This window comes from Pinus tabuliformis, chromosome 6, assembly GCF_031772625.1.
Source record: "Pinus tabuliformis cultivar Carrire ecotype Pingquan chromosome 6, CPIR1, whole genome shotgun sequence".
NCBI lineage: Eukaryota > Viridiplantae > Streptophyta > Pinopsida > Pinales > Pinaceae > Pinus > Pinus tabuliformis.
The window spans coordinates 945,526,001-945,598,089 of record NC_142292.1 but is presented as its reverse complement, the minus strand read 5'-3'; the positions used below and the strand labels follow the sequence as shown (position 1 = coordinate 945,598,089).

The following is a 72,089-nucleotide window of genomic DNA, read 5'->3' as shown; positions in this document are numbered from 1 at the left end:
TGTTTAGGGACTTTGGATCCCTCAAATTATCGACATTTCATGCTTCATGTTGTAAGGCACAAAAATGTCTATAACAGTTGCCCCCTAAAGTATGAGGTCGTTTATCGGGTGAAATGCTTTATCAGGAGGATCCGAAGTTCATTCAACCGTTGAGAGGTGCCCTGTAATAAAATACAATACAATACATTATTTTTCATTCTGCTTTCATGATCTAGCTGAGGCGTGCATTCCCATGCTCAGCTTTATAAATTCATTTTGGTACATATAACAGACGATCGTCTGATGATAGACTGATAATTCTCTGCTGAAATTATCATCCTTTGAGTAGGATGATCATCTGCTGCAATAATGTACATATCAAATGTCTTTATATTTCCTGAATATATATCGCAGCCCGGATGGATGAAACTAGATCCGGGGTCTTCAAACTCGTTCGATCTTCACTCTAAGTACAAGTTGATCCATGTGAGAATTGCGCTGAAGTCGAACATGGAAAGACATCGCTTGATTACCGGTCAATAATGTAAATCGTTAACAAGCACGAGAGGAATCACCAATAATGACAATGACCCTCAAGGTACTGCAGTACAATTCACGTGGTGTGAATAAAGGACTTGGCGTCGAACACCACGCAAAATCTTCTGGTCGAAGGTCATTGATGTATACCTGTCGCCGGAAGTGAGAAACTTGCGATTGAGGCATGCAAGCTTCAAAGTACTGGGGGGGTTTGTCCCTAGATCAACTTCCTGGATAATGAGTTGAAGTCGACAAGAAGCGATCCGTCAAAGGAGGGCCTTAATGAATCCCACATCAGTGACACGGAACGGAGCTAATGATTTTAGTGGAGGTGAAAACAATCTGTGAGATATGATTCAGGGTGGCGATCATGGGTGGATGAAGGATAATGTATGGCAATGGATGGGACACGGTTGACCCTTTCTGAACACATCTCTTGAACATATAACGACACTGATGTGATGGATCGGTAGCATTACCCCAAATATGGATGGTTTGGCGAGGACCATGGTGATGAGACCGGTGAATGAAACAACCCAACCCGATGTGATATGGAGTACAAAGTGTCATGTTCAAGAGCGACTCGCTACCATTAAAGCTTTGAGGTTCTCCCAATTTTTCCCCAGTCATTTCTGACCAGTACCTCTTTATTTTTGTCAATCTTGAGGAGGATAACATATGCTTGTTCTATAACCTGCCCTTCGGGCAAGCCCATCGCTATTTTTTAACGAGCCTAGCGATAGGGAAACTCGTTCTCGTCTAAAGACAAGTTTATCGCTATTTAATCATTTTAACGAGTCTAGCGACAAATACAACTCGGTCCTTTTCATTTTTAGAGAGTCTGAAAAGGTACAGAAAGTTAACTCCAAAATTCCTTTTTCGTCATTTAATCCCTTAAGTCCGAAAAAGTATAAAACAATACAGAAGGGATGAATTTTCGATAACTTTAACGAGCCGAATAAAACAAGCGCTCGACCTTTTTGTGCAATAATCCCTCAGGTCCAAAAAGATTAAAATCTAGAGGAGGGATAGCTCTTCCGGTCCTTTTAACGAGCTGGAAGGCCAAAACTCGGCAAACTTTTCATATTTTACGAGTCAATTGAAAAGAGCTCAAAGAAGACTCGTCTTTTGAGGAATGAGTGATAAACAGGGATAGCAGCAGATTCCAGGTACAGGTTGGAATTTTCCAATCACGGCAGTGTCACAAGGATGGCTAGGTGAAATCACTCTTCGCAGCTGTTCCTTAAAATGGGTAAACAATCATATGGGGGTGAACAATCAGCCAAATGGAATGGAGGTGGCGGGTGCAAACACGACCAAGGCTTTTTATGGCTAATAAATTTACGATCACAATGGTTATTTACCGAAATAGGTTCTTTTTTTAGATAAAAATGAGCTTAAACTCTGGGGGAAACATTGCTGACTGATTTTATTTATTTTTTAACGAGCATGAAGACCGCGTTAAAACTGCTCGGATCTTGCGTTTATTTTTTAACGAGCATGAACTTTATGCTAAAACTGCTCGATATACCAGTCATAAGATAAGAAATGTCTCCTATGAGATCTCTATTTTTTATAGAGCTTCATCTTCACTAAGCTTTGCTCCCTCTCATCCTTTCTTTATGCAAGTTCGGAAACGGCTAATCCCAAAAACAGATAAATAACCGCCCCTAGCTTGCACTCCAAAAGGTTTGCATGCCCCCAGGTATAAAGTACAATTTCAAGGCTGCCCCTACTTATCCGATAAAACATTTGTTTTAAAGGGTGAGGCTTGCCTCTTTCTTGTTACCCAAAGATGGTTCTATTTGCTGCCGCAAATCAATCTCTTTCTTTGGCGATGTCTACTAATCTTTTCAGATAGGACAAAGGTGAATGACTAAAACTCGTCAAACACATAACTTTTACCAAAGAATTTTATTCCAGAACAACCCCTCTTCCAAATACGGACGGGGTACGGACTAGTCATATTCTTTCGCGGAAATTCTACCTTATACCCAGGGTTTTCTCTGCCCGAAGCAGACTAGGATGCATGCCCCCTGGGTTCCAGTCCCATCTTTCCAAATCACTCGCACTCATCGGGAAGGAGGACTGGGGGTGGATACATTTCTTGAGCGAATAGACCATTGAGGGTTGGTATTTGACTATTTGCGATGCGTGATCCTGGAAATGAAAGTTGGTCTACGAGCTTGACCACCCTTCCTTCATGTGGAAAACACATTACTCTAAAGAGTGAGGAGACTATAGCTCCCATGCAATATATATAGTCTCGTCCAAGGAGTAGGTTATAATCCAAGGGTCCTTGAACGACCATCACGTTCATTTGAATGGTCTTCCCTTTCAATGTAACAGACACATTGGGGAGGATCCCTAATGGTCGACTGGTTCCTTTGTCAAAGCCCGAGAGATTTCTTATCTCGGGCAAAAGCGTCGGGGAACCCAGTGCTTTCCAAGCAACAGAGGAAAGGATACTCACAGATGCCCCTTCATCAATGATAGTTCCAGCCATCACCATTCTATAAATTTGGACTATGATTCTGAATGGTATACTGGCTGGTAACCGGGGTCTGCCTAGTTGGTTCCAATCAAAGGACACAACCAGGTTGCTTGGTGGTGGGACCGAATACACGGCCGGATACGACCCTGACGATGTTCCTTCCTGCGATAAAGGAATGGGCGCATTGCCCTGATGCTCATCAGAATCTGTGTTGATGAAAAGAATCTGGATGGTGTCATCCTTATTCTCTTCAGTGAGGGTGTCATTTGAAGATGAATCTTCAGTGACGGTGTCATTTGAGGATGAAGCCTCTGAAGAAAGAACCGGGTCAACTGCCGTATCGACCTTTAGACTTTCGTCTGGTCTGGATTCAGTAGGTTCATTTTCAATGACTGACGCTTCAGCTGACCACTTGAGCGGGCCAGCTGTGTTTTCAACCAACGAAGGACTTGGCACGAGTTTTTTGTATCCAGGAGGAAGTCTCAACGGTGAAACTGGACGATCTTCCAAAACTCTCTTCGCTTCGTCTAAGAAGGGACAACGGTGGATGGCGTGATCGCCTTCACACAGTCTACAGGGGGATCTTGCTCCCCCCTTTTGTCTTGAACCTTCACTTTCGCTGGTTGACGGTAAGCACTCAACCTGGCTATCAGAGGTTGATGCTCCCGAATTGTGCAACCGAGGGGACCAGTCCCTTAGTATCCGGGGAATACAGGGACAATCTCTATGGAAGTGGTCTCCTTTACATATGACACATGGCGATTTAGGCCCGGTCTGTGCTGTGTGTGGATTTTTGCTAGATATCTTTTGCTTGCCCCCAGTTGCCTTAGGCTCCTTCTTCTTCTTCTCTTTCTTCTTCTTTTCCTTCTTCTCCATGGGAGCTTGGCTTTTGCCGGCTCTACCTTTCGAAGATGAAGGATTGGAGGAAGGGTTAGAGGAAGCAGAAGGCTGGTGGGAAGCTCTAGACTCATCTAGCTGTTGACTCGACTGTTCAGGAACCATGGTGTTCTGAACTACATTGGTTGAGAATAGCCAAATAGGCAGGCCAATTGTCAGTCCTGGAAGCGACAATGTGGCCATGTGGGGCGCACCAACTTCTCCCCAAGAGGAGAAAGGACTAGGATTTCCATCATGTGGAATTCCTTGGTTGGGGCATTCCATGTTCTCAACCTAAAGATCAACGCCGGAATGGGAGGTGATTATGTTCCGTTTAAAATAAATTTTATAACGACGCTTAGACACAACTGGCTTTTTCACTTTTTAAGAGTCGAGAAAAAGCTAAAGATGACTCTAGTCTCCTTCGATGTTTTAACGACCCCGAAGTGACAAATGCTCGGATGGACTTTTTCAGTTATAGAGTTTGAAAAAGGCCAAAAGAAACTGCTTTGGAGTTCTAGGCAGAGGGTGTGCCAAACCTTTCGCAAAACCACAGAATATGTTTTACGGTACGAGTGGTCGATCTTCGTGAATGCTGTGTTCACTGCATTGCGATCAGTAGGGCAGCCGACACGGTTTCCTATGGATAAAGGCTTTGATCCTATAGGGGTCTCCCAATATATACGCGACGGTACGTGGGAGCACAAGTCCGTATTGATACTTATCGCTTCACCGTGGAGGAATCACCCAACCACTCAACGTTAAGATATCACGTTTAACAACGCCGGAACACGTCTCTAGCTTAGACCTCTATGTGTTTGCGTTATGTTTCAATGTGTTGTTATGTAAATTCAATTTATTTTAAGGTTGATCTTGTTTAGCAGTTTGCCTTTATGGATCACCACGAGATGTATAGTAACACTCCTAAATGTAGTCTAAGATGATAAGCAAGATTTTCAATCTTTCAACTTTGAAAATCTTAACTACTGAGGGAAAAGAAAGATAACACCTTTTCACACAGATCATAGAGCACACACTAATGCACTTTTTCCCTAAATCAACATGCAAACTGTCATAATGCACATGCACAATGCAAGTATTTCTTTTCTCTTTCTTAATGTTGGTGAAATACAAAAAGAAAGTTGTTGTATAACTTTGAATTCAATTTCAAGTGAAAGCAAACAAGCTTGTCCAAAATCAAAAGACACCTTAAGATTTACTTGTTTCGATACTAGAAATATATAAATTCAAACCATATGACGAAAGCAAAAGCTCAATCAACTATGAACAGCAAATAAACTAACTCTTAAGATCAAAATGACACTTTATCACAGGTCTAGATCTAAGAGGCCACAGCAAGACTAGTTCACTTTTCGTTATGGGAAACTGTAAATGTACAAGAAATACACAAAGAACAAACACAATTTCTTTATACAACCGAGGCGGAATAGTGACAAGGAAAGTTGGTTTCAAATAGGCACATTGACTGGTAACAGACAGCAAAACAAGAGTGAAAACAGGGCAAGAAACAGCAGGAAACCCCAGTAGCACAAGGCAAGACTAGTCTAGCGCAGGTGGGACACTGTCTGTTTGACCTTCAGCGCAGGTAGCCCCTTCAGGAACTGCGCTGAAATGCAGACAGCCTTTGTACAGCCTGCACTGAAGAACGAAACTTTCGTTTCTCTTGGTTTCCGGGTCACAGATTGCTCAAAAATTCACAGTTTTTTCTCAAATCAGAAGCTGTCAGTCAAGGACACACTAAGGGATGAAAAGGAGGATGAAAAGCTATCACTAAGAGCTTATTAGAGTCCTTGTGGATCAGCTCTTCAAATCATAAACTTGCCCAGAAACTGAGCTAGAGTAGCTGCCCTCTACTTTGTATTTGAAAGATCCAAACACAGTTCGATTCGGTACTCCCTTTGTTTATGAAATGAATAGCAAAAACACAAGCAACCAACAAGATATGATCCCCAGTGGAGTCGCCAATTTGTTGTTGGGAAAAGTATCCAATACGGAATGACCCTATCCCACTCTAAGGGTGATAGTACCTCAGCAACAACTGAATGCAAAGCTATTCAAGATTACTTCTTTATGAAATGTAAGAGAGAAGAGAAAGGGGATCCACTAACCGTTATCTTCCGCTAATGGTTGATCCAATCTTCCCTCTTTGCTGCTTGCTCCTAGCTTCTTGCTCTTTCACCGGCCCAGCTACACAAAGATCCTGTAAAAGCACAAGAAAAGGAAACTACAAGAAGCATACATCCATAATCGATTCAGGGATTAGAATAAATCAAATATACAAGCATCAATTCACCATTGAGACACATGCATATAGAAAAACCTCAAATACTTTATTAATGGAAGAAGTAAAGTTCTGAGAGTGTTACAACCATAATAGGCCCAATCCAGCAACACCTCCCAGCAGAAAGAAATCTCCTCTTCACCTCCTTCAAGAAAATCACCCAATAGTTCTATACTCAAACCAACAGCACTTCCTTACTTGCACAAAATTCCAGCCTCTATAGACCTCATGAGAGAGCTCTATATATAGAAGTTTTGGAGAAAAGATGAGTCAGCTTGAGACTGACATGAAGCTGGCTAGTGTCCTCTCCCACTTCAGTTTTTCTTCAGTTCTTGAGTCCACTTGGAGTGTCTTGCTTCCACTTGGAGATCTAGATCCTCTTACTCATCACAAGGCGAATTCCTTGATCCAAGTGTCATTTTGGAAGCTTCCTGGGCATTTGACACCTTGCAGAATGATTGTGCCACTTGGCCAATCTCGCCCAGCGCATGTAGCCTTCATTTCTTTTGACATTCAGCGCAGGTACAGAGTGGAGCAGTTGACATTCAGCGCAGATGCTCAGTGGAGCAGTTGACATGATCCAGAAATAGCTTGTTTTTTAGTGTTTTCAGTTGGAGAACTGATTTTCAGTGCTGTGGTTTGCTGACCTTGTTCCTCTAGGGGTAGGAACAACATGTTTAGGGACTTTGGATCCCTCAGATTATCGATATTTCATGCTTCATGCTGTAAGGCACAAAAATGTCTATAACACATTTCATGACCAAGACCTACATCTACATTTGTAGGCTGAGGCATGCAACAAAAAAGTCTATTTGTAGAATCAGATTCCTCATCGGATTCTTGGTATGATTACACCGGAAGAGGCCTTCTTGGGGAGAGAGTCGAATGTGTCGCACTTCAGGATTTTTGGAGTCTTTTTTATACCATGTCTCTAAAGAATCAAGGAAGAAGCTTGAGCTGACAACATAATTGGGGGTATTTCTGGGTGACAGAGAAACTCCCCAAAACTACCATGTGTACTTTCCATCCTTCACAATGACAATTGTGTGAAGGGATGTAAAGTTTGATGAGGAGAAAGCCATGTGGTTCTCTCTTGAGAGGAAGTTTCAAATCCAACCAGAAGAGGCACTTTTAGCTCCAAAGGGGGAGCCTCGGGAAGTTGTGGAGAAGCCACAAGTAGAGGAGTAGAGAGTGGATACATCCATGCAAGTAGAACCATCCAGAGAAGGAAGGAAATGAACTAGGGAAGTTGATAGACTTGTGCAAGATGTGAGGGAGAAAGTGGGTGCTCCTTAAAATTTTCATAAGAAAAGGAGGTCACCTAATTGGTACACTAGATACATGGATATAATGACTAAGCTTGTAGAGAATGAACCATCCTCTTTCAAGGAAGCAATAGAGAAACCTGTATGGGTTGATGCAATGGTGGAGGAATGCAAAACCATCGTAAAGAACAGTGTTTGGGAAGTGGTCCCAAGACCAACAGATTAATCAGCAGTCGGTTCGAGATGGTCCTTCAAGGTTAAGAGTGTAGCAGATGTAAGTATGGAAAAGTATAAGGCCAAATTTGTGGCCAAGGGGCACTCTCAAGTTGAGGGGGTTGACTATGAGGAGACCTTTGCTCCTATAGCAAGGTACTCATTAATTATATCAATTCTTGATCTAGTTGTGCAGATGGGGTGGAAGATCCACGAGATGGATGTAAAAACAACATTTCTCAATGGATTTATTGAGGAGGAGGTGTACATCGAGAAACGAGAAGGTTTTGATACATTTGATCAAGAGTCTCATGTGTGGATACTCAATTTAGCATTGTTTTGTCTCAAACAAGCACCTCATGCTTGGTACACTAGGATCGATATCTATCTCACCAGTTTGGGCTTCACAAAAATTGAAGCGGATAAAAACATTTATCATGTCTTGGTAGAAGGTAAATTTCTTATTCTTTTCTTATATGTTGATGATTTAATTTTAACTTTTGATGAGAAGTTGATCATATCTTGCAAGGAGGACCTTGCAAGGGAATTTGAAATGAAGGACATGGGCCTCATGCACTACTTCCTTGGGTCAGAAGCATGGCAAGGCGATGGGGAACTATTTCTCTCAAGGCAAGTGTAACACCCTCTCCACTCGGGCCCACCCAAGAAACTAGCCAACCGAGATAAGCATGCGATGAGAGATGCTACTATAAGGGATTCAACTTCCTTGGTGACCTTAGGAAAATGGAACTGATCGAACAAATCAAACAACCTATCCACATCAACAAAAATACCCTCAGGAGACATGTCAACCACTTAGACATCCCACCCCTGAGTCCCACTGATGATTTAAGCCTTTTAACCTAAATTCACTCTCATACGCCTATGTGCTAGCGATTGTGGACTTTTCTCAGTAGACCTGTGCTAGCGACCCCAAGATTTGAGCCACTTTTATAGCCTAGAATCTCGGCATGTTCCCAGAATTTACTACAACCTTCAAAATCCATCAAAGACATGATAACAATGTTGATAAATCAAAATCAACCTCAGGACTAGGCCTGAGCATCCACAACTAGGACTGACATTTTGTTAAACACTTGGCATCAATGCAACCTACAAGTCTAGGATACAAGACAGAGCATAAAAGACTGAAAGAACTTATGAAACATAACCAGAAGGATCACCTCCTTCTACATTGAACTATTATATCATAAATTAGATCTTGCATCCATCCATTTAACAATTACAAGTAAATACATGAAATAACCATGACAAGAACCAATCATTTAACCATTCTTATAACCAGCATAAAACCATATAAATATCAGAGATACGAAAACCATTAAATCCACATATAAATTAGTGAAAAAGTAAGAGAACTTAGCTTTTATTAATCACAGAAAAACTGACCTGGTGTGGGACTTCCACATACCACCCGACCATAGACATGGTTGAACCAAATCTTTCTTTCAGGTAGTCACCCCCGTGCCATATCTTAAGCATGAATGTGGGATCTCATAGAACAATCAGTCCAAAAATAACCAAGGAAATCTAGAGGTTAAACCACCTCCACCCTCATCAAATCATGATCACACCGAAACCAGTTCTCTAATCACAACCGAACCAAACATGGAATGCCATCCAGAATCCATCACTATCCTTGAGGAATTTTTTGCTTCCTTGCCTATCGGGCTTTACCGCATCCAATCCCAGATCACTAGGCCCTAAATCGAGACCAGTCTCTCAGGCTTTACTTCAATCCAAACCTAGATCACTATGCCCTAAACTGATACTTCTCCCTCAAAATTTATCGTGTATCCTGCCAAAACCGGTGAAAGGATTCCTAGGTCTTTTGGAATGAAACTTGAGACCACCTCCACCCTGAATTCTGAAATCCATCCAACAAACTAAAGCTTAAAAACTGAAATAAACATCCCAACATACGATGGCATCCAAAAAGAGGCAAGGCTAGGCTTAAAACCACTGTCATAACTCGACAAAACCATGCCACTGACAACAAGAGAACCATACACCAACATGGAAAGCCATGCATGTCCAAATCAGCTAGGAAATCACAGATGCAAAAGGTTACCTGCAAGTATTTATGCTAAATTTGCTTGATCCTACTCTTCTTTGTTGATCCTTGCTTTCCTTTCCTATCGTTTCGTTTTTTTCCTTCCTTGATCCAAAGCTAGAGTGCTCCAAGAAAACTCTAAGTGACAAAGAGTGAGAGAGAGAGAGAATAATGAGAGAGGTCCAAACATGAGCTAGCCAAGCCTAACATTGACTAAGCTTGAGCCAAGAGCTTCCACTGACTAAGAGCTTGCCAATTGATCCTCATAAGCCTTTTTATTAATGAGGCCTCCATTTTCTTCATTTTCCATTATTTTCCTTCAATTTCCTCCGCACATGCAACCTTTGACCATTCACCTTCCTTTTCTCCTAATTTTCTTTATTTTCATAAATAAATGTGCCAAAAATGCATTATTTCCTTTTAATGCCTTTGCCTTAACCTTTTCTAGTTTCCTTGGCCAAAACACACATCCAGTGATGCCCACTAGGATATTTTTTCCCAACATTCATCTTGGAATAAGTGTCCCTTACTCGTGGTTTTATTTTTCCTTTATTAACTTTTATTATAGGAACTTTTCACCAAGACTTTTACAGAACCCTCCCCCTCGGGGAACACCATCCTCGGTGTTAAACAACACCATGACCTCAGAAAAGCTGCTGAAAGAAAACATACTTTCCATGGATCTTTATAACTTAGCTCGTTGCAGTATTTACAATGAAAGACCTGCTCCAAAGAAAAACATCATGACAACATGACCATATAACAATCATACCACATACTGGAGCTTTATAACATAAATCATTACAGTATTTATAATAACCACATATAGGCATATGCACATTTTCTAAACCATCAAATAAAATGGATACGATGCTCATATCAATCAATAAGGGAGTCGAGAGGCTCACACCTCCACCCTTAAAGTAGTAATAGGACTCACCTCCTTCCCAGGAAGTCCAGAATCCACTTCCATAGTCAAAGTTGCATCCATTATCTAGCACTATAATCCTACACCACTTATCCCCTCAGCGAACAGTTACCGACTCATTATTTCAGGGCAAACTCCCAATGTGCTTCGAATTCCATGTGGCACTGCTAATGACCAAAACCAATATATCTATGACCTTCCCTTCTCTGTTACAAATTCCCTCGGGAAATCTGGTCACCCCCTTCCATTCAGTCACTCACCTTACAAGTTCCCCGATAGCCCCTATCCTGGGCGATCCATCCCTTGGAAAGGCTTCCTCACATTGGAAGATCAGCAACCAAGGCATATACCTACCTAAAAACCATCATACTGGTCTTAACATCCTCATAACAATGAATGGACACTATTGGGTACCAGTGTCCCACAATGGCCCTGCTCTTGAAGTACTTTACCAACATACTATTGCATGTTCCAATTTATTTTGTTGTCACTGGCAATTCTTGCAGTCGATTTCAACCACCCAACTAGGCATGTTCATTAATTCCTGTTCCAAGAACATAATTTCCACTAGATTCAAATAAATCAAAATAACCTCAAATCATACCTCATTGGTAGTTCGTTAATAAGGTACACTCGAAATTTTGTTTTCTTCCTATCATAACAAGTCAAACTAACTATTTGATCAAAATATCATGTATAAATATATCACATCTAGTTAGCTCAAAAAAAACCATCATAGATCACATGTAACCATCATAAACCAGAATCATAGATCACATATAATCATCATATACCATAGTCATAAATCACATGCATAATAAATTTGAAATAAAATGTTGATACTTATCCTTTCATCAATCCTTAGGTTCTACCTTTGTCTATATTTTGTACGCACTTCGGATCGGTTGCCACACTAGACAAAAACTCAATGCCTTCTCCTCAACCATGTGCACATACACATAGTTTGCATCACACACATACAACTATACATGTCATACAACACCATGCAATATGTGCATCTACACCAGTACCATATGTACCACATGTACACAGTTGCACCTATACACTACAACCACGTGCACAATGTGTGCACAACATCAATTGTACATGGCAACTCCTGCACAATGTGTACACAATGCCACATGTACACTACACCACCTATAAAATGTGTACACAATACCACATGCATGACATGTACACGACACCACAAATACTTAGCATCATATGAACGACATGTACACAACACCATCTGCACACAACACCACTTGTACAACATTTACACAACACCACTTGTACAATTATGCACACAACACCATACGTACATAACACCACATATACCACATGCATGAAACGCCACATGTACATAGAACTTCATATCCAACATGTACATAGCATCATCTGTACACAACACCACATATCTAACATGTACAAAGCACCATATTCACACAATGTCACATACACATCATGTGCACAGTACAATATGTACATAGCACCTCATATCCAACATCTACATGGCACCATCTATACCCAACACTACTTATGCAATATTTGCACAACACTACATGCACATAACATCACATGTGCAACATGTGCACAGCAATAGTACCACACAACCAAAACCACACTGTCTTTACCAAGCAACCTTGATTCCAGTGTCTTATCCATGCTTGTCCCAGCGTGTCGCAGACCACACTGCTTTCATTTCATTATTGTATCCCTTGGTATAACCTGTCCATAACATAGACATAATATAATTACATAATATCAACTCATAACCACATGATACTAGCCTTGTATATTTTTCAGGCTACTCTTCCCACTTGATTCCACATGAACCAGAAATCTCTTCATGCCATTCCCCTGCATAAGAAATCATTCCTCCACAAGAATGATCCCTGACAACCCTGTCAAAGAACGAAATAGATACATACATGCATACATATATAATCATTAGCATAAGGCAATCATCATCCCATCAGACAACGACATATATACATACATGTATACATATATAAACAACAACATAATCATGATAATAAAATAATTACGAGATAATATAAGGTCTAGGTTAAGAGAACTTCCTTATTTGGGCAAAAAATACACAACATTGAGAATCACAGTTCCCAACTTAGACAAGGCATCTGGCACCTCAAATCCATTTACTTTACCTTCTCTCGTTACATTTCTCATGTCTATATTGCCACTGTCCATTTAGCACAATGGAACAACTAGTCCAACCGACTGACATAGTCTCATCTTCAACTGCACTTACTCATGCATCAAGCTTCATTTGAGTCTTACATCATATGTTGGGTACCACACATCTCTCCAATAACTCCATTAATTTCCTCCTTTCCCAACCAATTCCTAAGACTTAAAACATAAAAGGAAATACCAAGAAACAAAGAAGAAGCAAAACCATGGAAACTAATAACAACACGACACCACAATAAAGTGGCATAGCTATGCACCAAACATGGGCAAAATTGCAAATCATGCAAAATTTCAAATCAAGCGCAACAATCGCAAAATACCAAAATCACAAGACTAACAACAGACACCATGACTCAATCCCCATGGTTCCCAAAGAAAGCTCAACCTGAGGCTTCTTCAATATTTCATGGCAACCTATCTTTCCATGAAACTCCCTGCATCACACTGCCATAAACACATAATTGTCAATGCATAAATAAACATAGAAATACACAAGTTAGCTTACCTTGTTGTGTCACGCACATTTCCTTGTAGCTAAACACGTCCATGCCATCTCTCAAGGGGCTCCAATTCCCTTGAAAAATCCACTTGTAACTAGAGACTATCTAATATACCCGTCAATTACATGTCCATGAATATAGCACATATCCACATAAGTTCAGACAAATAAGGTTAAGATGACTTCCTATGTGAAAAGTACTCATTCGTTTGGAATTAGGGTTTCCAAACGTAGCCAAAGCAATTCTTTCCCAATTCTTTTCCTTTACCTTTTTACCTTATTGCAATCAAGGCTTACTATGCACTGTCACATCACCCAACTGTTATCCTACCACGCTAATACCAAGCATGTTTCCTGCAACTTCTCACATGTAGCAACCACATGTTCCAAATATCAAGACAATCATATCTATCAATTTGAAATCAACCTTTACAAGGACCATAGTCAACTCATAGTCATTAGACATAATGCTACAACTGTCACCTACTATACTCAAGTACATATCAACTGTCTCAACACATGTGTTAGCACCATTATCTTAAAACAAGATCATTCCCCCATACAATTATATAGACTCATATTCATATCATGCAATAAATCAAACATTCAACAAAATACAAATATACCATGTCAGATAAATCAACTTAGTGAAAAAATCAACAATGAAGAACCAAGTATACTACATAAGCGAACTCATACCTTAGTGTATCTCAGGGGAGGCTATCTTGTCTGCACAATCAATCCATAACAATAACTAACTAATATCTTCACATCTTAACTCATAAACAATTATCATTTATGCATCGAAATCACATATGTACGATTGGTCTAGAATAGTACAACACAATGCAACACAATAAGTCATCTCATACCTGAATGTCGTAACCCTAACCATCTGCATAGGGCAATCCAATTTAGTGTGATACTTATAACATCAAGGTATAAATGTTATAACCCTAATCATCAAGTTAACTATCATTTAACAACAACAAGTTAACCTATAAGATGCTTCATCAACAACATATAACATAATCATCAAGTTATCTAATGTAAAACAAGAATATAAATGCATACAACTACAGGTTACTATCATTCTTAACTATTCGACACATGTGCCTATAACTACACTAATCAACTAGCATGCATCATGAATGTAACCATAACATCAAAAGACATGTACATAAACCTAATGTATATAAACCTAATGCATATAACAATCCTTGACTTACATACTTGCATGCCAAAAATATAATACATGTATGTCGATCTGCTCTTACCCCAAAGCATAACACTACAATCTCATTATGATGATATTCATCTCCTGCTCTATCTCAGCCAACACATTAGCATCGTAACGTACCAATATCACCCTGATGACCTAAATTGCATACCATTACTTCACAAGGCATGCCTGAACTACTATTCATGCATAACTATAACAAAGACCATACATGCATGACAACTACATTTAGACATAACACATGAGTACCAAAACATACACACATCATTCTAGCTAGAGTCCATTCATCAATGCATGACCATATCAACTTCACAAACCATGACCCCATCCATGACAACAACCATTACTCCATTGTACACATTGCCACATGCAACCATCAACAAGCATAAGCAATGCCTAATCAACTACTGTTAAAATTGGCAACTAGGGCCAAACTTCATGTGGGTCATCTTATTCATGGCTGATAATATGTTAATTAGATTCCTCTCATCAAGAGGTGTAGGATTGATCTAAACATCATCTGATTCCGATAAGTATTCATGGAGATATGAATTTATTTTGATTATGGAATTATTATCAAGCCGACCTAAAACTCATGTAGGCTCAAAAGCCCAACAGTCGCATCTATTCAAACATCAACAGTTGTGTATAAAAACAGGAGGAATTTTCCTCATTTTCACTCACTCATCTCATCACATCTCTCTCTCTCTCTACTGCGCAGAAAAGAGTCTCTTCTCTATTGCACAGAAAAGGGTCTCTCTCTCACACATGTGAAGCTAAAAGCTGCTGAAACTGAAGCTGCAACTACATATCCAAACTTTGACCAGTCTGGACCATCAAACCTCCTCTTCTGATCTACGTTGTAGGTTCATCTGATCCTCCTCTGAAGGCTGCAACTTTTGGTGGTGGAATCAAGTCGATCCGACGGACAGTTGCAAGATATCGACTGCCCTAGTTTGAAGGAAGCTGCTGAAACTGAAGCTGCAAATATAGAAGTGAAGTTTGACCTACGTGGACCATAATATATCCTCATCTGAGCTACGTTTTAGGTTCATCTGAACTTCCTCTGAAGGCTACAAATTTTGGTGGTGGAATCAAGCTGATTCGGCGGTCGGTTTGTGAGATATCGACTGCCCTAGTTTTGATGATGAAGCCACTAATGTTGATGTTGTTGATCTAGGGTTTGCTACTGTTGATATAAATCAGATTTATTGTACTATTTCTCTCTGCTAAATTATTGAAGATAAAATAATATTTGATCAAAGGGTTTCCCCACACCTTGTGGGGTTTGTCCCTGGCTAGCCGCCACATCTTGTGTCTCTTGTCTTGGCTTGTTTTCTGTCGATCGTTTAATGTTCTATCTGCATTTTACTTTATTTACATGTGATTGCTAATCTATGGAATATAATAAGAAAAATAAGTAAACTGTTATAAGCATAGAACCTACCATAAATTAACATGGTATTAGAGCTGAGGTGAAGACAAAGCCCGAGCAAGAGCAAGAGCAATCACCAAAGACAAGATTGGCAAGGTTGTCCTAAAAGAACTATGGGGTCCTCAACACTCTTTCCTGCTGAAGACAAGCTCTGTGAGAAAGCTGACTATCACAGATGGAAGATTTCTATCAATCTAACCCTAGAAGATCGAGGAGTGTTGGACCATGTGAGAGGCGATATTGTTGAGCCTCCATCAAATGCATCCGCTGCTGCCAAATATGAATGGAAAATCGGAGAATTCAAAACAAAGAAGATTATCCGGGACTCTATCAACAAGCACTTGGTGGCCTACATCTCTGACCTGAACACCTCCAAGGAAATCTATGATAGACTAGTGAGTTTATTTAAAGTTAATGATGCAAATCAAGTTTTGTTTCTTAGAAATAAGCTAAGGGAAATCAAGAAGGGTAAAGATGAGAGTATGCAAGCATACTTCTTAAGAATCACTGAGATCAAGAACGATCTCCTATCTATTGGGGAGGATATTATTGATAGGGAAATGGCACTCACGACTCTTGGAGGATTACCATCTGAATGGTATGTGTTCAGTACTACTCTTCTGAACAATCATGTAATTCTTGGTTTCAAGGAATTAATGGCTAGAAGCATTCTAGAAGAAACAAGGGTAGAAGAGAAAGAAATGCCCTTGCCTAAAGGTCCTCGTGCTGCCTTTTCTTCTCATGCTAAGAAAATAAATAATTCCGAGTCTAAATCGAAAAGAAAGGTTGGACCTAAGGATGGAAGAAAAGGACGATGTTACATTTGAAATAAAGCAAGTCACTATGCAAGGGAATGCCCTGATAGAAAGGACTCTCACCGTGACGATGATCAAAATCCCTCTCATGGTAATCGAAGGGATGGAAAATTCAATAGCAAAGGTAAAAGGAATGTTGGAAATCAAGGAAGAGGACAACCATTCAAGAAGGCTAGAAATTCTAGGATGTACTAAATGCACCTGACCTCAGAAAGAACCTGGTGTCCATCTCGGAAATGGAAGACAAAGGCTACAAGATAACCTTCAGCGATGGCAAGGTACATGTATCAAAAAATAATGTTAAAGATGCCTTTACTCTTGGGTTTCGTGTTGATTCATTATATCAGGTCAATGAAAGTCAGGTAGGTGTCATGTCTTATGACACATCTCTTCAGTATGAACTTTGGCATTGGAGGTTTGCCCACCTTCATTACAAAGATCTACCTGATGTAAGACATATGGTAAAAGGGATGCCCGAATTTTGAGTAGAAAAAGAAGGGGTATGTTAGGGATGTGCCAAAGGAAAGCTCAAAAGGGGACCATTCCCATCAAGCCTAAGTAAGACCTCTGATATATTACATTTGGTTCAGTCAGGCATACCTGAGGTTGGCATTAAGAGGGAGACTACTACACCACATGCTCCAGAGAAAAATGTGTGGCACCATACGATTGTAGAAGCTGTCTCTATGGGTAGATGATGTAACAATGCCTGATGTGGAAGAACCGATGGATCCTATTTATCCACCTGAGCCTTCCTCTTCCAGGAAGAGGCCTTCATGGCTTAGGGGGATATTTGATGATGCTGAAAGACATGTTGCACCCCGAGGAACCTTCCGTGAAAGTAAGAAACCCAACAGGTATCAGGGATACCTGACCAGTATGAGCACAATCATACAAAATGAGCCTTCGTCATTCTCAGATGTCGTCAAGTATCAAGTATGGAAGGATGCTATAACCATTATGGATAATGATGTCTGGGAAGTAGTTCCCATACTCCAGGACAAGACAATTGTTACTTCAAAATGGCCTTACAAGATAAAGCTACAGCAGATGGAAGTACGGAATAGTATAAGGCTCGTTTTGTTGCTCGTGGTTTCTCCCTGAAGGAAGGTATAGACTATGATGTGATAATTGCACCTGTTGCCAGATATACGACCATTCACTTGATCATATCCCTTGTGGCTTCACAAGGATGGAACCTACATCAGATGGATGTCAAGACCACGTTCTTGCACGGTTCAATCAAAGAAGAGGTCTATGTGGAGCAACCCGAAGGATTTGAGATTTATGATTGAAAATCTCATGTATGCATGTTGAAGAAGGCTCTCTATGGGCTGAAGCAAGCACCCCGAGCATGGTATGAGAGGATCGATAGCTACTTGATGAAGCTGGGATTCATTAGGAGTGAAGTCGATCCTAACCTTTACTTTAAGGTTGAAGATGACAAGCCTCTCATACTGGTGTTGTATGTGGATGACCTCTTTCTAATAGGTGCATACCCTCTCATTCACAAATGTAAGAGGGAGTTGGCTTCTAAATTTGAAATGAAGAACCAAGGACTTGAAGTGTGGCAGAAGCCAAGGGAAATTTTCCTATCTCAAGGAAAATATGTGGTGAAGATTCTGAAAATATTTGCTATGGTAGACTGCAAGCCTATGACTACCTTGAGGATCTTAACTTCCAAAAGTTATATGGTAATGATGTCGGACCAGATTTGAGAAATGCCTATGAGTTTCAAAAACTCATTCGTGTTGACGTTCTTGGTGAACCTCCATCCGAACATATGTTTTGCAGTTAGCATTGTGAGCTCATATTTGGTTGAGCCTCACTAGATTGGTGCCAAGAATCTTCTGAGATGTCTTCAAGACACAACCTCTCATGGATTGAAATACACTGTCGGAAATATGAAACTACATGATTATTAGAATGCTGATTAGGCTAGTGTGGAGGATCACTGGAGCACTTTTTAGTGTTGTTTCTCTTTGGATTCTGCTTCGATATAATGTATGAGTAGGAAGCAGAAGTCGGTTGCCATAAGCACCGCCGAGACTGGATACATATCTACGAGTATGATCTCGTATGAAGCTGCCCAGTTGGGGAAGCTCTTCAGTGAGTTGTTTGAACACATACCACTGTGATTCTCTGTAACAACCAGAGGTGGGATTCGATTATTGAGGAATCCCATATTCATCGATTACTCTAGCAGATATACATCATCTGGGATATGGTAAGTCGATGAGCAAGGAGGATCCATCTTATTAAGATGATGTACAGGTCGATACACCTTGTCAAAGACTCGAGGAAATATCTAATCTGTGATTTTCCCAAACGAATTGGAGTCGTCAAGAAACCCTTGTACAAGGGTCCTGCATGTTGCATACATTGAGCTCTGGGAGCTTTGAGGGCTTGCAGTCGTTACTATAGCAACATACGACCACAGGGTGACTCACCCTCCCTTGGTGGTGCGCACTGGAACAAGATGATTCGCTCTCTTGTGGGACAAGATGATTAGCTTTCTTGTGGAACAGGATGAGTTGCTCTCCTGTGTAGCAGGATGATTAGTTCTCCTGTGAGGCCTGGATTGATGTGTTCTCCATGGCAATTGTAGTAAGATTGATGTGTTCTCCTGTGAGGCTTGGATTGATGTGTTCTCCATGGCAATTGTAGCAGGATTGATGTGTTCTCCTGTGAGGCCTAGATTGATGTGTTCTCCATGGCGATTGTAGCAAGATTGATGTGTTCTCCTGTGAGGCCTTGATTGATGTGTTCTCCATGGCGATTGTAGCAGGATTGATGTGTTCTCCTATGAAGATGGGATTGATTAAGTTCTCTTGTCGAGACATCCTACCCATGCAGTCTAGGACTCATGGGAAGTACCTCTCATCTGGTCAATAAGCAGGGAAATGAAGTTAGGGACCATAGTTGTACCAATGGACACATCGTTGTATCTACCGTAATCCCTACACTAGGATGACGTCCATTGATCTGGGATCAATGATACTGGTCTGGGACCAGTGGTAGGAGTGGTACATTATATGACACTGACTTCGGGTTGGTTGTTACTGGTCTGGGACTATTGGTACGCACTCTGAGACTGACTTTGAATCAGTGGAGGATGTTACTGGTCTGGGACCAGTGGTAGGAGTTGTACTCATTATGACGCTGACTTCAGGTTGGTTGAAGCTGGTCTGGGACCAGTGGTATATACTTTGAGACTGACTTTGAGTCAGTCCTCGATCATTTCTTCTTATTCATAATTCAAACAAAAGAAGAGCAGAGCATAAAAAAGCATAGTCGTACAGATTAGTACAGGGTAGAACAAGACAAAGTAGAACATGCAGAATAGAGCAAAGCATGGCAAGGGTCAAGCTGTACAGGGCAATGCATTTTATGGATGAATAGTAGCGACTAACAGACAGATTGCAAATGAAGTTCTCCCTAGTTGAGAGGGAGTGCTAAAATTGGAAACTAAGGCCAAACTTCATGTGGGTAATCTTATTCATGGCTGATAATATGTTCATTAGATTCCTCTCGTCGAGAGGTGTAGGATTGATCTAAAGATCATCTGATTCTGATAAGTATTCATGGAGATATGAATTTATTTGATTATGGAATTATTATCAAGCCAATCTACAACTCATGTAGGCTCAGAAGCCCAACAGTCACATCTATTCAAACGTCAACAGTTGTGTATAAATACAAGAGGACTTTTCCTCATTTTCACTCACTCATGTCATCACATATCTCTCTCTCTACTGTGCAGAAAAGAGTCTCTTCTCTACTACACAGAAAAGGGTCTCTCTCTCACACATGTGAAGCCAGAAGCCGCTGAAACTGAAGCTACAACTGCAAATACAAACTTTGACCAGCGTGGACCATCAAACCTCCTCTTCTAATCTATGTTGTAGGTTCATCTGAACCTCATCTAAAGGCTGCAACTTTTGGTGGTGGAATCAAGTCGATCCGACGGACGGTTGCAAGATATCGACTGCCCTAATTTGAAGGAAGCTGCTGAAACTGAAGCTGCAACTGCAGAAGTGAAGTTTGACCTTCGTGGACCAAAAGATCTCCTCATCTGAACTACGGTGTAGGTTCATCTGAACCTCCTCTGAAGGCTACAACTTTCGGTGGTGGAATCAAGCCGATTCAACGGTCGATTTGTGAGATATCGTCTTCCCTAGTTTTGATGATGAAGTCGCTAATGCTGATGCTGTTGATCTAGGTTTGCTACTGCTGATATAACTCAGATTTATTGTACTATTTTTCTCTGCTGAATTATTGAAGATAAACGAAGATTTGATCAAAGTGTTTCCCCACACCTTGTGGGGTTTATCCTTGGCTAGCCGCCACATCTTGTGTCTCTTGTCTTGGCTTGTTTTCTGTCTATCGTTTAATGTTCTATCTACACTTTACTTTATGTACATGTAATTTCTAATCTGTGGAATATAATAAGAAAAAGAAGTAAATTTTTATAAGCATAGAACCTACCATAAATTAACAACTAGACATTCGCATGAACGCATGTAGTCAAGCATAAGTGGTCAATTCTTGTAACCAACCTACAAGAATGATACATGTAATCAAACATAAAAGAATTCAACCTAACATACAAGGATGCAATCAAGCTGCATATAATCATGTAACCATTCATATACTCTTGACGATGCATTCCTTAAAATCAACATCAAGTTCCTCATGATAACCCTACTACCATCATGACCAATCATTATGTAATGCAACAAACACATGGAATTCAAGTGTAAGAGTTACACATGCAACTAACATGCATGCATGACCAACACATTCACCCAAGGAGAGCACAACCATGCTCTGATACCACTCTGTAATGCCCTCACCTCCCAAGTCCACCCAAGCAACTGGCCAGCTAGGGTAAACATGCGAGGAGAGAGGCTACTATAGGGATTCAACTTCCTGGTGACCTTAAGGAAATGGAACCGACAGAACATATCAAAAAACCCATCCACATCCGCAACAACACCCTCAAGAGACATGTTAGCCACTCAAACATCGTGTCCCTAAGTCGCTCTCATAGGCCTATGTGCTAGTGACTATGGACTTTCCTCATCATCCCTGTGCCAACAACCCTGAGATTTGAGCCACTTTTCTAGCCTAGAATCCTGATCTCTACCCAAAACTTGCTACAACTTTCAGAATCCATCAAAGACATGATAACAATGTTGATAAATCAAAATCAACCTCAGTACTAGGGCTGAGGATCCCTAACCGGGACTAACATTCTGTCAAACGCTTGGCATCAATGCAACCTACAGGTCTAGGGTACAAGATGGGCCATAAATAACTAAAAGAACTTATGAAACATAACCATAAGGATCACCTCCTTCTCCATTAAACTATTATATCATCAATTAGGTCTTGCATCCATCTATTTAACAATTACAAGTAAATACATGAAATAACCATGACATGAACCAATCATTTAAACATGCTTATAACCAACATAAAACCATATAAATATCAAAGATATAACATCCATTAAATCCACATATAAATCAGTCAAAAAGTAAGAGAAATCAGATTTTATTAATCATAGGCAAACAGACCAGGTTCATGACTTCCACGTACCACCCGATCGTAGACATGGCTGCACCAAATATTTCTTTCATCTAGTCACCCCCATTCCATATTCCGAGCATGAATGTGGGATCTCATATAAAAACCAATCTAAAAACAACCAAGGCAATCCATAGGTTAAACCACTTCCACCCTCACCAAATTGTGATCACACCAAAATCGGTGCTCTCAAGCTCTCAAGCTCCATCACTATCATTGAGGAATTTTCCATTTCCTAGGCTCTCAAGCTTTACGGCAATTCAATCCTGGATCACTATGCCATAAATTGAGACCGGTCTCTCAGGTTTTACCGCAATCCAAACCCAGATCACTAGGCCCTAAACTGATACTTCTCCATCAGGCTTTACCGTGTATCCCCCCAAAACCGATCAAGGGATTCCTAGGCCTTTGGGAATGAAACTTGAGACCACCTCCACCCCGGATTCTGAAATCCATCCAACAAACCAAAGCTCAAAAACTAAAAAAAGCATCCCAACATACCATGGCATTCGGAAAAAAGGCAAGGCCAGGTTGAAAACCATTGTCATAACTCAGAAAAACCATGCCATCAATAGCAAGAGAACCATACACCAATATGCAAGGCCATGCATGTCCAAACTAGCTAGAATATCACACATGTAAAACATTACCTGCAAGTATTCTTGGTGAAGTTGATTGATCCTGCTCCTCTTCCTTGATCTTTGCTTTCCTTTCTTTTAATTTCCTTGCTTTTCCTTCCTTGATCCAAGCTAGAGTACTCCAAGAAAAGTCTAAGTGATCAGGAGTGAGAGAGAGAGAGAGAGAGAGAGAGAGAGTAATAAGAGAGCTTCAAACTTGAATTGACCAAGCCTAACACTGACTAAGTTTGAGTCAAGAGATTCCACTGACTAAGAGCTTCTCAACTGATCCTCAGAAACCTTTTTATTAATGAGGCCTTTATTTTCTTCATTTTCCATTATTTTCTTTTAATTTCCTCCTCACATGCAACTTGTGACCTTTCACCTTCCTTTTCTCCTAAATTTTCTTTATTTTCATAAATAAATGTGCCAAAAATGTCATTTTTCCTTTCAATTCCTTTGCCTTAGCCTTTGCCAAATTCCTTAGCCAAAACACACATACATTGATGCCCACTAGGATATATCTGCGCAACATTCAACTTGGAATAAGTGTCCCTTACCTGTGGTATTATTTTGCCTTTATTAACTTTTATTACAGGAACTTTTCACCAGGGTTATTACAACAAGTATGAAAATGAGATACTATAGAAGTTCTACATGGAGAGTTGCAAACCGATGGAGACACCTCTAGCAACCAACTAGAGGAAGGAGGATTCCACTTTAGGTGAGGAAGTGGATGCTACCATTTATCGGCAGCTAGTGGGTTCACTGATGTATCTTGTGAACACACGATGAGATATGTGCTATGTAGTCAACCAACTGAGATAAGCTATGGTTAAGCCAACCAAATTATTTTAGAAGGAAGCAAAGCATGTTTTCTAGTACCTCAAAGGCATTACCCAGTTTGGACTATGGTACAGATGGATAGAGGGAGTGAAGCTGTGTGGCTTCACATATGCAGATTGGGCAGGGATTCCATCAGATCGAAAGAGTACATCTAGTGGAATTTGCAGTGTTGAGTCCGCAATTGTTTCCTGGTACAACAAGAAGAAAATTTATGTGGTGCTTAACCCGACAAAAATAATACATGACTACAAGTCAAGCAACATGTCAGGCAATCTAGATGAGAAAGATACTTGTGGGGTTGTTTGGTCAGATGATGGATTCAACTGTGATCTCTTGTGATAATCAAAGTTTCATAAAGCTCTCTGAGAATCTTGTATTTCATGATCACTCCAAAAATATATATATTCAGTATCACCATGTACGGGAAAATGTGCAGAGGCGTATAACGCTGCTACAATACATTCGGACATAAGAACAAGATGCTGAAATTTTGACAAAGGAATTTTCAAGAGGGAAGTTTGAGTTCCATAGGTGTAGGATAGGGGTGGTTGATAATCCATTTCTTGTTGAGAGGGAGTGTTGAAAATTGCAACAATAAATTCTTAATTTGATTTTTCCTTGACTAAATTGAGAAAATTTGAATTTCCACATTAGAAGACAACTTGGATGCAATTAACTTGTGTGACATGGCTTGTGTCACTGAGTTTACTAAGTAAACTCAAGTCGAAGGAGTTAGAGTTTAATTAAGCATGTGTGATTGCTAATTTGTAGCAATCAAGGTAATTTATTTCAAGTTCTTTTCAGTTAAACTAGTTTTAACTGTTGGAGGAACTAGTGGAAGGTCAGTTGTGCAATGAGACTTCACTCAAACTCAGTGATCGTCTAATTAACTAACCAATCAACCCAAAATAACTAGTGCATGCAGAGAATTTGAGTTCCCTAGCTGTGGTGGAGATTCCAAGGCAGTGTAACATCAGTTGTAGATCAGTGTAATAAGGGCCTAATTTCTTCAGGAATTGTGCATGGAAATAGGGGCTCAAGCAGAGGAAAAAAATGAATAAGACTAGATTAGAGCTTCTCAATGGGCAGAGAGGTAGGTTATTCAAGTTATCACCCCAAGGAACTCTCCTAGGTTGTATCTTAGAGATGCTCGGGAACATTACAAACTCAACAAAAAATGTTGGAAAATGGTGGATGAATGGAAGGAATGATGCATATTCAAGCTAGATAACCACTTCTACTATGCTTAACCCCAGACATGGGTGAACACCCCCAGACTACAAGGCTTTAGACCACCAATTACTCACAGTTTGAGGAATAGGTGAAGATGGAGAATACTGACCACACCAGCAGATGCACAAGACCATGTGATGGCCAGCTGCAACCAGTACAGAGGTCTGCAAATCTATTTCCTAATACACAGATAGGATGACAGCTCTCTGGCATTAAGATAACAGAAACCTGCATACACCCTCAATGATACATACTAGATTCTAACACAGAGGTGGGATGACAGCCCCTCTAATTCTAAACATCAAGAGCACATGAAACATGCATAACAGGCACAGCCTGGAACAAAGAAGAAGTGGAAAGTGAGCAATTAACAGCAAAAGAAGCTTGCATTAGCTGAAAATGAAGACCAGACACTGCAGGTATCACATTAGTTACAGTCTCCAAAAGTTGAACTTTTACATCAAAACAATATCCATCAATCATTACATTATATCTTCTGGGTATATATAGAGTTTGTTTACAAAAAATATGATGTGCTATACGTGGAAGGGTCATAATGGACCACCAACCACATTAATTCTTTGAAATGAGTCTCTGCTACAATTTGACTGTGTCTGTGCATGAATTTGACGTTCTCTGGTGTTCTGCAGTCCTACTCTGAGCAGGTGGAGTGTAATATGTATAGAGCTCCATGACTAATAAATGTTTTGATCTGCTAGAGGCCGTCCTTTTTCTCCTCGATCATCTTCTTCCTTAAATACAGTTGTTGAGGATTAAAGAACAGCCGCGGGTAGTACAGACAGTACGACGGGGGCAGACTGAACGGAGGGATGAATTTCAGCCGTCATATCACACAAATCAATGGCAGAGATCATTTGATGAGGAGTATCGGGAGGTAACGGACGGGCGAACGTGGGACGTCGGATCGCAGTCGGGCAGATTCGACGGTGATCGGGAGGCGAAAGAGCGTGGGGTTTAACGAGCGAGGGAAGGTGGTTTTGCTAGCGGGTAGTATTTCCCGCACCGCCCACGGAGCTGTGGTGGTTTCCATATTAACCCGCGCGATCCAATATAACTGCGACGCGTGGCCTCCGCGATGTGTGGGAAACCTCTTTTCTCGCGGGTTAAAGAGTGGGCAGCTCGCGCGGGGGGGGCGTTGCGACTACTATCTGATTACGCAATGGATGGTAGAATGGCAAGGAAAGCACACGAGGTTTAACGTGTGGGAAAAAACAACGGAGACCGTTAGATCTAGACGCGGCAAATCAACGGCTGTGATGGGGGATGGAAGCGCCAAGGTTATAAGGTCAGATCATATGGTGGGTAAAGCTTAGCGCTCGGGGCTCAGAGGAAATATGGGATTAAACAGGGTTTCCAAAGGTAAAATGGAGGTGAAATAGAGTGTTTAAACGGAGAACAGAGAGGTTTCAGGAGAAAAACAAAAATGGCGGGGCTGGGAGATTATGAGGAAATTGAAGGAGGAGAAGGTAGAAAAGACCGCTGCAAGCTTTATTTAACCATCAACAACACGGCCAAGCTGTCTTTAACCTAAAAAATACTGAATTATGTAGCAGAGCTAACACTGGCTCCTTTTGGGGATGAGATCCTCCCTGTGAGGTCTCAAGAACTGCAGACCAATGCCTTCATATAAAACCAGCTTAAAAATATTGCCTAGTATTTATTGGGCATGGAGTCAAATTAAGCCTACACTAAAACCTATAAAAGAACACGATTACAATCATTAAGGCTTGAGAGCCTTAAACAACATAAAATTTAAAAAATTGGCCATCTGTCGGGCCATCAAAACTGTTTCTCCTACTCTTGACTAGTTCATCATAAAGCTACAAAACTAGATTGATTTGATCCTCTACCTCAAAGAGTTTAGGACATTTGACCTTGTCTGGTAGATATGGATCAAATTTCATCCCCTTTCTGTATGCTCTCCTCCTTGGATGTTCTTCATGGGAGCCTTTGTACACCTACTGAATAACAATGGTTGTTGTGTACTTCTCTGTGTCATCTGTGATCTGCACAACTAATATGAATGATGAACCAATGTATTCTTGTGCAGGGGATACAGAGACATTATCTGCTCCTTTATTTTTCTTAGAACAGTCCATATCCAAGGAGGAGTTCCAAGACTGTGCACCCTCTTCCTCTGTCATCTGACAAGCTGCCCTTTCAAGCTATGTGGAGACCATCTAAGCAGGCAACAAGATATCAAGACGGAGGTGATCAGTATCAGCCTTGAAAATGGAGCTATTACCTATCTCAGTGCCTAGTGGGCAACTGTGAAGGGTTCTCTCTTGAGCAAACAGAGGGACAAAAGATGATGGGGAGCTTTCCTCTCCCTTATTGATCACTGGACTGGGGATAACCGCAGGTTGGAAAATTCGCAGATCTGTATAGCCATGTGAAGATGAGCTAGCATTGGGCACATATTATTGGAGGATGGTAGGACATGCTGTTGGCTGCCTGTGCCGATCAACTTGTTGTTCTGCAGATACAACAAATTGTTGAGCAGTGCCTTTGGATAATGCTTCTTCAAAAGTAGCTCTGGTTAGGAAAGGGGCACAACCCTTATCTTCCGAACCATGGACCTCCTCCTCTTCTTCAGGCTGCTCTTCTTCCATGACTATATTCTGAAAAAGGGTCTTCACCCTTTGATCTTCATTTATATCTTTGTTTCTTTGCAAAATCTGCAACTGCTCCTGTGCTCCTCTATATGGATTTTGCTTTGAAAGAGTAAAGTCACAAGGAGCTCCTGCCTCCTCAGAATACTGCTCAGCTTTTAGTTTGGAAACTTCAGAGGCTAATAACTCTATCGTCCTGGCTAATTCATCGATCTCAAGATCATAGGATGATGAGGATTCCCCTCCCTATCTTCTCCTTTCAGCATCACCTTCGAGTCTTTCTGCAACAATGATGTTTGCTTCTATTTCAAACGTTGCATCTTGCATATTAGCCATAGAAGTACATCTTCTTTCTCTTAACAGTAAGCAGAATTGAGAATCAAAGGCATTAGCATAAGTGAGCATGGCAGAAGCAGGGGTGGGTCTTACTTCAGCTGGCATTCTGCTGTACATATGATTGAATCTGATGTTGAAATCAGACAACAGCTCACCATCTTCTCTCTGCAAGTTCCCAAACTCGGTATGATAATAGAGAAAATCTTTATTCTCCCCCCAGTGATTTAGGAATACATCATCTAGGGCCTCAATGTATGAAATAGACCTAGGGGTTAATTCTCTAAACCATTTTCTAGCCTGCCCATCAAGGCTTTGTACAAAAACCCTCATCCACACATCCTCTTCATTGATATCTAGGTTATCAGCATAGCTATAAAAGGCCTCAAGGTGCTCTTCAGCTATTACTCCTTCTGTACCAGTAAAGTTTGGCATAAATTCTTGATAATCTCCTGCAGGCATGGCATTCAAAGGAACAGGCAAGACTAGGGGTCCATACCTAGCAGCAACTATTCTTTCTATCTTTGTGAGAGCTTGCTGGCCTGCCATGACTGAGGTAAGTGGAAGGATACTGGTAGACTGAGTGATATGGATCAATGAAAAGGATGACAGAGACAGAGGACTATGATGGACAACATGGTGCTTCTTTGGACTGAGATCCGAAAGGGAAATGAATGACTAAGGAGCTTTATGAATCTCTGAAGGTGATTTTCACTAACAGAGATACATGGGACTTTTAAGGCTTACCTAGTCCTAATGCTCCTTTCTATGAGATTTTCTTCTTCTCAACGATCTTTTCAAGGTTAGGCACTGGTTCAGCAAGTGGTTTCTGAAGATTTCTCTGAGTATGCCTCACAAACTGAGCCAGAATTTCAATGTGGAGTCGCCAAAAGTTGGTCTTCCTCCAGTGGAGTCGCTAGATAGATGATTACAACGAGAAATGTGCCCAGACCTTGTCTATCATCAAAATCTGGAACTGTATTGTTCTCCCAGGGAAGCTGAGCTTTAATCTCCTCTCCCCAGCAACGGCGCCAGTTAATGTTATCACCCCTAGGAACTCTCCTAGGTTGTATCTCAGATATGCTCGGGAACATTACAAACTCAACAAAAAATGTTGGAAAATGGTGGGATGAATGGAAGGAGTGATGCATATTCAAGCCAGATAACCACTTCTACTATGCTTAACCCCACACATAGGTGAACACCCCCAGACTACAAGGCTTTAGACCACCAATTATTCACAGTTTGAGGAATAGGTGAAGATGGAGAATACTGATCACACCAACAGATGCACAAGACCATGTGATGGTCGGCTGCAACCAGTAAAGAGGTCTGCAAATCTATTTCCTAATACACGGACAGGATGACAGCTCTCTAGCATTAAGATAATAGAAACCTACATACACACTCAATGATACATACTAGATTCTAACACATAGGTGGGATGACAACCCCTCTAATGCTAAACATCAAGAGCACATGAAACATGCATAACAGGCACAGCCTAGAACAAAGAAGAAGTGGAAAGTGAGCAATTAAGAGCAAAAGAAGCTTGCATTAGCTGAAAATGAAGACCAGACGCTATAGGTATAACAGTAATTACAGTCTCCAGAAGTTGAATTTTTACATCAAAACAATATCAATCAACCATTACATTCTGTCTTCTGGGTATATATAGAGTTTGTTTACAAAAAATATCCTATTGTGCTATGCATGGAGGGGTTATAACGGACCACCAACCACATTAATTCTTTGAAATGAGTCTCTGCTACAATTTGACTATGTCTGCGCATGAATTTGACGTTCTCTGCTATTCTGCAGTCCTACTCTGAGCAGGTGGAGTGTAATATGTATAGAGCTCCATGACTGATAAATGTTTTGATCTGCTTGAGGCCGTCCTTTTTCTTCTCAATCATCTTCTTCCTTAAATACAGTTGTTGAATATTAAAGAATAGCTGAGGGTAGTACAGACAGTATGGCGGAGGCAGACTGAACGGAGGGATGAATCTCAGTCGTCGGATCACACAAATCAACGGCGGAGATCATTTGATGAGGAGTATCAGGAGGTAATGGACGGGTGAACATGGGCCTTCCAATCGCAGTCGGGCAGATCCGACGGTGATCGGGAGGCGAAAGAGCGCAGGGTTTAATGAGCGAGGGAAGGTGGTTTTGCTAGCGGGCGGTATTCCCCGCACCGCCCATGGAGTTGTGGGAGTTTCCGTATTAACCCCCACAATCCAATATAACTGCGACGCGTGGCCTCCGCGATGGGTGGGAAATCGCTTTCCCCACGCGTTAAAGAGTGGACAGCTCACACGAGGGGGCTTGCAACTACCGTCTGATCGCGCGATGGACGGTCGAATGGCGAGGAAAGCGCACGAGGTTTAACATACGGTAAAAAACAATGGAGACCGTCATATCTAGACGCGGCAGATCAACGACTGTGATGGGGGATGGAAGCGCCAAGGTTATAAGGTCAGATCATATGGTGGGTAAAGCTTAGTGCTCGGGGCTCGGAGGAAATACGAGATTAAACAGGGTTTCCAAAGTTAAAATGGAGGTGAAATAGAGTGTTTAAACGGAAAAGAGAGAGGTTTCAAGAGAAAAACAAAAATGGCGGGGTTGGGAGATTATGAGGAAATTGAAGGAGGAGAAGGTAGAAAAGACCGTTGCAAGCTTTCTTTAACCATCAACAACATGGTCAAGTTATCTTTAACCCAAAAAATACTGAATTATGTAGCAGAGCTAATAATTCAGTTGCAGGTTGAGCTCAGATTGAGGTAGAAACTGTAATACATATCTATTTATCATATTAATGCAAGCATGCATTGGGGTTTTTAGCAGATTACTTTCCCCTAGAAAAATTATTGTGTGCATGTGTGTTATTTCTCATTGCATGTTTGTGATTGATTTTCTAAATTGTGAATTGATTTCCGTAGGGCTGTAGAGTAGGTTTGTGTCTTTTGATTTTGATTAAAACTTCATGAGCAATTGAAAATCTGCACCATAATTTCTACAATGTAGTTGAGGCTAAATGAAACACATCTGCCAACTAATAGTCACCTGTGTGGGTAGAAAAAAAATAGAGGAAAATTATCAAGTACCTCAGAATATGATAAAAAAATACATGTAGAAGAGGACACAATAGATGGTGCCTATGAGTAAAAAAAGGAAAAATACAAGCCAATTAGTGCACAAAGGATTCGGCCTCTCTGATGACTCTGTGAATGAGGATCTCAAAGGAAACCATACCATGCTTATAAAGAGTGTGTGACTCCATATTTTGCGGCTAGATACATGTAGGAAGGAGATGTCTTTGAAAGCAAGTAACAAGGCCAAGATATTTGCCATCTAATGGTGGAGAGATGGGACCTCAAGAGAAGCCTTCCCCTGAACCCATTCAATGACAATCCTAGAATCCCCTACAATCTTGAGCCCATCAATAGCGAGCCATGTTGCACATTGGAGGGATCCCTAGAGTGCAACCACCTCTTCCCTGCAATAAGTACCGCTCCTTCCATGTAGAAGAAACGAAATGAGCGTCCAGGGAAAAGCTTGATGGATATCCCACATCCACATCTACTCCTAGCAGAGGCTCCATTGAAGAAGGCTAGAGGGAGTGAATCCCCTAGATCCTTGAATGAAACAGATCGGCGTGACGGTCTTGGGGTCCATGGGCCAATCTCATTGAAGAAAGCAACAATCTTGAGGCAAGTGGCCAAGATATTACGAGGTACATTTTCAAAGATGTAAGCATTCGTGGAATGCCAAATTTCCCAGAAGACATAGAAAGAGAGGCCTATGTATGCTTTCAGTTGTGAAGACCAAAACTGAAGACAAAGGAATATAGAGGAATATATCTCCTCCTTGCTTGAACAGGGTTTTATCATTCAACAAAAATTGATTAAAAAGTAGTAAGAAAATCAAATGGGAGAGGCACGGGAAATCTGGGATTGGCATGAACCTTTCCAAAATGGGGCGCACATTATCAGCCCTTACTCATCAAATACACTACATGATAATGCTAACATTAAGAATTGTAAAGCAATAACATAAGCAAATCTCCAACAACTGAATCCAATTTTGGATTAAATAAATGCAACAAAGTATGAGTGGTATCCCAAAGTTTATTTATTGAAATTTTCATCATTCATAAATTATTGTCTATTAAATATAACTAGCACAATCACATTAATAAATAAATATTAATATATGTTATCATAAAAATATTTTTCTTTTTATTTAACAATTCAATGCCATATATAATACACATCATACTTCAATTTTCAAATGCTGAGAAACAAAAAAAAATGCCTATGTATAAACAGCTTAAAAACTCTAAGTGGTGCCTACCTAACTAAACTATAATTTTGGGAACCTGAAAATCATTTGCCTCTTTGGTTGAAGATCTATGACCCAAAATAAACATTACTGCATAATTAGGCCAATCCAAAATTGTATATATATAAACCACAAACAATATGTACATTGGTTTTTGATTGCATAATTTACATTAAGCCCACCCAAAATTGAATATATAAAAACCACAAACTATATGTACATTGGTTTCTGGAAAAAGTGACATCTGGAAGAGCGATTTTTTTTTTTGAAAATGGGTAAATCGATACCAAAAGAAGAAGCCTTCTCCCTGGATATAAGACATGAAATAATGCTACCTATTAGTGTCCACGGTATACCTTCTATTTATAGATCTGAATGGTTGGATCCAAATTTAATTTTCCACTCTAGGATTGCAGACTTAAGTGCATGATTTGGAATGAGTATATCATGGTCTAGGGTTTCGTTCGTCATTGGGGACGTATTGTTGTTTTCAAGCCAAGTCTTGATGTTGCTGTACTCATATGTGAAACCATCAGCCGCGATATGTGGATCGACCATGATTTCCTGCATACAATAAGGGCAACATGTCCACATACTTTCAGTATTAGAAATGATAGCCAGATGTTCATGAGTCATCCGCATATAGTTCTGTTTACTTAAATGAATTAAGGCATCGTATCTACTGGAGATGGGTTTTCTTTCAACTTATTATCATAGTCACACCTCCTTTCTTGAAATGATACCTGGGCGAGAAAAACTAACCTGGAGTATAGGACAAAGGAAGTGATGTGGGGGCATAACATGAATTTCATCTGTGACATGTCTGGTTTGAGCAACAGCAAGGGCTTTGAATCTCTCAAGTTTTGGCAGAACATCCTTTTCCAAGTCTGGCCTGTCCCTGCGCCGAAACTCTGCACATTTCAATCCTAATGTTGCCAATTCCAGGGCCTCATTAAGAGGCCAATCTCCAGCATTTTCGTCCAGAATCTGCTCTAATTGCCTTCTCTCAATGGCTGTTTCAACTGCATCTGTTATAGCCATGGGTGGTTTTCCTGTCAACACCTGCAGAATCATTATTCCCAGAGCATACAAATCAGACTTGGGGCCCAAGCTACCAGTCCTTTGGTACTCAGGATCAATATAGCAAAACGTGCCTGCAGGGACGGTTTCATTGTACTGGGTTACCATGTTTGTGGTCATTGCAGGCACGAGCTTAGCAAGACCAGCATCACCAATTTTGCTAACAAAGTTGTCGTCAAGTAAGATATTAGCAGGCTTCAAGTCTCGGTGAACAATTGGCTCTGGCTTGGAACTATGAAGAAAAAGCAATGCAGATGCCACTTCCCAAATGATTCTGAAGCGCGAAAACCATGGAAGAGGAGCACTGTTGCCTTTGCAGAGCAGACGGTCTTCTAGGCTACCATTTGCCATATACTCATATACCAAACACCCATGCTCAGGGCAGGCTCCAAGCAAAAGTACCATGTGAGGGTGACGAACTCGGCTCAAAATCTCAAGCTGAACAATTTAGGAAAAGAAAAACACCCAACCAAAGATTTAAAAACAGAATAAGCAGAAACCCAAGTATTAAAATTCTTCCGCAGATTCATTATTGAGTTTTAGATTTTAAGAGCATTAACCATAGGTATTGGTTTAAAGATTTAATACCTCTCGTTGAAATTCCTGTATTCCTTGAGTTGCTTCATTTTTAAGAATCTTGACTGCCACTGTGGTATGTTGCAAATTGCACATGTAGACAGCACCATAACCTCCCTCTCCTATCTTGAGTGAATCAGAGAAGAAATTTGTGGCAGTTTGAATTTCTTCTATTGAGTATCTTGTGTATCTGTATCCTTGATGGGTAGATTCAAGCTCTTCCTGTGCTTTCTTTCTCTCTTCTGCTTCTATTGTGGCTCTTAGTTCTGCATCCCTTCTTTCTTGGGCCTCCTTTTCAGCAAGCTGTCTAGCTTTTTCAGCCATCCTAATGGCCATTTCACTCTTTACTTTCTCTTCGGCAGCGATTGTTCTCGCTATCTCTTCTCTTTTCTTTGCTTCCTCGACTTTTCTCACGTCTTCCATGACTTGAAGAGATAGTTCATTGGCCTGTCAGCGGCATTGAGCTCCTAAACATCAACCCTCCAGTGTACTACCTAGTACCCATAACTGCATATGTGATATTCAACCTACATTCAACTCGACTATAATTTTTAAAGCAAGATAGACAGATAAAACTCACCGTGATTTTCGCTTTCATTGCTTCTTCCCTCTCTGAAGCAAACATTCCTAGAGTATGCTTTAGCTCAAGCTTCAACCTTCCTAACTCGAGCATCATGCGGTGCTGAACAAGTAAAGAAAGAAATCATATTAGGTCAGACCAAACCCATTATATACCCATATCTTGACATTGTCAACAATTTTGAATCAGAGACAGCGCTTGATTGTCAGGTTCTACATGTTGATTTTCTGAATTTTTAAGTTCATAGACATCTCTAAAACTAATGCATTGTTGAGTTACTGGAGAAACAGTAACTTAGAGGAGAAGCCATAATAATAACTATTATCTGTCAATGTTTCAAATCCCAACAAGATTCATCATCAAGACTATTTCTGAATGTTAATAGTAGAAGAGCTAAAACAGAGTTTAAAATAGTTATTTTGATTTGAGGAAGAGATCAAAATCATCCCAACAAGATTCATCATCAAGACTATTTCTGAATGTTAATAGTAGAAGAGCTAAAACAGAGTTTAAAATAGTTATTTTGATTTGAGGAAGAGATCAAAATCAATTGCTTAATAATTATTATTATTCATATTTAAATTTTTTTTATTAAATTAAATTTTTATTCTAATTCCTATTTTTTTTAATTTTATTATGATTTTAATTTAGAAATTAATTCATTAATTGGAAAATATTAAAATAATAATTATTACAAATTATTTATTATTAAATCTGATTATTAAAATAATAATGCATTTTCCAAGGATAAGTTAATAATTATTACAAACTATTTATTATTAAATCTGATTATTAAAATAATAATGCATTTCCAATGATAAGTTTGCACTCTTCTAATAGCATGTGATAAACACAGATATCAGAATGATTAGTATATGTGATCAGCAAGCACAAGTATCTCTCTTTAAACAATTGGGAATGAACGGGTAAAATAGGAAAGAATGATACTCGGTATCCGAATGATTCGTATATATGAAAATCACAAAGGTCTATATTTGGAAAATTGGAAATAACCCGAAAAGGTTTGATTTCAGAAATGAACGAAAACATATTTGAAAAGCAAAAATCTGTAATTATGCTAGATGGATAAATCCATCTTTGTTTATTATTTAACAGAGTACAGGTTTATTATATTAATAGAATAAAGTTTAACTTTATTTTACTTTTGGTAAGTTAGGTTGTTTTGTATTATTTTAAAAAATAAAAATTATATTGTATTATTTTAGAGAAACCAAATTATTTATTTTGTTACTGTTATTGGTTTATTATTAGAGAAACCGGATTAGTAACCTAACATAGATTATTTTGACAAATAGATACCATCTCTACATATAAATACAAGGATTTAGAAGACTTGTGACAACCTCATTGTTATCTCAAAAAACTGGTCTCTCAACCATCAAAACATTCAAAACAAGGAAAAAGAGGTAACACTAGAAATCTCCTCCGAGAAAAGCTCTCCAATCTTTTGATATGTAGCTATGCTTTTACCTAGTTTGTTGTTCGCAATGTCTAATATAAGCAATAGGCCATAAATTTTTTGTGTTTTTTATGACTCGTGTGAATAGATAAGTTAAGATAAGGTAATTATATTTATGTCCAACTAATGACCAGAAAGTAGCAAGGGAACCAAACGGTCTCCTATAAAAACAATACAATGCATGAATATAAAAGGTACAATGCAGGAACATAAAAGATGCAATGTATGGAATGCCATGACGAAGAGGTTCAAACCCATCTCTCCTAACATTCGAGACTGACTGAAGAGCACTGAAAAATTTCCATAAAGTTTGTTGTCGTGATGAAGGGTCAGTGGGAGGTATGGACTGTCCACTAACTCATTATCTAGGGGAGTTTGTGCACTGTTAAGGTCTGGAAGACCTAGTCCATCTCCTAGGGACAGATCTGATATGATTTAGTTGTTGAGGTCTTGTGTGGCGGGGTGAGGTCCTACAGATCCTCACTGGTCTAGAGTCTGGATATGGAACGGTATCAATCATTCTCTTTGTGCCCATGTCTGAAGGTAGTACCCTAAAAGATGTCGTGATCCTCTGTGTGGGGTATGGTTTGATGGGAGGCTGAAGAATATTCACTTAGAACCTAAGAACCTCCTGCATACATAGGGTCAAACATCTCTAATCGAGATACCTGGAAAAGTCTGTGAGGGTCTGAGAGTCTTTGAATAAGAAATGGAACCTTCCTCTAATCTCGTAGTAGATAGGGCATCAAAAAATGAAGTGCACCTCGGTATCTACTTCTTGTAAATGACATACCTGACAGATTCTGTCTGGCCTATCAATCTGGTGGTCCGTTTCTACCCGAAGTCGATGAGAACCCACTCTGAACTGGCCTAGGGGAATGCGAAGAGCATGCATCCAGTGGCGAAATGTATACTGGGGTAGAATAATGAGCTCGTCTCTCAACAACAAGAAGTGCTCAACATAGAAGTTGGGCGCAACCCTCCCAGAGGATTAACCCAGGTGACCTAGACAAATTGCCTGTAGATGTCCTCCTTGATGATCTTGTTCAACTCTTGTCTGGTAGGTAAAAGGTGACCAGGAGCATCCAAGGAATATCAGAAAGGAGGGAGACGATCCAACTAAATGCCCACTGACTCCAAGATATTTGAAACTCCTGTAAACCAACATCTATCTTGGCCCAAGGGGATAGAACAAGCAATATTCTTCGAAGAGCAATATTCCAAGTAAGGGTAAAGATCCATACTCTTTATCGAGTCTGCAAATCCCCAGATATGATGCAAGAATGGGACCAAACTGAAGATTGTCTCAAGCCGAAATGGTTGAGCTCCTAACTGTGCAAGGATGATGTGCTGAGGTATTGTCTGTTTGCATCTAATGATGCGGTGAAGAAGAAGAGTTTGGACTCTCTCAATTGAAGCCCAATCCGACTCAAGTAAAGACGACCCCCAAATCTGTGAGCCATATAGAATAGTGGGACGAATCAAGGTGTCCATGAGGCTCATCTTGGACGAGATGTCCTGGAAGTGATGTCAAAAGCATTGTTTCTTGAGAATGGATAAGGATCCATATCCTTTTTTGATATGAGGCTAAAGAGCTGGCCACAAACTAAAGCGGGGACCTGAGAATTGCACCCGCAAGTACGTATACGTGTTGGTGATCTCAACCTCCTCCCCTCTGAATAGGAAGTGAAGGTATGAAGTTTTCTTCACCCCATTGAAGATCATAACCTTGGTTTTACCCAGGTTGACCATCAAATGTCGAAGATCGCAAAACAAAGCTAAGGCATCCAACTTCCTTTGTAATCCTTCTAGAGATGAGGAGAGGAGGACCACATCGTCAAAAAACAGTAGAATAGATATCATGACGTGGTGAAGAAGGAAACCATCAGTGTCTTGGATATGCTTGTGTAGAAAAGCCTCCGACTCATCAATATAGATCCCAAATAGGGTAGGGAACAATGGACAACCCTGTTTAACCCCAGTAGTGCTTTGGATGAAATCAGACATCCCATGAACCATGCAAAGACGACCAAGGACAGACTCATAGAGGCACGTAATAGTTGTTAATAGTGTCGTTGAGATGCCAATATCTCTGAGTCTCTGGAGTAAGGCTTCTCTCAGAACAGAGTCAAAATATTTCTGAAAATCTACGAAACAACAGTAGACTTTTGAAGAGCGATGTCATTCCTCCTCAATCATGGCGCAAAGGGTGAATATGTGGTCAATGGTTTGATGAGCTGGTCAAAAATCTGCCTATCCCCTATCTCTGAGTTGTCTCTTCGCAAGGTCACAAAACTCAACAATAACTAGACTATCGGAGAAAATCTCTGGATGTTTTGATATGTAGTTATGTTTTTACTTAGTTATTGTTGACAAGGTCCAATATATAAACAAGGCCGTAAATTCTTTGTGTTTGCTATAACTAGCTGTGTGAATAAACTATCCTCAACAATAACTAGACTAGACTCAACTTTAGTGATAACTATGGTCTTAGTTTGGCATGTGACAAGTCTCTCTAAAATTCTATATTAGTTTGGTACCACTTTGTGAAAAAGGAAAAAATTAATTTTAACTTAAAAGTTAATTATTTGCCCATATAAATTAGTTTAATGGGCAATCTCCATATAAGATTTAAGACTCAACCCCAAAAAAATATTATTTAAAATTTTTAATTTTTAAAAATATAAAAATTATATATATATATATATATATATATATATATATATATATATATAGGAGTTGTCTATGAAGAAATTGAGGTTAAATTTTGATTTGTTGCGGTTAAAATGGTTTTTTAACTGCATATTTGGATTCAGCACCATGAAAAACCCTGCATATATATGTGTGTGTGTGCGTGCGCGCTATATTTAAATATAAAATTACTCATTTTAATTATTTCAATTTATTGTAAATGTATTATACAAATAAAATTTTATAATAGAATAAACTAAATGTCTACTGGGTGTAGAATAGATAGATGCATCATCAAGTCACTTTGTAATGTAATGAGTTGTTTGAAATTTTATAAGCAATAATTCAATCATGTTAAAAATTGGTGTGGCCTAGGACAAATGCAAAAAATTAAGCCTTTAATCATTTCTAAAAGACACAAATAATTTAACAAACAAACAAAAATTTAAATATTTAAATATTTTTATTTATTTTAACTTATTTTAAATATGGAATTTATATAAATAAACTTTTATAATCGAAATAAAACTATAATTTATTACTAAATTGTTATAAATTATTCACAAAGTATATTACATAGAATGATGAACTCCACTTTCTTAAAAATAGTTTACAGATTATCCGCTTATTCGGAATGAAGAAGTTATTTCCTTATTAATTAATCTTGAATTATCTAATTATAAGTAATCACTGTTTTTTTAACAAGTATTTGCTTGATTTAATAAGGAAAAAACATTTCTGTTCAAAATCTGGAGTTTTTGAAAATCTCAGGAATTTGGAAAGTGCTTAAATTTCAGTGTCGAAGAGGACAATCTGGATTGGAGGAACAGTAGATTCTGTAATGGCGAGGGTCTATACTGATAAGTGTGGTTATCTCTCACACACTATGGGATAAGGCGCTATTCATATAGTTCGTTATATTTTAGTAAATTTAATTTTAAATTCGAAAAGAATTACCTTGAAACTTTAAGAGTTGTATTTTTTAGTAAAATATTATTTATATAGTATAACAATTTTAACCAGTTTTAGAATTACCTACTTCATATTTTTTTCGCAACAAAGCATTTCGAATCACATACAAAATAAAACTTCACCTCCTAATCAATGCTTTGATAGATTAGGATATATTTATTTTGGTTATAAAAAGTTTAATGAAAAGAGATTTTCGTCTTTATTTTGGTTTTAACTAATAGAGATTTTCGGTTTTATTGGGTGTGTTTGGACAATTTTGTGCGAAGGTCGGTAGAGATTTTTGATAATATATATATATATATATATATATATTTTGTGTAATATAAAATTTGATTTTTTTTTTTATCACTCTTGAATTTATAAATTAAAAATATATTTTAAATAATAAAAAATATAATTTATTTATGGGGTTTTGGATTGATAGTGAATAATTGTTTTGTTTATCGAATAAAAAAAATTGAATTATCCACATTTTGAAACCCAAGGAGAAAAAATTAAGTGTTTACCAAAAACAAATTCACAAATTTATTCAAATTTATACTTAAAATTTATGCATGGGTTAAAAAATAGATTTAAACATGTAAAATCGTTATTAATAAAAAACCAAAAAATGTATTGACTTGCAATAAAAGTGTGCCAATAAAAACAAAATAAAATACAAATTTGTAAAATTTACAAAACGGGGATACAAAGTTTACCTCCCACTGTAACAAGGGTTCATTATTCGACGCTGATGCTCTCCCGAAATCCAATGAGCTGATCTCCCTTTCTGGTATTCCGTTATCATTGCGAATGTTGGCATTTTCATGACCAACTCTTAAACTGCCGTTGAAAACAGCTGGCTCTGCTGGCAAAGTGCCGCTAATTAGGTCATCTCCAATTGGATTGTCCACGCTAAATTGACTTGTGCATGTATAATAGGTATCACTTTCCATGGATGGGATTTCTTCTGTGTTAGTCCTTGCTACTTCTGTGTTGCTAAATTGACTTGTGCTTGTATAATCGGTATCACATTCCGTTGAAGTTTGGCCGACTGAAATTGACCCGGATATACGATTCTCGACATTTAAGACGCTGTGACTTCTCATAACTTGATTAATATTCGAAGGAGATTCATTTCTCTGCAATGGCAGGCGCTCAGAGTAATGCTGAACAGATGTTTCAATTTCTGACTCTGCCCCGCCTGTAAGTTCCAAGATAACAACAATGACAAGAGAGAAAATGCTTCAAATTAATTGCCTGCAAAGAGATAACTGTAAAGTGGTTTTTCATTTGAAAGCTACTCAGATCCATGCCATTTTGATTCAAAGGAACAATAGAAATTAGAGAAACGTAAAAAGCATTTAATGCAGCAGACTTTCGTTTGCTGTATAATTTTTAAAGGGGAAAACAGAATCTATGAACTTATTTTTGGAGGTTAGAGAAAGATAGTTGTTCTAGATGGACCTGTCCAACCTGAGAAGCCATTGAGATGATAATTAGAATCCTCTAGATTGTCATTTCTGTTCTCTGTACATGTAGCTGAGCGGACCGAAATCAGCTTGCCCTTTGATATTGCATATACGGCACAAAAAGTAGGGGCATTTTTGGCAACAGTTGCTGGTACATGAGGGCCCTTGATTCTCCTGGAGAAAAACAGGGATGAGGAAGAATGCAGATATGAACTAAATAAATAAATGCAATAGACAAGTAAATGCTTCAGACGAGGTAGACATTAAAGTTCATAAATGCAGCCACAGATAGTCTCAAATTCTGAACCTCACAGGCCATATTTTGGAATTAGAAAAATAAAGAATCCTTCCCTAAACTTGGTTATATCCATCCTTCTGCATATTGAGTACACAAACTCTTAATAATAGCTGCTCAGAACACTTTGGAAGAAATTACATTTGTGATGTGACTGGAGAATACCAATCACCAAATTTGCTAAAATTTCTCCTGAAGTTTCCTTGCCAAGTTTATATTTCCATGCAATCATAACTATATAGTTAAAAGCTCATTATTTCATTTTATTTTTCATCCAATGACAAAGATAACAGCTACATGGTTTTATATACTTGCAAAATTTATCAGCATCATAATTTTTCCACAATCACCGTTACTGTGAGTTCATGAACCTTTAGATTGCCTTGTTTTTAGTGTAAAAGTCATTGACTTCAGATCTGCATTGGATTGCCTACAATTTGGTTTGGTTTGATCAATTTGGTTTGGTTTGATTGAAATGAAATGAAATGAAATGGACTCCTTTTACACGTAGATTTTCTTGATATAATGTAGATGAGTTTTTATTGAAATGGAGAAGTCTAATTATGTTATATTTTAGAGGTTTTTTTCTAAAGTTTAAAATGAATTTTGAATTTTGATTGTATATATAAATTTAGTATATCAAAAAACCAAAGATATTTGTAACATTATGAAAAGTTTACAACTAAATTTTGTAATTCTAAAAAAAATCCCTACTGAATTATATACAAATTAACCCAAAAAAAAAAACTTTATCAAATATAAAACAAATAAACTCCCAATTTTCTTAATATGATTTAGTGTTTCTGTATGTGATTATGGAAATAATCATTCAGGAAAAAACTTCAAACTTCGTTCTAAGTTAAATGCTGTGACAAACGCATGATAAAGACCAAGCACAAAAAATGAGCAAACGAATATTTTTCATATATAATAGGGAATTCCCCAGTTCTCGGAACAAATTTAGCACCTCTTAAAACATGTTTATTTCTATCCTACCAATTAATCATTCTTAATATTTCAAAAGAAACTAGTTCCTTCATAAGCTCGGAATATTTTTAAAGGAAACATGCAGGTATCATAAAATTAAAAAAAAAAAAAAAAAGGTTATATAATATAAATAAATTTAACTATAAAGTTGGAAAATGAAAAACAATGTTTTCTGGATATGAGTTTAGATAATTTTTATTATATTTATTTTAAATATAAAAAATAATAAAAGGAAAAAACTATATTGTGAAAGAATAAAATTAATATCCTTTTTAATTAAAAAAATGTCTATATCAAATTTCGAATACTTAATAAAAATTAGAATGCGTAGATAAATAGGTTGCTAGTTTTTAATATAAATAAGCTAAAAAATGGACATATAAAAATAAATAGATAGTCCATTAAGCAATGGTTGTCATTGTCTGACTAGTTGCATTGTATCAAGAACAAATTAAACCTAATGAAGAATCTTTCCCAAAAAAAACTTTATAATTAAATGAATTTTATTAATATAAATTATTTTTAATAATATTTTATATATTATGTAATTTGATATAAATTGTAAAATATTAAAATGTAAATTTAAAAAGATTATTTTATTAAATAAAAATTAAAAAAATATTTAATTATTAATCTCATACTAATTATACATTAATATTCTAAAATATTTCATTAACAAATGATATATTTAATTAATTAAGATATATATGATATCTAAAATAAGATTTTTTTTTATATTTTAAACTGAACTTGCCATTCAAACAATTAAGTAATTTCTATAATTATGTATAATATTTTAAATTGAAAAATAAGAATTTAGATATTTTTTAACATTTTAAAATAAATAAGAATTTAGATATTTAACAATGTTATAAATTAATTAGTTACAATATATTTCTGAAAATTTAAACTCATGCAACTACTGAAACAAATTACTCACCAAACTACTAAATCTAAAAAATTTTCATATTTTTTTATTATATTATGTAAGTCTGTTTTACCATTGATATAATTTCAAGCAAGAATGTGATTTTTTGTGCTTTAAAATACATTTTAAAATACCTAAATAAATTCAACACTCTAAAAAACTTTAGAACACTACAATTTAATATATTAAACACCTTAAATTTTAAAAAAATTTACCAAAATTTTATAAAAAATAAACAGATAAAATATCCTAGGAAAAATTATTTTATCTATAAATAAAACTACACATTATATTATATAATAGTCCTTAAAATTAGTATATTTAACCTTCTTTGAAATGGGAAACACCTTCTATCTTAAAAGATGTTACCTTATAATGCCATTTCTGGAAGATGATCCTATAACAAGTTTATGGATACCATAACTTGAAATCTGTTGGATAATTGCAGAAGCCACGTCATCTTCTTCTGCAACAGCAAGCATCGTGTTGACCTGTATTTCCAGAGCTCAACTGCTGAATACTAATAATATAACCTAATCAAGAAACGTCAGAATGGCTGTTTTCGCATTGGACAACTACCAAGTACCAATAACAAAACCTAATCTGGATTAAATCTGGTCTACAAATGAAGAAGTAATATCAGGAGGACCTTTTGCGCATTGCACAAGCGCCGATATGGTGATAACAGTGCATTAGTTTGTGACTCCACTTCATGCATATAAGCAGCAACTGCATCTCCCTGTATGTGTGTAATTGGTACACGATTTCCCACTGCTCAAACAAGATTAAGATTTTAATCAAGATGTAAATATAATGGATGTAAAGAGATATATATTTTGTTTGGGCAGATGAAATTAAAAAGTTTGTGTTTGTCTAAATAAGAAAACCTTAGATCCTCATTTCAAACCCTAAATTACACAAGTTTATTTATTTAAGTAACTAGATTAATTTTGGAAAACGTGAGCTGAATAAACAAAGTTACAATGGTATACAAACTCACTACTTATATTCCATTGAAGCAAGATTGCTACAGAATTTATTGACAAATGAACCTTGATTCTACGCAAACCCATTCCATCAATAAAAAGAAGTTAACTATTGAAACAAGAATGGAAGATGCAGATGGCGAGGCTTTTCCATTATTTGCCGGTCAACAAGCTTCAAACAAGAATGGAAGATGCAGATGGCGAGGCTTTTCCATTATTTGCCGGTCAACATTGCTTGTCACTGAATAATAATTTCAGAAGCTACTGCTATGGAGATGGATAAACACTTTAAATTTGCTTCCTCTGAAATAAGCTGCTATTAAGCACCAATTGCAGTATGTTATGGAAAAATGGTCTAGTTTTGTTTTTTTTTTTTTTTTTTTCCGAAGGTGGTAAAACCTATCAACTCAGGTGTCAAACCAACAGTGAGGACAGCCATCTCTGGCTGCTATCCGCGAATGCTGGGTTTGACTCATCACTGTTAAATAGGAAAACCACGCCACCTGGCATAACCCTGCTGGTGGTCCGTAATCGGGAGCAGGCTCTCACTCCTGCCAGATGCCTCTGGGTCTTGGGCCGTTAACCTGTTTCCTTACGTCCGAGGAAGACGAGCTCTTAGCCAAGCAGAAGCAGTTTTACGGCATACTCCAGGCCGAGGAAAAATGGTCTAGTTGTCAAAGCATTCTATTCTGTATTACGCAATAAATACATTAAATTTTTTTAAATTTTTTTTTTTTTTTTAAAAAAAAACATATGATCAATTATCCATATTCTTGCAAATTCTCGCAAATGACATGAAATTGAACCAAAAAAATCTATTTTTTATGAAATTGTTAGCCATGCCCATACAAATTTCCAGGCCGTTTGTTTGAAAATATACATGGATCAAAATTTCCACTTGATAATTGTTTGAAAAAATTACATGGACCAATTGTATTGGTTTGCTAGGTTATGAATAACGTACTGCTCAGAATTTTGTTTAACAATCCAGTTATGCACAGAATATAAGGATTATATCTGAGGGTTCTTTGCAGTCTTATATATTATGATTGCGATTTAAAAGTTACTATTCCCATGTAGGAAAGACAACTCAGGACAACCAAGCTACATGAGGGGAATAAACATTTGGCCAATCTCTGAATTACAACCCAATAAAGGAATGAAATATTAAAATTGCAGATGCATATACAATGAAGCGCTAAGAGGCAGGCACGCACAAGAACCTTGTTCCAAAGAAGAAAACTCAGAAAAATCAACTGGGTTATAACATATTTCATTGTCTAATGAGAATTGCTCAAACATTGTTCCCAGTGAAAAAATTTCAGCGGCCATACCAACCAAACATGTAAAGTACAGTACCCCAAAATGAACTATGCTCAGCGGCCATACCAACCAAACATGTAAAGTACAGTAAAGCATAAGGCAGAATTCATACTTGGTGTTGGAATGGTGAGAAGGCGCCGCCTGACATGTAAGAGAATCAGAGTTTGGCCTGGAGACATTAACTGGTCCAGCGCCCACTTGACAGCATACGTGCTCTTATTTCCCTTCTTAACTGCCACTGCTATTACAATAGGAGGTGCCACGGTACCTGTCTCATGCACTTCTTGTATCTCAAAGATTTCCATTGAAACAGATATGAGGATCAACCAGCGCCCACACCAGATGAAAAGGAAACCTAGGAAGACCTCAGATTTCAGGGTTAACAAAGCGTTTAATGGGCTGCATTAGCCCCACCCAAGACACCAAAACACCGAATTCAAATACCTTGCTTCCAAATTTAGGTGCCATCTCTTCTGAATTGGAAGACTTTTCCATTGAATGTTCTTGCAGGCTGCATTCCTGACACAGAATTCGCTATCTCTTTCCTTCTCCTGCGCGCCCGTGGGGTAGAAACCGAGCCATGCCTAATGTCGAATTTCACCCTGGTCACTACATATCTACAAACACAAGAAGGGGATAAATAATTTGTCCAAACACCAACAAGGGGATAAAGATCTACAACCACCGAAAGGGGATAAATAATTTGCCCAATCCTGAACCAGGTATTAAATTTAGACAGATTTTGAGAATATTCTGGAATTTGATCAACAGGAAAGTTTCAATTGACTTTTAATTTCTATATATTATCAAAATTTACAATTAAAATAGAAATAACCTGTATAAATAAGTATATATAGAGAATTAGAAAATTAAGTTAAGAGCATATATTTAAATTTATATTATTTTTTCTCAATTTTCAAACTTCTACTATTTTTTTCTTAATGTTTATATTTTATTATAAGGTTACCATAGACATCCAAAATATAAGAGTGAGATTAATTAAGTTCATTATTGTGATAAATATATTAATTTTGAAATAGGCTTTCAGAATTTTAATTTAATTATTAATAATTAATAGTTGGATGGTAAAGATTTACTCTCCACAAAAAAATTCAGAATATACTTAGTAGTAGTCCTATATCAAAAGTTGAACTTTATCAAAAACAATTTTGCCTTTTGGTCATTTTAATTAAATTGATTATTCAAAAATAATGTCATATGGACACGTGTCATATGAATATGACTTGAGGTTTTGGTATTGTAACAAATCTTACTTACACATTAAAAATCTCCATGGTAAAGTGCCGGTGAATCTCCATTCTCAATTGTTAAGAATGTTGTACATGGTTTTTTTAAATGTATATATGAGTGGCTGTAGTCTATTTGTTATAAGTTTTGGATCTTTTCTAGTTATATTTTCTCATTTCATTTGTCTAGAATCCAACAATAATTTATTGGAATCACAAGTTTGAGTTGTGAACTCTCCACACTCTGAGTGCTCCAATGATTTTCCTTGATGTTGAATTTATATGTGCAATAAAAAATACATTTTAAATAACAAAAGATCATAATTTGACTAAAACTATTTGCTTATGAATTGAGGTAAACATTTTGACTATTTAGTTTATATGGCTTTGCTAGAAGTTTGAACCTAACATGAGAAATACCAATTCATTTACACTTAATAAGTCGTTCCATAAACCAACTATAATCTTAAAACACTTTAACCATTCTCATCAACAACTATTTAGTTTATATGGCTTTGCTAAAAGTTTGAACCTAACATGAGAAATACCAATTCATTTACACTTAATAAATAATTCCATAAACCAACTATAATTTTAAAACACTTTAACCATTCTCATCAACAACCCTATTTAATTAATAAGTTTTAACCCAAAAAAAATTAATGTTTGCCATTTTAAAATCAGCAAAATAGCAATTTTTTAAACTAAAATAATATATTTTACTAATAAAATATTATTTGAATAATGAGGTCTTATTCTAATATCATAATATTAATTTATAAAATATTTATTAAACATTAATTATAAACCTAAATGAATTATATTACATTAATTATCAATATATCTTTTTAATCATATGATTATCATTTTGAAATATTTTTAATTTATAAACATTTATAATTTTTTATTTTTTTTAGTGTTTTATTGTCGGCTCTTTCTTTTCGCCTTCCTTTGTCTATTTAATAAAATCTTTGGCTAAATCAGTCTTTTATATCTCTTTTTCATTTTAAAAATAAATCACACTTGTTAATTTGAAACATCCATTATAAACAATTATGAATATAACGAAAAAATAATAATCACATAAATTTAAAATCTAAAATCTCTATGTACTCTACAATAATCAAAATAATAAAAATTCCCAAAAAAACCATAGAAATACGTTTTTTCTGCGGACTTGGGGTGAGAAGACACTGTTCACCACAGCGTCATCCTCCTTTATCTAATTAAAAACCAACACGTGGAACATTATTGTTACCAACATTGCACCGGACAGCCAGGGATGATGATGCAATAATGTCTGACAATTCGGTCATCTCCTTCCTGGTCTCTTTCCTCGTTGACGAAGACATTTCCTTCCTGGTACCTGGTCTCTATTATGACAACTGGTTTGTTGTTCACAGACTCACCGCCATTCTCAACCCTACCACTGTTGATGTATTGTCTGTATTGTCCATTTTTGCAGCTTGGAAAAGAACTGGACATGATGGCTACAACATCTTGGGAAAGTGAATTGTCTGCAATCTTTAGTGGAATCGAAGCCATTAAATATATGGACTCTGCTCTGATGCAATTAGGAATGCATATGTTATTTCGTTGGACAAGAAGCTCTGGCACCATAGTGAGTGAGTTGTCAACAACAAAGGTCAACAACCATTCCAGTTCCTCCACGACATCACCCTGCGAGTTTAGAAAAAATCAACACACACTAAGTAACAATGAGAGCTCTGGCAGCTAAAGCAATGACAATGAGAAGTCTGCAACAAAAAGAGTTATTGACTTATTGGCATGTTGAGCTTGCTTGAAAACATGCATGCATCGCCACTGTCATCCGCTTCAACCATGTTAAACACAGGGCATGAGACCATGTTACAAGTGGTGGTCGCTTCAGTGTCTATGATAGACAAGTCGCCAAAGTTTTGTTTGGAGAATGCCGACTCTGGTTGGCCTTTCTCCCCATGTCTTTTACCAACGCCAGCTATCGTTGTGCCAATATATTTGCTAGAAAATTCCAGCGAGTCATCAATTCGAAACTTTTATCCTAATCTTGTTCTTGGGTTGTTATTTCAGATCTCTGCTCATTTCTCTCAACGAACGATCATGCATTTACGCTCTCCAACAAAATTTGCATTTTAAATTTCTAGTTAGAGAAATTCGTTCCATCGAATTTGCCAGACTCGTGGAGGTATGATTCTAAACTGTTGTTCATTTTCGCCCAGCTGAACACTCCAATCGACCACCATCGGGCAAGTCCGATCTGCTACCACTGAACAGATCAGGAACTTCACTGTGCCACCACTGAGCAAGTCCGATCTGCTGCCACCAAACAGATCAGGGACTTCACTATGCCACCACTAGGCAAAACCGATCTGCTACCACCGAACAGATCAACAAACAAGCTCCAATACGCCACCACCGGGCAAAGGCAATCTACTTCCACCGAACAGATCGAGGAGCTGCACTGCGCCACTACCGCACAAAAAACCGATCTGCTTCCACCGAGCAAATCACAGACCTCTCATTCGCCACCACCGGGCAGGTCCAATCTGCTACCTCCAAGTGGATCAAGGAACCTCAATTCGTCACCACCGAGCAAATCAAATCTGCTGCCACCAAGCAAAAATCTCCACGTGCCACCACCAGGGAACTTCGATCTACAACGAAAAATTGCAGATTTTTAGAGAGAAAGAGGTTGGCTCTTTGGCGCTCTGAACAGCCACGAATCAATAGATCTTTGGCGCGATTAACAACCACAGATCCGCGCCAATTCAATTACTTTTAACCTGGCATGCTTATCAGCCTCAACCCCGCGCCAATGGGCGCGTCTGTTCTCTAAAAAATCATGCCAATCCACTTCTGCTTTTAAAGGCGCGCAACAAGTCCGAGCCAACCCTTTCTTGCACTCAGAGATGATCAGTCATCTGAGATCCGTCTTCACTCCAGGTGTTACTGCAGTTCCACCTGATCATACAGATACACTTACATGCTTTCTTGCCACTACAGCTATGTAATTAATGATGCATCCCTAAGAGAAAAAAAATAAGGCTATCTCTATCCTAAGCTCTGATACCAAGATAAAAAAACAGACTTTGAATTAAATGAAGGAGTTGCAGCACCCAAAAACAAAAACAAAGAGACTCTCTCTCGTTCACTCTCCATCACATCAAATGAATATTACAATATTAAATACATCACTGAAAATTAGGTAGTTGTGAACAACCTCCTAAACTCTAGGAACAAATCCTAAACTAAGGAGTTGCATTACAACCATATAACCATTTCTCCATTATTTTTAACTTCCCACCTATTTTCATAGTTTCAAGACAGATTTTGACGATTTTATAATTTTTTAACCTGTATTTGAATGACAAGTCACCCTATGACAAGCAATTTACCTTGTTTAACCACTTTGTACACTATACACTATGTAAACTTATTTATTGATATCTACCTAAATTACTTTCGGACCCACCACCTTGTACACTATACACTATGTAGGTTTATTTATTGATATCTACCTAAATCACTTTCGGACCCTAAAATCTTGTACTCAAGAGTCAAATTGGCTTTTCTTCTCCTTGGTCATCTTTATGGGTGAGTATGGTTGTCAAAGAGAAATCAGAGACTAAAAATATATAGTGAAAATTTCTTATTGAAATCTGGAATATATATGGCGGGAGCATGAGCAATGGCTTTTTGATTTTGACAAAAGAAATAAAAAACGCTCTTTTTCCACAGTAGTACACTTGAATTTTGTTACTATTTGATTATTATTATTTACTTTGGTCAAAGTCTGAAACAAACCTGCTAACGAAATTGATTCTGTACTGGAAGGATTGCATGGACTTTTTATTGTTGGGTAGGAAATCTGTTTGACTCGGAACTCTGAATAAGGGAGGAGACATGGATAAGCAATTTTTCATTTATCTCTGATCTATTTTAGAAAGATGCAAAATATAATTATTCTTATTTTACATACATCCATTTGATACATTTTATTATGTTTATTTTGATTTCAATATTTATTATTTTAGAGATATGAAAATACAGTTAAATATGTTTATTTTGAATTCAATATCTCTTATTTATTTTAGAAACATGAAAATATAGTTACCATGAAAGCATAGTTAAATAGATAATGAAATATATTTAAATAAATACAATTTTGATGTAATGAAAGTATAAAATATTATTTATTTTAAAATCTATATATATATATATATTTATTTCAGAATCTGAAATATATAGTTAAAAAATATTTATAATTATAGGTTTATTAATTAAATTTAAATATAAAATATAATTATATATTTATTAATTAAATCTAAACATAAATACTAATCATATATTTTTTAATTAAATCTAAATATAAAAATTTAAATATTATAATTGCAAAATAAATCTTTATTATTTTAATATAATAAATGTAAATATAATATCTTGTTTTATAATTTATTTTTTTATTAAATGTGTCAAAATAATTACCATGGAGGTTATCATTTTTTTTAAAGTCGAGACATTTTATTAGCTACAAAAAAAAATATTTTCAAGACTATTAAAAGGTCTGGGGTCTTACCCCAATCTGGTTAGTTGACCATTGCCATCAAAACAAAAAAAATAGTCCAAAAAAGACATAAGCCGACCATAACTGTAGGCGCAAGATATGCCAAAAGACTCACAAAATGAACAAAACACCAAAGCAAATATTCAATCATCAGAGTTGATAGAAATTGGGTTTTCTGGACCTATGTGCTTTAGTGTGTCTATAATATGCCTATATTGTAAGTTGTATTGCATAATAGAGCTTAAAAAATGTTATCGATATCTGACAAACTCCCATTTTAAGCAAAAGGAAGCCATGCTCACTGAGGTTATTAAGAAGGTTGAAGGCTTTGTCCTAGGACCAGTCCAAGACCCAGGTGGGTAATTCGATGTTATCTAACTCAAAGATCTATTGATCAAGATCGCTTATTCTCTCTACCATCAAAATGCCCCCTCCACCAAATAAGTCACTTAGGAAGGTCACCTTTTATTATTTAGTTTACTTACGACAAAGTGTGTAAGTTATATGGTTAGTATATCAGGTTCAACTATTTAGCCATCCTCACCCATTACTTGGTTCGGTTAGTGGTGTTGTTCTTTCAAGTTCCTTGGCACATGTTCCCATCTAAAATTGAAATAGAAAATCCTTTGTTTATGTTGCAATATATATTAAATCCACCCGGTCACACATGTTATTCCCATAGTGATATTTTAATTTTAATGGTAAAGTTAAATGGTGAAGAAGGTTAATGCTATATTTTTCTATAAATTTTAGTTTAAACTTTAATAGTTAAGTATGAGGGTTAATGTTTTGGCTTTAACAATACAAGAGGTTAATGTTAGAGTATTAAGAGTAATAATTATTTAGTACTATTATTATATATGTGGTCTTTTTAAATAAATGTTAATGTGGAAGGTTAATAAATAGTTCTAATGATATAATTTTTTTATGCTGAACTAATTTTAATAATATTATTATTTTCATTTATAAATAATTTTTTCTATAAATTTTCATTTAAATTTTAATGTCAAAGTATCAAAATTAATAATTAGTTTTAATAATACAGTATTTTAGGATTGAAATATTAAGAGTGATTTTAATAATTTTATTTTTTATATAATAATTAGTTTATATATTATAATTATCTAATTTCTTATTTTATTTTATTTTTATTTTTTATTTAAATTTTCCTTTATTAAATGATCCAGGTGGATATTGGTGGCCACCTGCCAGGTCCACCTGGACCCCCACCATTGTCTTTCTCAGCATTTTCAGTTTCCTTAATTGTAGCACAGTTTACTATTTTTAGCAGTTTTTCGGGCCCTGAACTTCCGGAGCCGTTTTGAGGCCCTAAACGACGTTTTTTTGGAATTCTGGGGCGACCGAGCCCTATGTTGCCTCCCAAAGTGGTAGTACTCGGATAGATCTTTCTAACGAGCTATCGTACGCGTCAAACGGAGATCGTATGCCAAAGTTACGACCCCGGGAAATTGATGTACCAATTTACCCAAACGGGGCCCACAATTTGGCGTTTCATCTTCTAGGGTTAGGTTTCGGTATGTGAAGGGTTTTCCATTGTTTCTCAACAATAAATAGGCCTTCGAGCCTCATTGTAATACAGTTCAGAGGCATGTAGCCATCACATCTCTTCTCAGAGATAAGCTACCATCGCCCTAGCTAGTTTATTGCCATTTCTGTTTGTAAGCATATGTCAGTATTTTCCATTAATGAAATGAAGTATTATTTCCGCTGCATCTTTGTGTATATGGTTATCTCTGTAATTTGTTGCGTTCCTGTTTAAATCTGGATCAGTGGTATCAGAGCGGTCTGCTTTTTCTCTGTTTTTCTTTGCATGTCCCCAACAAGGTCGGGATATAAGGAGTTAGGGCTTGAACTGGTTGAACCTTTGCAAGACCAGCCTCGCAAATCCCGACGGCCTCCCATGGCGGACGAGAAGAAAGACGAGGGGGCAAGAGATCCCATCAAAATCTTGCTCGAAGAAGCGCTCGAGCGACAACGGAACGCGATGATGGACAACTTTGCGCAGATCCTTCAGCGGCTACCCAGAAGCGGCGCATCGGCTTCCAGCAGCTCCTCTGGAAACGCCACACCCTTTAAGGTACAAGTTAATTTTGAAATCCCCATATTCGAGGGTCAGATAGACGCCAATGCCGTAGATAAATGGTTAAATCTGCTAGAGGGTTATTTTTCTGTTCATGAATTTTCGAGTCGGGAAAAGATTGTTTTTGCTCTTCTCAAAGCAGCCCCCCACGTCAAGGACTGGTGGGAAACCTACTGCGAGCAGAAGGATGAAAGTACTGGCTCACTATTTTCAGCTGCACCCACCTGGGATTCGTTCCGGGATGCCATCAAGGAGCAGTACTACCCTGTCGGAAGCTATGAGGATGAATACATAAAGTGGACCACGCTGCGGCAGGGAAGGGACCAAGATGTGCCGGAGTTCACCAATCTTTTCCATACCCTTCGCACAAAGTTGGGTATCAAGGATTCGGAGCAACATTTGATACTCAAATACCGTGGCTGCCTGCACAAGTACATCCAGGAAGAAATACAGTTCCTAAACATCCCCTCGCTCGGCGCAGCATACCGGTATGCCGTCAAAGTCGAGCAGAAGTTTAAACAAAAGAAGCGAGACTTTGGATCTGCGAATCCAAAGCAGGGGAAAGGTGCCCTTAAACCACAGAACAAAGGACAAAGCCAAGGCGGGACAGCCCAAGACAACCAGCTGAAGCTGCAAGCAAAGAGCAACGCCGCGAAGCCGAGAAAGGACACTGGAAAATGGTGCGAGTTCCATAAGAGCTCCACTCACAACACAAGTGAGTGTCGGGCCAAACAGTCACTGGTGGCTGAGCTAAAGGTTTCAGAATCAGATGCATGTTCCGACTCTGAGTCAGAACCCGATAAGGGGTATGAAAAAGGGAAGCAGATCATTGATGCGGATCCCAGTGCCACTGTTGCTACCGCAAAGATCCAGAAAAATGAACCCGAAGATCCAGAGGAGGAGGAGCGTCTCTTCCACTCCCAGATGTGGGTCAAGGGCTCCCCGATACAGTTCATTGTTGATAGCGGGAGTCAAAAAAACCTCATTTCGGCAGAGGTCGTGAAGCGGTTGGGCTTACCGACCACAGCACATCCACAACCATACACCATTGGGTGGCTTTACCAAGGGCGAGATCTTCGCGTGAGCCAGCAGTGTCGCCTTCCATACAACATCAAGCCCTTCACGGATGAGGTATTGTGTGACATTGCTCCCCTTGAAGTTTGTGATGTATTACTAGGACAACCATACTTGTGGAAGCGACATGCTGTGTATGAATCAAGGCCCCGTGCTGTTATTATTACATTGGGAAATAAGTTGTTCAGGATACCAGAGGTACCACCACCTGCCGCCATCTCTTTGATTACTGCAAAACAATGCAGTAAGATCATTTCCAAAACCAGGAAATTTGTTTTCCTGATGATACGCCCTCAAGGGAAGAAGAAGACAGTGGCCGCGGCCTCCAAACGAGGTCCCTCTGCACGGCAGCTACAAATGGACAAGATTGTGGAGGAGTACAAAGACATCTTCACCTCCCCGGCAGGGGTTCCTCTGCACTGTCAAGTCAAGCACTCCATTGATCTGACCCCAGGTGCGCCGCTACCCAATGGACCAATTTATCGGCGCTCCGTTCTGGAGAACAATGAAATCAAGAGGCAGATTCAGGAGCTCCTACAGAAAGGTCACATCCGTCCGAGTTCTTCGCCCTGTGGGAGCCCGATAGTGTTGGTACAGAAGAAGGATGGGACGTGGAGACTCTGTATTGACTATCGGGCGCTGAACAAGATCACTGTCCGTAATAGGTACCCGATCCCGCGGATTGATGACCTCCTAGACCAACTAAAGGGGGCGAAATATTTCAGCAAGATCGATCTGAAGTCAGGATATCACCAGGTACCAATTGAACCCTCAGATGTGTGGAAGACTGCCTTCAAATCCAAGGAGGGCCTCTTCGAATGGTTGGTCATGCCTTTCGGATTGACGAATGCTCCTGCAACCTTTATGAGGCTAATGGATGACATCTTGCGGCCATTCACCAACTCCTTTGTAGTAGTATACTTGGATGACATTCTGATCTTCAGCCAGAGTTGGGAAGAGCACCTCCACCACATCCGACAGGTTCTCCAAACACTGCGGCAACACAAGCTATGTGCCAATTTGGAGAAATGCACTTTTGGCATGACCGAGGTCCAGTATCTGGGATACATCATTGATGAACAGGGGGTGCATGTCGATCCAGCCAAGGTCCAAGTCATTCGGGATTGGCCCTCTCCAACCACTCTAACAGAGCTCCGCAGCTTTCTAGGTCTTGCCAACTTCTACCGCAGGTTTGTGTTGGGATTTTCTCATATTTCTTGGCCCTTGAGTCAAGTCACCAAGGGCGGGGCGAAAGCAAAATTCTTTTGGTCTGAATCTCAACAGAAGGCATTCAGGGAGTTGAAGGATCGCCTCTGCACGGCACCAGTGCTCGCGTTACCAGATTTACAACAACCATTTGAGGTCGAGACAGATGCCTCTGACTATGCTATTGGGGCAGTCCTTACTCAACATGGACATCCAGTGGCATATCACAGTGAAACACTTTCAGACACAGTCCGGAAGTACCCCACTTATGATAAAGAGATGTATTCCATTGTACAGGCCTGCCGACAATGGAAGCATTACATTTTGGGGAAGGAAACGGTCATCCACACAGACCACCGACCTCTGCAATTCATACAGACCCAAGGGAAATTGCAGAATGATCGCCATCAGAAGTGGTCTACATACCTGCAACAGTTTCACTTGAATATCAAGTATAAAAAGGGCAGCACCAATAATGTTGCAGATTGCCTCAGTCGACCACCGATCATGGCGCTAACCACCGTGCTCAACTCTTGCGGGCACGAGACTTCTGATTGGCCACTTCTCTACAAAAGCGACCCAGAATTCGGCCACACATACCAGACACTCTTGGAGGGTCGGCAGGTTGCAGATTTTCACCTCCAGGATGCCCTATTATGCCACCTCGGTCACCTTTGTGTTCCTTCAAGCGAGCGTGCCAAGATGATTTGGGAAGCACACTACAGTCGGGCTGCTGGGCATTTCGGGGTCGAGAAAACAGTGGCAGTACTGCAAAACTATTTCTATTGGCCGAATCTTCGACAGGATGTTGGGAAGTACATCCGATCATGTACTGCCTGTGCCATTGCCAAACCGACCATTAAGAAGCAAGGCCTCTATACCCCGTTGCCTACCCCTAGTCGACCTTGGGAATCCATCTCCATGGATTACATGTCAGGCCTTCCTTCCACTAAGCATGGAAATGACTGTGTTTTTGTGGTCGTCGACAGGTTCTCAAAGATGGCCATTATGATGGCCTGCAAGAAGAATATCACAGCAGAAGCCACTGCTAAACTCTTCTTTGAACGAGTGTGGGTGCACTTTGGGATCCCACAGTCTATCATCTCAGATCGGGACAGTCGGTTTCTCAGCACATTTTGGTCCAGTCTCTGGTCAATGCTGGACACCAAACTCACGAAGTCCACAGCCTTCCATCCTCAAACTGATGGCCAGACAGAGGTTGTCAACAGGATGATTGTGCACATTCTGCGCATGTATAACTCAAAGCATCCACGCACATGGGACGAGAGCCTCCCCTATGTTCAGCACAGCTACAACCGAGCTCTTCACAGCTCCACTGGCCATAGCCCTTTTCAGGTGGGTTTAGGATTCCAGCCACTATGCCCCATTGATGTGGCCATGCCACTTGCAGCTACTCACATGAATTCAGCTCATGTCCAGTCCGAAACAGATAAGGCCACCAGCTTCATTGAGCGCATCCAACATATTCGCCAGCAGGTCCATGACATTCTTGAGAAATCAAATGCCAAGTACAAGCAGCGACATGATCAACACCAGGTGCCACACAAGTTTCAGGTGGGCGACAAAGTCTGGTTGCATTTGCAAAAGGAACGCCTTACTGGAGCCTATCGGAAATTGAGACCACTTCGATATGGTCCTTACACCATTACTAAGGCTATGGGAGACAATGCATTTGAGCTCAGCATTCCCCCATTCCTTGGCCTGCACCCAGTGTTCAATGTGGACCGCCTTCGGCCATACTTTCCACCATTGCTAGACACATCCGACATTGCAGAACAGCTCAAACCCACAGAATTAAATCCAGATTGCATGGAACAAGCTGCAACTGATCGGATCATGGACACACAGATCAAGAACACTCGCCAACAGCATATCCAACTGTATCGAGTTGTCAAAGCAGGCCAACTCCTTCAGCAGGGCAAGTGGCTCACCAGGGAACAAGTTCAGCAGAGGTTTCCTCATCTCATGGAGGAGCTCAACGCAATGGGGACCATTGCTTCCTAAGGGGGGAGGAATGATCCAGGTGGATATTGGTGGCCACCTGCCAGGTCCACCTGGACCCCCACCATTGTCTTTCTCAGCATTTTCAGTTTCCTTAATTGTAGCACAGTTTACTATTTTTAGCAGTTTTTCGGGCCCTGAACTTCCGGAGCCGTTTTGAGGCCCTAAACGACGTTTTTTTGGAATTCTGGGGCGATCGAGCCCTATGTTGCCTCCCAAAGTGGTAGTACTCGGATAGATCTTTCTAACGAGCTATCGTACGCGTCAAACAGAGATCGTATGCCAAAGTTACGACCCCGGGAAATTGATGTACCAATTTACCCAAACGGGGCCCACAATTTGGCGTTTCATCTTCTAGGGTTAGGTTTCGGTATGTGAAGGGTTTTCCATTGTTTCTCAACAATAAATAGGCCTTTGAGCCTCATTGTAATACAGTTCAGAGGCATGTAGCCATCACATCTCTTCTCAGAGATAAGCTACCATCGCCCTAGCTAGTTTATTGCCATTTCTGTTTGTAAGCATATGTCAGTATTTTCCATTAATGAAATGAAGTATTATTTCCGCTGCATCTTTGTGTATATGGTTATCTCTGTAATTTGTTGCGTTCCTGTTTAAATCTGGATCATTAAAATAGTTTAAATTATAAAGTATGTAATGTAAATTTATATTCCTATACTTAATGTAATTTTGTGTATAATTAATTGGTTTTCATTTTACATATATACTAAATTTATAGCCAATTTTTATTCTTCAATTATTAAGATATAAACATTGATTAATTTAAGCTATTAATTTATATGCTTATTATAAAGTAGTATTTTATCTAAAATTTTAATGTTGGATTTTGTTTTTTTATATAATTTCCTTTTGTAAGCTTGGTAGATCCTCATTTTTTCATTAATTATAAAGCAAATTTACACCACATAGCTTGGCTAGGTGGCCTCAACTTGCCGAGTGGAAAACCAACTCTGTTGGCCACCTATCCGCATTGTATGCCATCCAAAAACCAAAAAAAAAAAAAAAAAACAAGATTTCTATCTAAGTTATATAAGTCTCAAATTCTTTTCCATTCTCTAGAGACCAACATATATATATATATATATATATATATATATATATATATATATATATTTGCATAAGGAAATGTAAAAGCTATTCACATATATAAACAAAACCATAAAAGTAGACTATATATTCATGTTGCTCAACAGAAGAAGATTCCACGGGCACTGGATCTTTGACATTCATCCCCTGCATCTTAGTCTGGACCAGGATACAAGATAGGTGCCTCTCAATTCGGCCAAGTCTAACATCCTGTTTGTGCAATTGGAACAACATCTTCTGGAATTCCTATTTGTAATACGACATGCCTTGGACAGTGACAGCCATGCCCACCGGAATTTGTTCCATAGCTTTAGCCAGCAGACTTTTCATCAACCAGTATAGGTGGAGGGTTTGCTTGTATTAAGTGATTCTACCCCTCGTGTTTCCAGGGTTCGGAAAAAGGGTTCTCCAATCCTCCATTTCTGTGTCTGCCTCACTCTCTTGTTTTACTTCTTCTTCCCAATCCTCTAACAGTTTACGAATTTCCTCATTGGTGCCTTCACGGTAGGCAACTATCGCTTCACTTATAAGCCTTTCAACATATTTGCAACCTTTGTGTCCCTTAGACGTGCCCGGTTCCATGTCCTTCCTGGTCACTTGGGCTCTCCTTCCACGACCATGGGTTTTTGCAGGATGAGCCATGGTTTTTTTGACCCCACCATGTTCATTGCAACAAACCATAAGCCAATTACAATTCAACAAAATACGACAAGGATATTTCACATAGGTGGTGGGATTACCACACACCAACCCGCCTTTCTCAGACCCACTACTGCCAGTTTTAATGCCCAACCTTTCGGGGTTGCAAGTCAATTCCCCGGAGGGGGCCAACCCATAACCAGCACCATTGAATACACTTCACCTAAGACACCTCTTCTCAGCCTCGATTTGGTGTGTTTCTTCCCCTCAATTCCAAGTTGCTAAACACTGCCTCTTACTAGCTCTCTGCCAACCTTAGCTAGCATACCCTTTACCCTCTGCCGAGGATGCAAGAGGAGGACCCGACCCAGTCTTCCACCCGTCCCTGAGACCCATGAAGCCACTATCGCAATATATCTGCCATAGCCAATGTCATTCCCTTGCTAGACTTCCCGCCCATAATTCTCAACCTTCTCCCTCATGTCGGGGTTGCAGTCTACCTCTCTGCAGCTACGCATGGACATAAGGCAGAGGCTACCACCCAACATGTAGATGGGTCGGCAAGCTCTACCCTCAAGGCTCATCTCCCTAGCTTTACCGGTAGAACTCCTACAAATTGTAAAACTTGGCCCTTTGTCCAGTTCCAACATAATTCCCATATGAGAAAGGGAGAATTCAAAGAAAAGTGAAATAGATAGCATGCCAACAAATATGAGAGATAGACATAAGACCAAACAAATGCCACCAACCTACGCCCCCAGCGCTTCTTAATTTTTCAATTTTTCCTCATGCTTTCTCCCCTCTCCCCCATACTAAAACTAGAGAAGGTCAACATTACGAGAGCAGAAATATGTCTGAGTACACACCTATTACCCTTTGTACATAGTCAGTAGGCTTGTTGCAGTTGGTGGCACCACATATCCTGCCTATTGCACCAGTGTCCACGCTCGCAGATGTTCCGATCAACACCAACCTTCACTTCTTCCTTATTACTAAAACAATGTTGTCTTTACTCCCTTTTCCACCCATCCCTTGTACACTACATGCCATCATGCAAAGGGCCACCACACCCATCACCTCGAGTGTGGGGGGGGTTGGTACTGTACGCTGATGTACAAACCATTAATCCCTTGGCTAAGTGCTTAACTTCCAGCTCACACCCAACTGGGGTCTTGGCCACTTAGTTGGCCATGAAGAAGGCTTTGCCTTTGATCTTGCACCAGGATTTCTTCCAAGGTCCGATACGTATCGTCCGAGGGCTTAACTGGCCACAGTTTTTCCACAGGGTTGTTTTGGTGGTTACAACCCCAATTGGCTAGGAAGTCTGCCCCTTTATTCCATTCTCTTCTTACATGATTTACCATGATGTAATCAAACTTGTGTATTAATCTGGCACTGTGCCAACTATGGCTGAGCTTGTCCCATTTGGAACCATGGTTCAACTTTGTCAGCGTGTTGATGACTAGGCTAGAGTCTCCCTCTACCACTAAGTTTATGTATCCCATGTGAATGGAAATTTGCAGGCCTTGCATGGTTGCAACAAATTCTTCCTCATTGTTGCTGGCGAACCTGCAAGAGTCTGCATAAATTAAACGAGTGTTAGTCTAGGAATCCCTGAAGAGACCACCCAGACAAGCCGGCCCAGGGTTACCTTTTGAGGCCCTGTCAAAGATTAGTTTGATAAATATTTCCCCCGAAGTAGTGAAATTGTTGAGAGATGTTAAACCCACTTTGCATTTTTTTCAGGTAGAAGGAGCGATCATTTCCAGTAATAAATTAAATTTTTGGAGAATTCGTGCTTTGTGTGGGGTTACCTTCCAATCCTCCTGATGCCATCATTCTGCTAACATCATTTCCCTGATGTTCTGAATAATTCCTTCCCAGAGTTTTCCTTGGGTTTAGGATTGGTTCTTGAATATGCGGCGATTCCGCTTAGGCCAATCCCCAAGCTCTGTTTACCACCGGGTTGGAGAATATGTGGCTTCTCCAAAGGATAATTGTTTCTCGGATATTGTGGTGATCTCGATCCATTCTTCCAAAGACTCCTTGCATCTGCCTCCATTTCTGTTTTGCAAATGGGCACGTATTGAGCATGTGTTCAAGGTCTTCATTGTGTTGTTGGCAAAGCCAACAGAATGAGGGTCCATGAAATCCCCTTTTCTGGAGTTGATCCCATGTTAGGATACGTCCTTTACTTACCAACCACAAGAAGTGTGTCACCTTCAGCCACCATCCTCCCTTCCATATCTTTTTCCATATTATACTTTGTCCTTCCTGGGCTTGCCTCGTTTGCAAATCATATGCCTCTTTTATGGTAAAGGTACATTTTGTAGTATGTCCCCATCTCAGTATATCAGGGCCATTTAGGACAATTATTTTTCTACATCTCGGTTCTTTATCTAGCTGGTTCCACTGTTCAGTATTAGTGGCATGAGACCAATCGTCTTTCTTCTTCCATATTCTCCATCCTCCCTCCCCTTGTTCTTCTTTCCAAAATTTCTTTACCAAATGCATGTTCTTGTCTATGGTAGATGAGAGTATATCTCTGAGATCCTTCCTTTCAATCAATCGCTCTCTTTGCTACCAGGAGTCATGCCAGAACTTTGCTACTTTGCCATTGCGAATTTCCCATAAATCATGTTGATAGATGAGGTTCCTGTTTTGGGTGGCCAAGTTCCAAATCATCGAACCTTTAGGAGGGTCCCTGTAGCGAATAATTTCTTCAGTTTTCTCCAGCATGTTATATTTTCTTGTCCATATTTGTTTCCAGAGGTCCAACCCTCTGCCTTTCCATCTCCACCATACATTTTCTCCCATAACTTGGTTCAAAATGTAAGGGTCTCTGAGGCCTAGTCCCTTGTCCATTTTCTGTTTCACAAGGCCTGACCATGAGACCAATGCCCATTTCTTGACTTTTTGTGCCCCGCCCCAAAGAAAATTCTTAAATATGTTAGCCATTTTGGAGCATGTTGTCTTCGGGGTAGCCATTCCAGTGAGTTGATAAATTGGGAGAGATTAAAGCATGGCTTTGAGGAGGATTTTCCTACCTGCTAAGTTGAGGAATCTAAAGGCTCGACCACTTGGCTTTCCTTGTAGCTTTTGAAGAAGAGTTTTCCAGCAGGAAGTATTGAAAGAGTTCTTAGATAGGGGAATTCCTAAGTATTTAGATGAGAGGGAGCCAATGCCAAACCCCAAGACCCGGGCAAGGTATGCCCGAACATTCCCCTAGGTGTTAAAAAAGAAAATACATGATTTATCATTGTTTATCATTGTCCCAGAAGCCTCCATAAAGGTGAGAAGGACCTCTTTTATTCATTGAGCTTCTCTCAAGGAGACTTGACAAAAGAGCATGATATCATCTACAAATTGTTGATGAATGAAGGCTAGGTCATCACCCCAAATCCTCAGACCCCGAAGCCTTGACTCCTAAACTTCATTTTTAATATAACGTCTCAACCCTTCTTCCGCAAGGATAAAGAGGAAAGGGGATATAGGGTCACCCTGTCTTAGGCCACAGGTTGGGTCGAAGGTAGGGGTCAGAGACCCATTCAGCATGATGGAGATAACAAGGGAACATATCATGGAATATATCCATTTTATCCATATTTGATCAAATCCAAAAGCTTTGAGGATGCTATTGAGGTAAGCCCAACTTAGTCGGTCATAGGCCTTTGATAGATCCAGCTTAATCATCATCCCTGGAAGCTTTCTTGCCTTTAGTGAATGAAATATTTCTTCAGAGGGTACAGATCCATCTAGGATTTGTCTTCCCTCTACAAATCCAGTTTGCTCCGGAGATATGAGGTTGGGGAGAAAATGTTTAAGCCACTTTACAATAACCGTAGCAATGATTTTGTATATAACATTACATAAGGAAATTGGATGAAACCCTTGCGGATATTCAAATTTCGAAGTTTTAGGAATGAGAGAAATAAAAGTGACATTTAGACTAGGGCATCCCTTTTCATTGCATCAAGATTCCTCCATAACCTCTAGAATGTCCTGTCCCATGAAGCTCCAAGTTGCCTAGAAGAACTCTGTTGTGAACCCATCTAGGCTAGTGGCCTTAATTTTTTTCATTCCTTTGACTACCTCTTCGACTTCCTCTAGTGTGGCTGCTCACATCAGTGCTAGATTCTTCTCTCGAGATATCAATTGTGGGATATTGTTCGTAATCCTTTGGATGGCTTCAGATTGGTCCTCCAGTGGTTCTGTAAGGAGATCATTGAAATGGTTCACTAGTAGCTCCTCCATTTCCTCATGTTGGACCCTGTGATTCCCCTCCACATCTTTCAAAGAGTATATTCTATTGTGCTGCCTATGTTGGACCATGGATTTGTGAAAGAAACGAGTATTTCACTCACCTTCTTGTAGCCAGTTCACCCTTGATTTCTGCTTCCAAAGAATTTCCTCTTGTTTTCTTCGTTCCTCCAACTGATTGATTAATTTCCCTTCTTCTTTCACTAGGTTATTTGATCTTCCTACCTGTATAATTTGTTGTTGCAATGCTACCATTCTTTGACTTAATTGATTTTGAGCATTCAAAATATGGCCAAATTCTTCTTTGTTCCATTTCTGAATTTTGTGTTTGAGTTCCTTCAACTTTAGTTGGAAGGTGTGCATGCAGTTCCTCCCTTTCTCTTCACTCTTCCCCCACCATTCTTCAATTTTTTTAAGGAGATCAGGGTCTCTTAACCAAAAAGCCACGAATCGAAATGGGCGGTTCTTAGGTTGCACCTTCAGATCTATTTATAGTCTTTTCGTCTAGTGATCTAAGCCATACATGGGAGGATCGAGGCTTACATGAATATGTCCCTGCTTATGGCTTGCTCTGAAATCAAGTATCTGTCTAGGCGAGAGGTGATCTGGTGGCTTCCTCCCCTCCTATTATTCCATGTATAAACTCCATTTATCGTTGGTAAATCTACTAAGTGAAGCTCCGCTATGAGGTCTCCAAAGGCTTCCATATCATCTTCCATTCTTCTCATTCCTCCCTTTTTCTCAGCAAGAGAGGTAATCATATTGAATTCTCCTCCTACAACCCATAAATCATCTGGGTATAGGTTCCTTATTTTTGTCAAATTGTGAAGAAACGCCCCTTTTTCTCCTGGGATGTGGGGTCCATAGACCCCTGTGAGCAGGATCCAGTGTCTGGATCCAATATGATGGAACTTACCTAAGAGTATTTTTGGTAGACTAATGCATTCATCAAACATTATCTCCCTAGGGTTACATAGGATCACAAGCCCTCCTGCACTACCATTTGCATCCCGCTCCATTACTTGGTACTGGGGTTTAAAGTTTTCCAAATTTTCCTTCAGCTTTCTTTTGCTGATCTTTGTCCCATTTATTATCATAATGCTAGGCTTATCTTTCTTTAGTCTCTCTTTAAGATACCTTTGCTTGCCTCTGCTGTTGAGGCATCTTATATTCCAGGATGTAATGATCATTTCAACTGTTTGGGGGGTTGGTAAAATACCTCTGACAACGATACTACCCTTATGGAATTTACTAATAGGTCCCCAACCATTTGGATGGACTCATTCAAATTTCTTCGTCCCCACTTCTTGTGCCCTTTCCCTTGAGATCCTAGATCCTGAACTTGACTAACTTGGGACCCTAGATGTTCCATTTGAAATATGGCATTTGTACCATGTTTGGCCTTGTATTGTTGGAAGGTTTCCTTATATAATTTCTTCTAGTCCTCTGGGATGAAATGCTCATCCAAATGTCACCATCCTTGCAGTAATCATTTCATCACTTGTTCCTCTACACTAAGATCTTCCTTCTAATTATCAATCTCCATATGGGCCTGCTCAACTATTTGCATGGGGTTTTCTTTTCCTTGAGGTTCCATTGCATCTTTTCATTTTGGCTTGCACCCCTTGGATTTTCCAAGGTTGTTTCTCCTTCCTCCTCCTCCTCTTGTAGTACATCAAATCAGTTCTGATTTCGGTACTCTTTTTCATTATATGCAGCTCTCTGGTTCTTGGTATGCCTCTGATTTCTTTTCCGTCGGTGGACCTCCTAGAATCCTTCCCCATCTTCTCTTTCCCTCATTTCCCCTTCTTTTTTCTCAACTATAGGGCTTTCATTATGGTTTAACGGGCAAGCCCGATACAAGTGTCCATATTCATGGCAGCGCCGACATCTGAAGGGGATATGCTCATAGTCCAAGGGTTGTTGCCAGACCTCGTCATGATATTCCAGTTCTATGAAGTCCAACAATGGCTCTGTAATGTTCATGTAGACATAGATTCTAGCATAGGAGGTGTACCATCCCTGTCGTGTAGAGTTTGCAACCTTGACAAAGGTTCTAATAGAGTTGCCAATCCCTTCTAGGATTTTTGGATCCCAGAAGTCCATTGGGAGGGAAAATAGCCAGACCAAAACTAGGGCAACGAGGAGCTTTTCCTGATTTGGTTTGTAGCATTCATCCTAGTGTCTTATGAAAAGCCCTGAATTGTTGAAAAAGTAGGGTTCGTCCTCAAAACCCTCTCTTTGTCCTCTAGGTTAGAAAATATCACTGTGAAGAAGCCTTTTGCTCCCAATTTGAGATCAATGTGACCCTTCGGTTTCCATCTGTGCTAGATCCATTTAGTCAGCTCCTTTTCTGTTGGCCATGCTCCAATGAATTTGTAGATGAGGGCATGGTCCTTCATATATTTTCTGTATTCCTTTAGCTTGTTATTGGGGATAAAAAATCTTGGTTTCTTGGCGGCCCGTGGTAGGCATTGACCTCCCAGACCTGCTTGCCATTGTGCTCCCAAAACCGAAGGTCCTTTCCCATGGTCGCCATTATTCCCTATTGCCGCTCTGTGCTAGCTGGGGTCCCCTGCCACTATGTTTCGATGGGAGGGGACCTCTCCCCCCTTACTTGGGCACTCATGACCCCGATCCGCTAGTCTGTCGTATATTGTTGCAGAGTCTCTTCTCCTCACAAGATTCCGCAGGTTTGTCAGGGTTTTTTGGTTGAAACCCTAGCCTCAATCATCGCTCTTCCTCCGAGCTACCAATTACTTTTGAATAATAGTTTTCTTTTATATAAAACTATTAATTAAATTAAGTTGTTAATTTAATTTCAATCTACAATCAAACATGAAAGTAATGTATGATTTCTCCTTACTCCTGGAATTGACATGTGCTCTTTTAAAATTTAAAAAATAAATAAATACTTAATTAATAAGAAAACAAGAACACAAAGTAATTAAACTACATATTTAAAAATCATAAAAGATTTAAAAATTATAAAACCTAGAATAATTAAACTACATAAGCACACAGACACATATATATTTTTTACAATTATTTTCAAATATCTTTTTTATAATAATTTTTCCATTAGGAATAATAATTTTATATTAATTTTATTAGAAATAAGAGTTTTACTATTCAACAATTTATCTTTTTAAAGATAATGTTCCCAAATATTCTCAGTAGGAATGTGTTGGCTAGTTGTACAACATTTTGTTATGTATCCTTTTATCTAAAGGAAGAATGTGGAAAGATCATATAGAGCCCTATCACCTAGGGCCCATCCATCACTTTTCCAATTTCCTAGTGAGGGATTTACTACATTTTCCTGCCCTTGGGACCCTTCTACTATCTTCTTCATTAAGTGTAAGCCATTGTTTTATTTGGTTTTCTTAGTGTAACTTGCTTGGATACTATTTGTAAAGTCCTTATCAAATAATTAAGTATAGTTATTTGTTCCAACTCAAACTCAAATTTAAATTATATTTCATTGTTCATATCTTTCACTTGAGTGTTACTTTCCACATTCCCCACTCCTATGGTCGTTCCTTTGCACTTCTTAGTACAATTTTTAATACATATATATATCATCTCCTTTATTGAAAGTAGAAATACCTTTTTTAGTTGCTGCATGGAGCTTGCCCAACTTTTAAAATACATTATATTTATTATATATAATTATTGTGAGGATTTCTATATCTATTATACCCATTGTAAGCAGATATATTGCGTTGAGCTTTTTATTTATTTACTATTAATGTTTTTTTATTAATTATTTTTTAAAATTTATTTAAAATTTAACATTACGAAATAAAATTTAAATTCATTTATCTCAAAATATTAGTGATTCAATTATTTAACTTTTTGTTATATAATAATAACAAAATTTCTCTTTCAATATAACTATTAATATATGGCCACCCATCAGCCTCCACTTTGTACCTGCACGGATGGTGCCTGTCTACCCTTCATAAAAAAATTTAGAGATGTTACCGGTTTACTATTCATAAAATTTTGTACTTTATACGCTGTTTGTACGTGCGAAACTTAACGTAGTTAAATTCTTATCCTGGTCATTACTTCACAGATTTAACTGAAACGCACCGTAAGTTTGTAAAGTCTAATTCGTCACTTTAGTGGTGGGATAAAATTCCTTGATTATTATAGTGTCAAAAAAATATTTATTCATGATAAGCGTTATTATAATTCCTAAAATTTCACACCATACAAAATTATATGGACTATCCATTCCCTACACTCTAACAAGGATCGAATAAAATATATATTTCAAACTCGACCGGGAAAGTGGGACATGGACTTGTCGTTTTCAAAAAAGTCGGAATCTTGTGTCCAACGACAAAAGTAATTTTTTTTTAATTTCCACGCAGGTAAGTGTTGTTGTACACTGTTTTTTTTCTATTTATTTGTTTTGAAAATACATTACTGCAAGAAAAACGTTCGATTAAAGGGGAGGAAATGTTACGATCTATATATATATGAGAATTTAAAGTCAAATTTATATATCAAAAATTTGAAATTAATATATGTAAAACTAAATCTATAATGTGGATATTATTGTTATTATACAGTTAAGTTTCATTCTCATTTTTTTTCATCTTTATATATATATATATATATATATAACTTAATATATGAGTAAAAATAATATGATTATAAAGATTAGGTTAAGGGTATCCTTTCATTAACAATCATGTTTTTGGAGATATCGTTTCATTTTTATTAATTATACTTATTAACAATTATTATTTATTTATATTTATTACATTGCATTTTCTTTCAAAATTACTTTATAGTCAAACCATATTTATGAAAAGGCTTAATATATTTTTCCATGGCTTATAATTTCTTTACACCATTCTCTATTCTTGATTTTGTGATAATTGATAACACAAAAGGATATGAACCTGCGAGTGTTACAAAAAATTTGTCTAATAAAAAAAACCCAAATGTTGCACTTCCACAATGAATTTTTATCATGAGAATTATTTGCATTGGCATCAATATTTTTTTTGGAAGATAAGTCAGTGGTTTTATTGATACACTAATTGATTAAGATATCTTGTCTTATGATTTGGATGTTGATAAGGAGTTCTTGTAACATGATTTCACATTATTGTGCTTGTAGCATTTACTTTGTTTACTTGTGAAATATGATATGTTGCTTGGTTGGTTATGGGGCATTTGAGTCAATGTATTTATGTTGCCATCAATATTTATTTATAAAAATATTTTTGACATTTCAAAGTAATATGTTATAAAATTTGGAAGTATTTGTTAATATATTCATTTATGTATTTATGATCAAGTATATAAAATATCTATATTTTTACTTTACTATAAAATATGTATTAATGTAAGTAAATTTATGTTACCTAACCATCCAAGATTTGTCTTTACCATGGATCACATGATGTCTTGGGTAATTTGATATCTTGGTTTCATAAAAGTAAATATTCCATACTAGTGTAACATGAAATGACTTTAAAAAATTAATCTCAATGTAAAAGCATCACTTTAAATATAACATTTGTAGGTAATTTGTAAGTTGATTTTCTAATTAATATATAAATTGAAAAGTATTTAAACTTTTACATTTATTAAAAAAAATTATTTATAATGTTGATTAACTTAATATATTTATTACAATTTTTCAATTTAAAATATTAATTGTATTATATTTTTAAATTAATATTATTACTGTTTCCATTTTTTGAAGTAAAAATAATTTAAATAGCTTACCAAAATTATTTTAAATTTTGTGATGTTTTAAATATCCATACATCATTATTTTTTATGCTTTATCCACATTTTTTAATTTATATCATTACAATTTTAATAACAAAATTATTAATATTTTAATTATATTTCTTTTTTATTTCAACTAAGAGGGAAGTAGTCGCCACTAATATCTATATCCTCTCCTTTATTGAAAGTCAAAATTCCCTCTCCTGGTTGCTGCATGGGGCTTGCCCAACTTATAGAATGCATATATATTTATTATATATAATTATCGTCAGTATTTCTATATTTATTGTATATCTATCAATGAAGTTACAGGTCGTTTAACATTCACAAGCGAACATTTGGGCGACTTGTGACTAATCGAAGTTTCTGCTCGATGACTCCACATTAACTCATCAGCATCTCGAACGGTGACGCCAGGGGTGTAATTGTTCCCGGTCTGATGGCATTATGGGAGGTTGTTCCCGCCGTGACGGCACTTTGGGCCTCCAAGACTGCAATGCCAGTTGGCATTTTACGAGGCCAAAACCAGATGTCGTCACCAGATCTTCTGGTATACGCTTTTGGTGGGGCCATGGCTCCATGGGACCGACGGCTCAAGATAATCGATGGGGCTCTTTAATTTTTTTGTAAGAGGACTAATGGGCGGTCACAACTTGGACAAAATATAGCATTTCACCCCAGATATCTATGCTTGACATTTTGATCGCATATTTATATTTGATCAAATATAAATATTTAATCAAAATATTAAAAATATATTTGACACTTTGATTTAACATATTAATCATTTTAACATTTTGATGTATAATTTATATCTTGTTAATTAATATTTCATTTTTTTATCCTTACATCATATTTATAATATAATTTGATTTTTTTAATAATATTAAATATATTTATTTGAAATTTAAAATGTCTTTTAACATTAAAAAAAAAGTCAAGCTACCCGGATGCGGGTGTCTTAAATAGGTGTTAATGCCTGGGCATGTGAAGTTGGCCACTGGCAAGCTATTAAGCAGGTTTAGGCAGTTCGAGGCAGCTAATTAATCAACATTAATGAATAACCAAGCTCGAGGTACGCAGGTGGAAAATATCAGGATGGCGCGCGCTCTCCATGGCTCATTTGCTCCGGTCTCTTCAGGCATTGACGCAATCGCTCCGGGTTCTTCAGGCAGTGTTCTCCTCTGGTGGTCATGGCCTCAGAGCCTCAGCGTAGCCCAGAGAATTTGGAAACCACTATGGCTTCATAACTGCTCCCATTTGGCCAGCTTCAGAGGTCTGGTATTCAATCTGATTCCACTTAGTTTGCGGCGAGTCGCTTCTCCCTCATCCTCAGTCCTTCAGCACCTTCAATCCGTTGTTATACACTGTTATGGCCCGTCGTCATGGCATTCCCAGGCGTGGTAGCAACTCGGGGTCCCGTGGAGGTTCTCGGGGTCGTGGTGGCTCTGTGCCTCAACGTATAACTCCGTTAGCATCTGCCTCGCCATCCTCACTGCCCTCAGACTATTCTGGACCCTCCCTAAACAGCTCTTTTCACACATCCCGGTTCCAGTTCAAAAGCAGGCTTAACAAACCTCTTATCTCAGCTATAATAACTGTTATCTTCTCGGAGGAAGAGGATGAGCTTACAAGCTCAGATGAAACTTCCAAGGAACAGTCTCATTCTCAGAATTCCAGTGATTCTCAGAGTAGCTTGGCTGGTGTTGTCCTCAATGCTTCTGTTGCAGTGCTCGAAGAGGGCCAACGGGAAGACTCTCGCCCTCAGCCAGACTCTCCTCAAGAGCAAATTATAGCTTGTGAGCCGGCGCGCCTCTCTGGAAGTGTTCTGCACCTTGTGCCTCCTCCAGAATGCAACACAATGGAAGCTGAAGATGAGGTGATGGTAACCTGGGTAAGCTCCCCCAAGCAGGCAAATGATAACGCTACAGATTCGCCACCGCAGGTTTAATTACCTTTGGCTTCAGCAACAGGACAGCAAGTCATCTTATGATTTCTGGATTTCGTGTGTAATTTTCAGTGTGCATGGCTTCTGTTATTATCAGCATGAAATTGTTCATTCTCCAGGATATAATTTTGGCTTCCCTTTTTTTGTAATAGTGGTAAAGTACAGCATTTTGTAAAAGGGCAGCTCACTCTGAAGCATTTAGCTCTGTTTAGTCTTGGGTCTATATAGCTCTGTTTAGTCTTGAGTCTATGAGTTTCATTTTTGTAAACAGAAGGCTATGTGCTACTTACAACGGTTCGTTTGACAGAGGGGAGGCTACAGCCCCCTCAGAGGTTCAAACCTCTTTGTA

General features: G+C 38.6%; 1 protein-coding gene across 1 annotated transcript; it reads right to left on the bottom strand.

The window, feature by feature from the left end:
• Positions 1–32,560: 32,560 nt before the first annotated feature.
• LOC149262064 (U-box domain-containing protein 52-like) lies at positions 32,561–46,538 on the bottom strand. Its single transcript, XM_089374226.1, has 9 exons — positions 45,928–46,538; positions 44,156–44,277; positions 43,876–43,997; positions 41,292–41,470; positions 40,544–41,028; positions 34,703–34,804; positions 34,135–34,569; positions 33,229–33,984; positions 32,561–33,030 (listed from the first exon to the last, which is right to left on the bottom strand). Exons 1-9 carry the CDS (start codon positions 46,118–46,120, stop codon positions 32,830–32,832), a joined length of 2,595 nt encoding a protein of 864 aa, XP_089230352.1. The 5' UTR covers positions 46,121–46,538; the 3' UTR covers positions 32,561–32,829.
• Positions 46,539–72,089: the final 25,551 nt, after the last annotated feature.

Bases quoted from the DNA above. Each gene is read 5' to 3' on its own strand.
- LOC149262064 (XM_089374226.1), bottom strand. From the start codon at position 46,120: ATGGAAATCTTTGAGATACAAGAAGTGCATGAGACAGGTACCGTGGCA. The intron at 33,985-34,134 runs GTATTAAATCTT...TAAATTGTTCAG, and splicing joins TACAGGAATTTCAACGAGAG to CTTGAGATTTTGAGCCGAGT. The intron at 33,031-33,228 runs GTTAGTTTTTCT...TATTGTATGCAG, and splicing joins TCCTTTGTCCTATACTCCAG to GAAATCATGGTCGATCCACA.